Source organism: Cibotium barometz, chromosome 18 (genome assembly GCF_041138505.1).
Source record: "Cibotium barometz isolate CiBa-2024 chromosome 18, ASM4113850v1, whole genome shotgun sequence".
Lineage (NCBI taxonomy): Eukaryota > Viridiplantae > Streptophyta > Polypodiopsida > Cyatheales > Cibotiaceae > Cibotium > Cibotium barometz.
Genome location: NC_141063.1, coordinates 55,323,535 through 55,395,623, shown reverse-complemented (window position 1 = coordinate 55,395,623; position 72,089 = coordinate 55,323,535). Strand labels below are relative to the sequence as shown.

General features: G+C 44.6%; 1 protein-coding gene across 6 annotated transcripts; it reads right to left on the bottom strand.

Moving 5' to 3' along the window:
- Window positions 1-31,865: 31,865 nt before the first annotated feature.
- LOC147629496 (uncharacterized) lies at window positions 31,866-70,612 on the bottom strand. 6 transcript variants are annotated; one of them, XM_086812753.1, is made up of 15 exons: window positions 69,545-70,612; window positions 69,377-69,461; window positions 69,097-69,212; window positions 68,726-68,932; window positions 68,376-68,487; window positions 68,252-68,288; window positions 39,552-39,586; window positions 39,391-39,440; window positions 39,075-39,227; window positions 38,635-38,858; window positions 36,413-38,322; window positions 34,588-36,325; window positions 34,415-34,501; window positions 32,412-32,477; window positions 31,866-32,332 (listed from the first exon to the last, which is right to left on the bottom strand). In XM_086812753.1, the coding sequence occupies exons 3-14, from the start codon at window positions 69,153-69,155 to the stop codon at window positions 32,413-32,415; spliced, it is 4,677 nt and encodes a 1,558-aa protein (XP_086668879.1). In that variant the 5' UTR covers window positions 69,156-69,212; window positions 69,377-69,461; window positions 69,545-70,612; the 3' UTR covers window positions 31,866-32,332; window position 32,412. The 6 variants fall into 6 exon arrangements, 5 of the variants coding, with proteins under 5 accessions (XP_086668879.1, XP_086668880.1, XP_086668882.1 ...); XM_086812754.1 differs by having other exon boundaries at window positions 69,999-70,412; XM_086812756.1 differs by having other exon boundaries at window positions 68,656-68,932; window positions 69,999-70,077.
- Window positions 70,613-72,089: the final 1,477 nt, after the last annotated feature.

Here is a 72,089-nt window from a genome sequence, read left to right as displayed (position 1 = left end):
ACATTCTGGAGCTTACTTGTCCACCCAACAAGAAGTAACTTGCTGGGGCGAACAGCTTCCTGTGCGGTCCAATCCAGAAGTGGTTGCGCTGTGCGCCGATTGGGGGGCTTCAATTTGTGACCAGAGCGTGTGACCACACACACCTCTGGATCCATAGTCGCCTCCATCGACTCAATCTGAACCATGGCCACCGTCGGTTGTTTTCCTGTAGCTTTTGCCTGTTTCTCAGCTTTCTTCCGATCATACTCTTGTGCTTCTGGGCAATCTTGGCGCCAATGTCCTTCCTCTGTGCAGAAAAGACAAATTTTTGGATGGCCCGCTGGCCCCCACGACGACCAGGACCACGACCGCCGCCACCTCTACCGCCACCCACTGTTGTTGCGATAGGGTTGCTCAGAATTGCTCCCAACCTGTACCCATGCGACTGAGAGTTCTGGCAGTTCTGTGTCTTTCCCACTGTTAATGACCTGGTTGCCGGGGAGAGCCTTGTGCCCCCTCCCATTATAGTAACACTCAGACGTGCTATGGGAGTTGCTGATACAAATAGCACACCACTTGTCATTCATCGCACATTTCATTGCTGGGTGGCTAGGATTACGGCAACAAGAACACCAGACTTCCTTCATGGACTTAGCAACCGAAGACTCCCCTGCGGGCCTCGTGCTGACCTTCCCACTTTTGTGAGATTTCCTGGTCTCCCGCACTGGTGCCTCATTAGAATCTGTACTGCTACTGTCCTCTGATTCAACTGTCCGAGCTCTGTGTGTCCGAGCTCCGTGTGTCCGAGCTATGTCGACGACGTCCCCATGACATGCTGTTGTACGATTTCTTCTTGGATCGCCTCATGGTGGTGGAATCATTATCCTCCAACGACTCCCCGGCGAGAATAGACTGAGCAATGACCCCCGCGCCAGTGGTGTATTCACTTTGTCCACAGTGGCCAGGGCCGTGCGTAAGTCCTTTGCTAAGCCCTTCAAGAAATAGTCATTCAAGACTTCCTGGGCTGGCCACTACACCTGAGGAACCCGCTTGTAGCATCACTCGAAATTTCGCAGCATAATCCTTCGCTGTGCGCTTGCATTGCTTGAGGACCCATAGCCGCTCCAACGTTTGGGCTACTGTCTTCTCCACACAGAACCGGCACAGGAATGACAAACACACTGCATCATAATCCTAAAAATGCCCGATGGGGTATTCTGCCAGCCATTTGGATGCTTTGTCACACTGAGGGTAGACTCGAAAACTAATTTCTTGTGGAGAGGATCAAAGGGTGGAGGCTCATTCAGGCCATAAGAGTTATCAAACTGCTGAACATGTGCATCCGGATCTTCTCCTTGTTTCCCCCAAAACTTAGAATACTTGATGTTGTGGGCTGGAGCGGCCATCACAAGACAGGTGGCTGGTGTGTAACCACCACTGGTGATGAAGAAAACAATCATCGCACCGTCGTCCGAGGAGAGGTTTGGGGTGTCAAAGGACGCCCACCTGCCTTTGCAGTACGGATAGGAGGACAGGAACGGCTTCGTCGCCGCCAGTCGCGGCCTCCGGCGGCCTTGCCGGGGAAAGAGGCGGGCTACTCGTCAAGCCATGACGAGCTTCGTCAAAGAGACGGTGGCTCCGCCGCCTAGTTACTGGGACCACCAACTCAGGAGGCCCCTGAGAACACGTACGCATTCGCAAACATCGTGGTCGCCAAGTGTAATTGCATTTACTTCGTGCATAGACAGTAAGCGATTATGGGACTGGTTACCTTCTTGCACAGCATACTTATCTTACAGATGGATAAACGATTAAATTAACAGCATCACAGATTGAAGACAAGTATGGAAAATTACGCCGAACATTGTAACAGATTTCATTGATTAAAGAATTCCATTGATTTGTACATACAGTTACATCCATATATAGGAATAGTATCTGTGATCCGAATATACATCTACTAATGACATCCTTTGGAATCCCTACTGACTATTACGCATAACAGTTTATCTAGTGCAGTTACAAGAATGCGGTTGCGGCGGTGTGCGGTAAATGCCGCACAACAAGGTTTAATCCTCAAGTGTGTTTTGTGGAAGACTTCAAAAATCAATGTTGTTTCGTTTGCAAAGGTAACAAAAATGGTAGGATGATTACTTTGGATATTAACATGCCTGAGGTGAAAGCAACCATGTTTGGACATAGGATAACTGCTATTTCAGATATTGGCATATATGGCACAAGTTCATTGGTCATATGAATATACAATGACAAATTGAAGTCTATGCATGCCAAAAATATTATTGTAAGTTTGCAAAAGTTCAAGGAGGTTAATGGTATATGCACAAAGTATGTGAAGCATGCCAGCTTGGTAAGCAAGTCAACATGATTTCCTACATGAAAATCACATTAGTACAAGGCCATTGGATGCTATACATTCTAATGTATGGGGACTAACCAAGAGGTTATAGGAGTTATATTGCATTTATGATGAGTGATCATAAATGCAATATGATAAGTGATCACACTAGGAAAGTTTCCACGAAGGAGAAAATTGAGCTGTTTCCTCCCTTTTAGAGATTTAAAGCCTTACTCATCAAGAAGAAAAAATGTATGCAAATAAAATGCTTGAGAGAAGATGGTGGGGGAGAGTATATTTCCAATGAGTTTAGTGGCTTCTTAAGAAAGCAAGGAATCAAGAGATAGAATGGTGTTGTGAAAAGAATATACCAAATAATTCTAGGTAGAAGAAGCAGCAGAGCAAACTATTGTTTACATTATGAACATGACCCCCACTCTACAGAGCTATTCATGGCATGATGCTTGAACATAAGTTTATAGGCATAAAACCAAATGTGTCTTACTGGAAAGTGTTTGGATGTATTATTTATGTGCATGTTTCTGATGAGGGAGAACATAGTTAGATCCAAAGGTAGAGAAATGCATCTTCATTGGTTATACTTTGGAGCAAAAAGATTATAGATGTTATAACCCTACTACTCTTGAGATGCGAGTAAGAAGAGATGTTATCTTTTGATGAGATGAGTAGCTGGTATGTACTAGTAAAGATGTAGAGGCAAGATGTTGTCCCACATGTAGAGAAGTAATCACATGTTCTTAGTGGAATTCAAGAGTTCTACCTAGTGTTAATGTTATAACCCTACTACTCTTGAGATGTTATCTTTTGATGAGATGAGTAGCTGGTATGTACTAGTAAAGATGTAGAGGCAAGATGTTGTCCCACATGTAGAGAAGCAATCACATGTTCTTAGTGGAATTCAAGAGTTCTACCTAGTGTTAATCCATGGCCAGGCAGGTTGACAACAGATGTAGGTACATATATATCATGCAAAGGGAAGGAAAAGATGATACACCTTTTGTACCTAATCTGTCAGCAAGTCACCAATATGTGGATGGTGACTCTAGTGGCTCCGAGCAAAGCCTTGATGAGGAGCTTAGCAATAACAGCTCTCATAGTTGTCATTCTTGCAACCGAGCTGAATGTCTCCTCATAGTCAATGCCATAAATCTATGTATAGCCCTTGGCAAAACCAATCTTGCCTTATACTTGCTCACTAAACCATCAACATTACACTTAGTTATCCTTTGCAACCAAGCGACACTAATTTTTGAAGTCTTCCACAAAACATCCTTGAGGATTAAACCTCACTTATAGACCCTACTCAACCATTTGTCCAAGAGAGATCATGTCCTTTGTAATATTTGGAACATGAAGTATATCTGCCAAGTACTTCATTTTGCCATCTTGCATCAATAATAGCACTTACCAACGTGTCCAATGGGATGCACAATATCATCACCTATTTCTACATAACTTGGTTTTTGCATTTTCTGCATGTCTTCAAACCACTCACCATGATTGGTCATGTGGTTAGAGATTCCATAATCCACATACCATATATCTTGACATCTTGACACATCTCCTATTGTGGAATTGAGCATGTGCTGCATCACAAATAATTTCTCACTTCTGTCATCACATCCTATTTATTAGGTGATACATTGTTGCCTTGCTGTAGCTTTCCACTTTTAATGTCATTCTGCTTTTTAAAGCAATCCTTTTCTATATGTCCTAGTTTGCCACAATAATAGCACTCTATGCTATTTGCACTCTGATTTCTTTACCAACCACCTTGGCCTCTTTGTCTCCCCCTACCTCTAAATTGGCCTCTTTTACTTGTGTACAATTGTTGTTATTGCTACTATACAAATGATTGGAATGTTATTGTCCAGAATTTTGGTTTCCTTGTCGGCCACCACCTTGGCCTTGACCACGACCTCTAACGCTGATTCTACCTGAATTATAGTAGAAGGCTTGTTCTGATGCGTTCTTGCTTTATGTAGAAGGCTTGTTCTGATGCGTTCTTGCTTTATGAAGAAGAGTCCTCACCCAGATACTTTTCTTCTATCATCAGCTTAGGCACCAAGTCTTGAAAGTTCGAAACATTTTCTCCGATTGTAATGGAGGTCTTGAATGGACTTGTACACTTTACCAAGCCCATTCAAATAGACACTCACTAAATCATCATCTTCCATAGATACATTGATAGGTCCAAGGGATTCAGAAAATTTCCTTGATCTTTAAAGCATACTCATTGATAGACATGCTTTTCTTTTCCATAGTGTGCAGCTCTTGTTTTAGCTGTGCAATTTCCTTGCCTTTAATTGGTTTGGAAAATCTACACTAGGTTCTGCCATGCAACTGTTGGAGTGTTGGCATCCTGTATGTGTCCTATCATTGTGTCTGTGCACTGATCAAAATCCAATACATGACTTTCCTTGCACCTTTATTTGAGTCCTTGAATGACTTTATATATGCTGGAGTGGCATTCTCTTCAGACAACTCTCGAGGCTCCTCATTGTCTCCTTTGACATAGTCTCAAAATCCTTTACCCATTATGAAATTGGTCATTATGAACTTCTAGGCATGGAAGTTATTCTTGTCCAGCTTCTCACTGAGAATCAGATTGAGTCTGTCAAACATGTTTACCTATACAATCAAAAACCTACAACAAACAGACAATTTCTATATGCAACCTGTAACACAGTAGTATCTTGTGTGATTACAGTGGTACTTCAGCACAACCTGTATGTCACCAAATCTGACAAGAGTACATGTACATACACCCAATATCAATAATACATGTGCAAACACTTTCTACACTGCCACAATGCACTATTACACTGTAATAACCAAATTTTGACTAGAGATAGTTCTCTACCAAAACTTCTCAAAACTATCGAAAATACCTTGTAATGACCAAACGGAGACCAAAACATGCCCGAAACATGAATTTGGTTACAAAACTATAGTACAAAGTATTATATACCACACACGCACCAAATTCATGTTTGTACTATAGTACAAGCATGAATTTGGTTACAAAATTATAGTACAAAGTATTATATACCACACACGCACCTCCAAGCCTACGAAGACAGCTACTCAATCAAAGATGTGTAGCTCCTAGAGCTATCGAGGGGGTGTTGTACCTAAACAAGAAGGGGAAGAGATAATGATGCTCTTACCCATGTATCGCTTCCTTGCTTTCTTGTGCTTGCCTCCTTAGCTCTCACATAAACCATACCTTGATACCATAAAGAGAATGTGGGGGAGATGGAGAGTTTGAAGTTCCTTGCAGGCAAACACACACACACACACACACACACAAGAGAGTGTAAGAGACAAAAGAGAGATGGATGGCTTAATTTTCTTCTATCTTCTTCTCTTCTCTACAACCATATAACTAAAAGATAAGAGTAAATACATAAAAGAAAAGTACTCTCCAGAGCCATGGGCATTGCAAAGCCTACAGCCTTTTGTGCCTTCCTGATCTCCCTGAGAACATTTGCTCCCTGATTGATTCTCTTCTTCTGGCTTATCTGGAGCATGTGCATGGGCTTGCCCTTCTTGGAGGACTTTGACCTCCCCTTTGAAGGACTTTGACCTCCAGCCACTGCCAGGTTAGGGCCACTTCCCTTTCTCCTTGCAGTTTCCTTTGTTCTTGCCATCAGAACTGAAAGAGTAATAAGCAAAATATTTAATTAACTTTAAAGATGACATCCATAAGGTAAGCTTCCACTCATAAATAGGTACACTAATAGGAACTATCATGGAATAGAAATTGGAAGAGGAGAATAGGAAATTCAATATGTCATTAGAATCAAGTAAGATATGGAATAGACCGGAATCCACCTAATCCACAAGATAGCATGTCAAAAGAAGAGTTTTGCCAGAAAACGCGATTTTGGAACATTTGATGGAAAATAGGTTCATATCGCGTTTTCCCACTAAAACATTTGTACTATCTCATCACAAATTATTGCATTTTATTTATGGTGATGTATCATGAAAGAACGGAATAGCCTAAGAAAATTTTTGCAAACGCGATTTTCAAGGTTTTCGAAGCAGACCCATGGAAATCGCGTTTCCCGACAAAAATGGATCAAACCACGAAATCTATATGCACTTCATTTTCTGAAAGGATTTTTTTAGACTTGTCTATTCATCGAATATATATAAGGAATAAAATAACAGGATTTCAGTTTGCAGGAGTAATACCTCTCAAATGGTGCAATCCTTTCAGAATGCTCTGTACTTGACTTCGGTTGAGCTGGGGATATGATGATGGTATTTTTCAGTCGGAGAAGGAGATGCTGAATGCTATCCTTCATTCGGAGAACGCCTTTCTGTGGAGGAGATGTACTGAACAAACATGTGAGGAGGGTAAGTATACTAGCACATTGTATACTTTATGCCTCGAAATTCACGCCTACGTGGCACATGCCACCGTAAATGTCACACGTGTGATCAACGGTACTTGCCACGTGCGTCATGATGATGTGTCCTTGGTTTTTGTGCAGATTCTTTTATTGTGTCCTTTTGCGTTTTCCTCCACACAACCATCTACTGACCAATTTCACCATCCCATTCACTCACGCACCCATCCAAAGCTCTCCTCTTCAAGGGTTAGCCTCTTACCCTACAATACCAAATAGACACAGATTATCTGCTACAACCCTAAACCACACCTATTCAAGGTCATCCTGCATACACTTTTGTTAGGAGGGCATGGATAGAGGAAAAAGAGGTACTGTTCTAATTGATCTCAATTATATATTATAGTGTTTTATTCTGTAATGTAAGCATCTGAAACTCAACTTTTGTGTCGTCGGAACACGAGTTGTTGTAGTTCCAATATGGAAAGGTTGTTTCGATGGAGAACGCGATATAGGTTTTGCTTTAGGGGGACATTATATCGTGTTTTCTAGCAGATTGCTCACTACTTTCTTTTATGTCCTCTCCATTAATTACATATGCTAGTATATGAGTTCTAAGGCATACAAAGAATTTTAGCAATGGAACGCGATTTCAATGTTCTGGCTGCAAAAACATGTCAAAATCGTGTTTTTCGACCAAAGTATTATTTAATTGTATGAGAATCGATTTCAATTGTCTGGCCAATACCGATGTATTATGTAATGGTTTTCTCTCTTCTCTCCATGTATCTTTATGTGTGCATGTACAGTTTTAGATAATGCTCCAGCCAAGAGAACAGTGGACTTGTCAAAATACTCTATCAAAGATGAGGAAAGTCCAGGTGAGCAATATTTGAATTTAATCCTCTCTATTTGAGAAAATATGAATTCTTTTTTATTTTTGCTGTTGTATTTTGCATTACAGCTAAGAAGCAGAGTACCAGTAGCAAAGGAGTAATCAAATCTGGTGAGCCAAGGAAGCTTTTTGAAGAGCAAAAGTCACAAGACCTACAGCTTTTTGAGTTTCTCCACCAAAAGTCCAATGCCCAAAAGGAGTATCCAACATTTCACCGGATGTTCAACACTCCTTTCAAATTGACTGACATTGTTGCTCAGCACAAGCACTTTTTGGAGGAACAGTTTGAGGTGTTTAGGCTCCAGAGACTTGTGAGGCAAGTATGTGACTATTGGGGTGTCGGATTCAGGTGGTGTAGGACAGGCCTTCTCACCCTACAGGAGGCAGCAGAGGATTTTCTCATAGAGTTCTTCCAGGATACCATGCTAGTTGCTGCCCATGCACATAGGGTGACAATAATGAAAAAGGATATTAACACGTTAGTGAGAGTAAGGTACAGATATGATAAAATTCTAAATGCAGAAGACTGGGATGATATTAAGATGAGAGACATCTTATTAATACCACCAAGCAGGAAGCAATCTAAGGATGAGGTGAAGATAGAAGTGGTCACACACAACTATGAGACTAGAGGGAAGTCAGCCTATGAGGATTTAATGAAACAACAAGTGAAGGATTCATCTTCGGACCTAGAGTCAGAAACACTTGTTAAGGAGTTGAAGATACAGGAGAGGCTTCTGGAATATCTAAATGATAACATTCAGAAAGTTCAGGAGCAGCCTTCCAAAGTGCCTGAGGAGATGAAAATGGAAGATGAGCCTCTCCCACGAAATATGAAGTCTTCGGATATGTCACTGAGGAGCAAATGGAGAAGCCGAGGGAGAGCCATATCGACAAGGAGCCTTTATCTAAGTCTTTGGACCAAAGCCAAGCTCAGCCTGAGCTAGAAACCCAAATATAGGATTATTTGTACATCTGTAGATATACCCTCCTTTATACATCTGAGAACAACAACAGTAAATGCAAAGATAAATGCAATTACTTTTTCTCAATGGATCACTTCTTGGTTTGAAAATGTTAAGAATTCTATAATGCTTTTACTCTAAAAGTATATATGAATTGTCTATTGTACCTGAGTTCAAGATGATTGAACTATCTAAATTGTTCTGCTTGCAATATCTCTGCATTGTATCTTACTTTCTCTTCTTTGCAGTATCTGAAACAAAATCACAGTTTGAAAATGAGATGTCTACATTTTTTGAATTAAAATTTTGATAAAACAAATTTGCCAATCTTGAATGAGTACTTTAGGAAACTCAGTTTACCTTTTTGTTGTTTAAAATGAATGAAAATCCCATGCAGACACTCCCTTCAGTCTCGTTTATAATGTCATTCCGTAATCGAGAGAGTGTGCACTATCTTCCAAGTGTGATGGATGCTATTAAAATGCCATTCTTGACAACATCTATATCAATAATATCATTTTCTAGATATGAAGAGCTCTCATCTTGTTCCATTGGTACTAGTTGTGTACCTATCATCCTGCTTCGTTTATAGTAAAATGAGAAAATAAAATTCTGGGAGGCAAACATGTACTTGAGATTGATTGTGTCATGGACAACCTCACAATACATAGTGTTGGCCATAATTTTATCCCAACCATCATCCAAAAATTTTAGAATGTCATCACAGCCTTTTGCTTTAAAAGAAAACATAGTCTTACAAACTCTGATTGTTCTTGAAAAATATCTATGAAAACATTGACAGGCATAAAAACTGTGATTTTGACTATTCTTGTTGGCAATATTTGGTTTCAATGAATGCTGCACTTCTGTATATAGTTTGGCTCTATATGCCTCTATTATACTTCCATCGGGAACAGGCCAGTCTATTATACTCCATTCCAAAAAATCTTGCCTTTGCAATATGCCATAAGAATGAGCATGGTCCAATAGCTCGTAGAAGTGATCATAGAAAAAAATACCCGCTTTAGCCAAGTCTCTTACAAATCTACCTTTGTACTGTAGCTCTCCTATCGCGCCATGTATGACATTGAAGAATCCTAAAATGCAATCCACTGGTTGCCACTCCTCATATGATGAAGGATATAGATCTGAAACATTCAGAAAGATCATCTTAGTTATAAAGAGAGAAACAATTGTGCCTTGAAAATAATTTAAGTTATATTATGTGTTTACAATTTGGTCTATGATGTGGAAGATAAGCTGGATATTCTCGCAATTGAAGTTCTCGATGCATATAAACATGCTGCACCAGAATCTCTTTTACACATCTTCTGCCTTCTTTCACTCTAAAACCTTTTACTCTGCCTTTCCAGGATGTCAGGAAAGTACTCGTTGATTGTTGCTTTTTGCTCTTCTTCCTGATCCTCTTGGGTTGCATTAGTACCCAAGCTCCTTTTCCCACTTCAAACATTTTCCAACTAGCATTTGCGGTTACAATATTGGAAACCTCTATGCTTGAAATCTGTGTGATAGGCCTTCGTGGCAAAGATATGTTTTGTACATCAACAGAGTCTTCACCATCTAAACCCACCGAACGTTTTCTAATGCTGCGTCCATTGTTTCTAGGTGCCATCCAACACACCACTAATAGAAACCAACACAAAAGAAAGATAGTATGATGTTAGATTTCAATTAATCTAACATTCTAAGTAATGCAGATCGACTTAACAGAAAGAACAAAAAGATATCCACAACAGGTGAAATGTTGAAGAGAGCAAATTACAACAAAGCTATGGCAAGGAGAGATGCTTGTCGAAGATGGAATAGTCCCTTGAAAGTCTGAGAAGAACGGAAATTGGATTGTCACGAGCGGGAAGTTTCAAACAGACTCTTACGCTCAAAGATGGACTAAAATCTCATGATAGAAGAGAATCAAAAACAAATCTCCCTATTCATCTCGCACGCTTCTGCCACCATAAAGTACTGTTCTATTTTCTATTTTTCACTCTTTTTTGTGGATTTTCTACGTTACGTTGGCCTTCTCCTGATTTTCTACGTTACGTTGGCCTTCTCCTGATTGGTTGCGAGACATTTTCTCCAAACCCTAAAAGGCCCCAAAATGAGCTCCGAATTCTTCTAATGTATAGTTTGTGTAAAAGACCCAAGGCTTTGTATATGCATTGTCCACTAGGAAAATTGAACTTTGGCATGGGCAGTTTGAAGAGAGGGTTTTTTGCCCAAAGAGGCCCATGCTTCCCATGGCAAAAGATTATGGCTAGCTATGGGAGACAGCAAGGCATGTTTTCTTTGCATGTTTCTACCAAAGGGGAAATCTATCTAGACCCATAGGGTGGTTGTTTCAAATCGTGGAGCTACACTTACACTCAGTGTCTTAAGCGAGGCAATGGCTTTGTAGGGTTCATGAAGGATCTGGCCATTTGCGAGCATAAATTGTGTGTCGAGTTTGCGACCTGGGAGGGTGTAAAGCGTAGCAAGGATTTTAAGCCAATCGTGATGATTGACTTCACCACTATTGACAAAAGTGACCGTGCATGGCACCCACACGTCATCAAGGGCTTGATGACAAGCATCACAAACCAAGAGATCATTTCTCCTAGTGGTGGTCACAGAGTCTTTAGCAAAGGGAGCATTAGCCATGGGATGTGAGTGCCAGGTATATAAATTAACCTTAAGCATTTGAGACCCGTTTCGAAGGTAGACATGATGCAGGTCCCAGTTAGGTGAGTCGAGCTTGTCTCATGAAGAGTCAACCCAAGATGGCATCATAGGCGGCATTACAAAAGTCCATAATCACAAATGTGAGGTGGAAGGTTATGTCACAAACTTTGACCTTGAGGTCATGCATTAGGGCTAGGGGTTTTGCAGAGTTCCTATCCGCGCAAGCTTGATCACCAATTTGGTGGGATCAAGGTGTGGTTGGTGTTAGACAAAATTCTGAAAGGTGTTTTGGGCTTGTGTACATATGGAATGCATGGCATGTATAAAGCTTTGCCCTGGAATGCCTTGGCAGGTGTACAGAGTGGGTGGTTTTATGTTTTTTTTTACGAGCTCTTGGTGATGCCTCCATGTGAAAATATTACGGGAACCCTGAATGTGATGACGGCTAGTCAATCTGGGGCTAATTCTGGATGCAGAGATGGCGCTCCATTTTTAGCAAGCATGTGATGATGATCGGCAGTGCATGGCACCGACTGCAATAGTTATGTTTTGGTAAATTATGATGCAGTTGATTGAGAACCTGTGGGTAGCTCTCGCATTCATTTTGGAAGTAGTGGACGCCTATAGTGTGTAGGTGTTGGCCATATTAGTAAACCTGTGAAAGAGGTTGGCAGAGCATGGGGAATTGACGTGTTTGGTAAGTTGAGGTGCAGCTGATCAAGAATGCTAAAGGTTAGTGAAAAGGGTGATGGTGGCCATCTTCCAGGCCTTTAAAAAAACCACGTGGCCAACAAAGCAAAAGTCCACCTGGCTGCTTGCTCTGCTGCCAGCACCTTCGCCAGCACAACGCAGACGCCAGAAGGTTGGCGAAGAGAGAGAAGTTTTCTGGAGAGTTTTCGCCTTAAAAAGGTATGCTTCTTTGGTGAGGGACGCAGAGCTCACTGAACTGAGAGAGCTGCAGAGGAGAGCTGCTGGTGACAGAGAGGGAAGAGAAGCCGTGGAGACCTCGGCTAGCTGGCGCACTGGTGACTGGCGACGAGATGGGCTCGAGAGCCGCCTGGGGGATGCTTCTTGTTAGCTGCGCAGAGCTGCTCCGAGTTAAGGAGGCTGCACTCATTGCCCAGAGAAACGCGGCTGATGTGGTGTGAGCTGTGGGTGGTGGAGCTTTTGGTGAGTTGAAGAGGCTTTTTTGGTGTGGAAAAAGCTTGTTTGAGCGGGCTGTTTTGGAGCAAGCGAGTGGAGAGAGAAAGCACGAAGAGAGGAAGGTTTTGGAAGGAAGTTTTTTTGGAGTGAAGGAAGCCGAGTGAAGCCGGCTGATTTGTGAAGGAGGAATCTTTTGTATTATTGTGGATAAGTATGCGATCTTTGATTATCTTGTGAAGTACAGAGTTTTGAGGTATCTTTGTGTGGTGTTTCGTGTTGGTTGTTGGTGCCCCTTTTTGTAGTTGTTGTATCAAAGTTGGGAGGTGAAGGGCTATAGAGGTATGGTCTTTCTTCTTTGTTTTCACCTCACAGTTGGCCCTAGTTTTTCCAACATGTTTGTGTGAGGATGCTTACACCATCACCTCCATCTAGGATGCCTTTGACCACATGTCCATACAGGAAATGGGCAATGCTACATTTGTGTCATCACCTTTAAAGTATTGTCCCAATGCATTGACGTGAATTGTGGGTGTGCCTTTAGGTTGTGGTGGGTGGTGGTGATGGAGTAAGTCTAGATAATGGGGCTCCGATTCGTCCAAGGAATCTGAGGGAGCTTCCTCCTCCAGAGAAGCCTGTAGTTTGTGTTCCATCCAATCCCGAAGGTCATTCCATAAATTTAGACTACCTTTTAACAATGTTCCTATGGGCATGTGGATTTAGGAGGAAAGGAGGCAGAGAGGCCGGCCAAGTCGTGTTGATGAGTAGGGGCTTCTTGAGGGGCAAGGCCTTGATCATAGGGTAGACAAACAAAATAGTATTTGGAAGTTCAAATTGATCCTTATTTAACAAGTGTGGAGGTCGAGAGTTGGTTACAATAGGAGGATAAAATACCTCAGCAAGTTTGATGTGTGGACCTTGTGAGTCACTATCGGACTCTGTGTCCCTTTTTGCATCGAGTTATTCGATGTGAACCTGGGATTTGATCTTGGAATAGGCATTGGAGGATGAGGAGGCACATGAGGGGAAAAATCATCATTTGTCAACATCATGTTAGCAAACGGATCTTCCACGGCCTTAAGCGTTTACTGGGGCTCTTGCCTGACATGGTGCAGAGGTGGAGGTTCAATGGGGGACGTCACGCACTCAGGCACTAGGTCAAAGGTGACAAAAACCGGTTGGTGGTTCAAGGAGAGCCTGGTATCACTTTACCAGTGCTTGGGCCACCTGAAGACATTGTTTCTCAAGGATGGCATTGGAATATGTGGCCAACCGTTTTTTCCATTTGGTGAGTTTCTGGTTATTAAGCCCATGCAAACCCAATCGTCCCCGTTAGCCAATGTGCTTAGAGTGTTGTTTCTTTTGGGATGTGGCCTTCTTTAGCTTGGCCTGCAACCGTGTGACGACATTCAATGGGATAGTGGATATCTTCCCATGTTAAATGCTCAACACGTTGAGGGATGGCATGCCTTCATCTGTGGAATGAGAAATTGATTGCAAAGGGCAATCCTTATAGTAATGGTGAATTTCACAACCATGACATTGCGGTTACATTGGCAAATGCTTCTTGTGAGGGCATTGTGCCACTCTATGGGGTCCATGGTGGCAGAGGAAACAAAGAAGAGGTGGTTTCCCTACTACAGGTGCACCTATAGTGTGCACAAGTGGTTTAGGGTCCATGTGAGGCACCGACAAAGGGAGATGAGGTGTTAGGGGTGCTTCGGGGATGGCGGAGTGCATGGGCTCCACAGGTTTAGCAATGGACCCTGTTGGAATATTTTCATGAGCAATAGGGTGTGCCTAGAGAGACAACGGTTAGGATGGAAATATTGGCAATGGAGAGGAATGTAGTGGCGCGTTATGTGAGTAGTTGGTTTGGGAAGGTGCCTCCAGTAAGGCTTGGGTTCCAGGAGGAGAGGAAGGTAACGTACAAATGAGCTTTGGGTTGTTATTGGTGCAGTGGCGAATTTTGTGGAATAGCTTTCTTGCATGGTATCATCGAGAAAGATCGCCCATTTGCAGGCCTGATCAAAGGTGGAGGGGTCCTTGACCAACGGGTGGTCATGAAGCCTAGGATTGTGCAAGCCCATCGAGAAAGATCGCCCATTTGCAGGCCTGATCAAAGGTGGAGGAGTCCTTGACCAACGGGTGGTCATGAAGCCTAGGATTGTGCAAGCCCAAGAGGAAGCGGTCCATTAATTGCGTATCTCTCAATTTTTCTCTCTCTTCACAACGCGAGTCAAGGTACTTGATGTGAGCAATATAGTCACGTAATGTTTCCTCAGGTTTTTATTCCAATTGGAACAATTGGATGACGGGCTCCATTTGGGCCCGTAGAGTGCAAATTCGAGACTGAAGGCCTCTCTCATTACGTTGAAGACACTTTTGTGTCGAGGGTCCAAGGATTGGAACCATTGCACGGCCTTGCCTTCAAGGTCGAGTCCAAGGAGATGGACTTTGGTTGCATCGTCGAAAATTTCAAATGCCTGACAGATTTGGTTGACAGATTTGGTTAAAGACCTCAATGTGGAATTTGAGGTCTCCAACTCCGTGGATTTTTAGTAGAAGTTTGAAAATTTTCGCCCACATAGGCTTTATATGTGATGTTTATGGATGCAAGTGTTGTGACACTCCCCTTCCTAGAGCTTATGCTAAGCTCGGAATGTCAAGTTGTGGAGCAAGGGAAGGTGATGCAAGGGTGGGGGGTGGGGAATAGATCCGTGTGGTGGATAGAGAAGAGGGTACGTGAATGTGCTCGAGGCATCTATCCACGCCGAGGTGCATTTATAGAGGGGCCCCACTAGATGAGGTCTCTTCAAAGATCGTTTTGTCCTCCCCACGAAATATGTGTCGCATAGCGACCACATGTGAATGTGCAATTAAGGTCAGGGTGTCGCCGAATGGAATGGGGGCATTGGTGGGGGCATGCAACCATGAGACCAAAGGTGTCCATGGTGCATGGGGAAGCTTAAAAAAGCTTCAACAGTGCGCGCGCAGGCCCAAAATAAGAGTTTTAGCTCACTTTTACCTTGCACGTGAATGCACCCTTAAGGTTAAAAGTGGTCTTTTGAGACGTTTTATGCATGTAAAAACGACCCTAGTGAGTTGGGGAGGTAGACCAAAAGTATCTCTAAAGATTTAAAAATTTTATTTAAAAAATGGTTTAGTACAGTCGTACGCTTACAAGCGTACGCCCATGGCTTTAGTATAAAACGGCCATGGCAAGTGTGGAACGGTCGTTCGAATTTTTTTTTTTGAATTTTCTTTCGTAAGTTTTTTTAGGTTTGGTATGGCCGTACGCTTACAAGTGTATACTTGTGGCTTTAGTATGGAACGGTCGTGGACAAGTGTAGAACGGTCATTCGAAAAAAAAAATAAAGTTTTGTTTGGGTTTAGTACGGCGTGGCTTTAGTATGAAACGGCTGTGGCAAGTGTAGAACGGTCGTTTGTTTTTTTTTTAGGTTTTTTTATGGGTTTGGTACAACCGTACGTTTTTTTATGGGTTTGGTACAACCGTACGCTTACAAGCGTATGCCCGTGGCTTTAGTATGGAACGACCATAGCAAGCGTGGAACGGCCATTCGGATTTTATTTATTTATTTATTTTTAAAAAAAATTTTGAAAAAAAACATTTGGACTTGGTACGACCGTGTGTTTACAAGCGTACGCCCATGGCTTTAGTATGAAACGACCGTCGCAAGTGTGGAACAATCATTCAGATTTTTTTATTTTTATTTTTTAGTTTTCTCTTTGGGTACAACCATACGCTTACAAGCGCCCGTGGCTTTAGGATGGAACGGTCGTGCAAGTGTGGAACGGCAATTTCGATTCTTTTGGGGATTTGGTATGGCCATATGCTCACAAGCATACGCCCGTGGCTTTAGTATGGAACGATCGTGGGACAAGTGTAGAACGGCCATTCTGATTTTTTTTGGATTTGGTACGGCCATACGCTCACAAGCATACGCCCGTGGCTTGAATATGGAACAGCCGCCCGCAAAAACAAGTGTGGAACGACCGTTCGGATTTCCTTTTTTGAAAAAAAAATATTTGGTAAGTACAGCCGTACGCTTACAAGCGTATGCTCATGGCTTTAGGTTGGTACGGCTATGGCAAATGTGGAACTGTCGTGGCAAGTTGGAATTTGAATTTGAAATTTAAAATTTTAATTTGAATTTCAAATTGGAGGGAAGTGAGTGGGAGACAACTAAGACTCCTCCATTAATGCTAGGTAGGTGGAAAAGGGCTAAAGTTAGAGGCTATCTCTAAATTAGTGGATTTTGACTAGTTTAGAGGCACTCTAGCTTAACTAAAGATTAATTCTCTTAATTCTATTATTAATCACTCCTTAACCCTCTTCTTTGTCCTCAAATTACTCTTAATTGTTGGTGAGGAGTTTAGGCATGGGAATTTGATAGGTGGATTGGCAATGTTTATGCTAATTCAAAGATGTGATTATCCCAAAATAATTTCACTAATTAATCTACTCAAAAGAGAAAAAAATTAAATAAAAGAGACCAAACTAGTGCTAATTCTTGCTAATTAAGGCCTAATTGGAGTGAACTAAACATAGATTTAAGTCAAGGCGAGTGTTTAGAATACTAATGCCACTTCAATTAGTCTAATTGCAATCAATTAGACCTAATTTTTTAGTTTTTTGCTCTCTTTAAGTTCACTAATCACACTACCTAGTAGGTTAGTGATAATTAGTAAAAATTAAGACATAGTTTATGGTTTTTTGTTTGATTAGTGTTCTATCTAGTATTGTTAACCTAGCTATATAAAGGGATTAAGCAAAAGAAAAAGGATTAAGCTAAAAATTAACAAAAGATTCTAAGTTTAAGTAAAAACCCTCTTAATTAGGCTCTTTAATCACCCAAATCTCAAGCTTTTTCCACTCAAACAAGTGATAATCTTACTCTAAACACAAAGCTATACATGAATCTCAACAAAGACATTAAAAACAACCAAGCAAAACATCAAAATACAACAAAAAATCAAAAAACTACATGCCAAAGAGCCTACCGGCTATGGGGGCTCCATCAGATTCAAATCAAAGATGGCGTAGACAATTAGCGGATGGCGCTCCCTAGCAGCGGCACCAAAGATGTTAAGGAAACCCTACCCTAACGTGTCGTGGTGGGAAGTTGCCTATCCGTCGAGATCAAGCATGGCTCAAGAGCTCCACCGTAGCCACTCGTCACACTGCCGTCCTCCCGCACTCGTTGTCACACCAAGGCAGTTGCTCTAATCCAATGGGTGATGCAAGCTCTCTTGCGAGAAGATAGTGTAGGATCTCCACAGAAGAGGATCGCGTGTAGGTTAGTCTAATCATGAGAGAGAGAGAGAGAGAGAGAGAGAGAGAGAGAGGAAGCAAGAGGGAACAAGTAATTAGCACTAATCTTTCCCAAACCTTAACCCTAAGCACGTCACACATGCTAAATTAGAGTTGCAAGAGACAAGGAGAGAGAGAATGCTCCAATTCTATTGCACAAACAGTAGAATGAGTTACAAACAAGAGAAATTGGCTTTTATAGTTCCAAGCCTTTTCCCACTAGATCGCCCAGGAGGAAGTGACCCGGGGCGCCCAAAACATAGTTACAAGGCTTTTCTCTATAGTTTGGCCAACTAACCACAAGATCCTCTTGTCTATCCTTTGAAGCTCAATACTTGGGATCGTCTTTAGGGTGTTTCCCTCATCAAATGACAGGATTAATTACAATATAGCACGGGTGCCCATTTCATAAATGAGCATCCATAGTTGTCATAGGAATGTGTTAACCAATATATGGTTAACATCAGGGCCTTCTCTCACCATGATCAAACGGCGGTGTTTCCTGGACCGCTCTTGTGGGCGTTTCCTTCTCTCTTTTGAAGGGCCCGACTATATGGTGTTGTACGGTCTATACACCTGCTAATTCAACTCATGTATGGTGTTCCTCTGACTGTTGTGTCGACTGTACCTGTTGTGTGGTCTGTACCTACTGATTCGACTATTGTACGGTGGCTGCCATTGTGGCTAGATGGTGGCCAATTGCAAGGCGCGGGGATGCCAAGACGTCACAAGGTGAGGCTTAGCAATGGCTGCAACACAAGGCAGGAGCAAGGGCATCACATGGTGCCGATGGCCCAGCACAAGGAAGGCAAGGGAAAGAAAAGCCAGTGTGGGTGTTGACGCTGCTGCTTGGTGCTACATAACAAGGTGGCCAGTCGTCAGAAAGAGAGCATCACACGTTGTTGTGTGGAGTTTTCCCAAAAAGAGTTGCATAGTACTCAACGTTGGACAACTTCTCTATTGTTGATTTGGGTTTCTCAAAGTGGGCTGTAAGGTATCTAGCCGCCCTGCAAGAAGTCAGAGAAGATTACTCTTTTGAATTATCTTCAAGAATAGAAGACAAAGCTTTCCAGGAAGGGAGACAAGCATTATCCAGCCACATCATGGTCCTTGGTGGATTCCCTTTGCAAGAAGTGAGAAAAGATTACTCTTTTGAAGAATAGAAGACAAAGCTGTCTAAGAAGGGAGAGTGGCAATAGGGAGAATGGTTCAATGAAGGATCTTCAAGAGGAGTAAGCTCCCAGATGTAACTAGTCCTTCCTGTATAGCTAGGATAAGGTTTCTTTTGTCTTTGTTATTGATATCATGTGAGTATCATGCATGTATAGGAAATCTGGTGCAATAGCACCCTCATACCTGTACCAAAGAAAAACTCCTTGCAATGAAGTTTTTTTCGGGGGGCATCCCATTTCGGCCCCAGTGATGTGTTGAGAGAGGTTACCTTTTCTTCAGAGTGATTTTCTCATTCAGTGCCCGCAATGTTACATTGAAAATGAAAAACAAAGGGCATGCCTCAAGCTGGTCGTCTCGACAAAAAAAGAACCAAAGAGGCCGTAGAGCGTATAAATCTCTATACATGCACAATATTCATGATGCGACTAAACCAAAAACACTCGTGGCATGGCCAGCCTTGGTTGACACCAGGGATAGCCAAAATGTTGTGTCTTGGGAGATGTGGAGCTCGTTAGGCTACGCACCCCTCACGCCTTCTGCTACGTCCGTTATCGTCACATAAATAACTCCCAATCCATGACCGTCGGTTATTTTGAAGTAGAGTTTCTTATTGGATCTAAACTTGTGTCATGAAAGTTTTATGTGAACCCTAAGGTACATTGAAAGAGAGCACTATCTTCAGGAGGGAATGGATTGCATTGTACACTGGCGAAAGAGGACCGCAACGTTCAAACTCTCCCTTAGAATGGTAAACATACCTTCTTTGGTGTGAATGAGCTCACCCTAAACCTATCAATACCAAGCCTTGCCCTCCACTTACAAACCACCACCTTGGGTAACCTTTAATACTAAACAACCATCTCTCCTCGTCCTTCTGGCTACCCCCTCAAACTATTATGGAGATCTAAAACCTCATCGACAAAGATGAAGACCACCCTTCAAACCTTAACCTCAACAACAATTCAGGGGGGTGAGAAAGAAGCATGGGTACCCAAGAGTACCCTGGCTAGCAAAGGAAACTTCAATGCCTTTATAAAAACCTGGCACAACTAGGTTTTTGTACCGTTTTGCCCAAAGCTCAACCGTGAGCAGAGATCTGCCAAGTGGGTGTCTCAAGTAACAAAGTTATACCCAAATCTCGAGCCTTGTTGGATCCTATCAAGCTGCTAGAAAGCCCAAGGCTTCTACGAAGGGAACTCATATGTCTGGGTCCCAAAAACCTCACCATCTACACAACCATGGAAGCCAAAAACATCCAGGCACAAGACGACCTTAGTATCCACCCCAAAAATTGATATCTTGTTGGATCCTGACCAAAGTGCTAGAAGCATAAAGATTCTATGAAGGAAATTCCCACATTTGGGTGCCAAGGTCAAATGCCCTCGACCCCCCACAACTCACCCTCAAACGTTAAAACCAAGTGGGTGTGGAGACCCAAAGCCATGCCTCCAACATCAACTCCTAAGTTTAAGCAGGAATGGCCAGTAGTGTCTTCCAACTCGACTATTATGCTAATATCACCTTTAGAAAAGTCAGAAGTGCCCATGGACAAGTGGTCACACCTTACCCATATGCCCATCCTTGTTCCCACCATCAAAAAAGAGCCACCCATGGTGCCAAACCCAAAGACAACCGTGCACAAACTTATGTGGCACCGCCAAGCAACCCTAGGGCTCAAAAATATCACCACAATCCCACAACACCCCCGTATGCCTCCCACAACATCAACTCACAAGCTGGAAGGCCAAAGTTTAGACAAGCATACAAGCAAAGACGATCGCGGTGGCATCCAAGCTTTTGTGATGGGCAAACAACTCTCCGCCCTTGCCCACTGAGTGCATGCATAGTAAGCATCGAACTCTAACTCACATGTACACATGTGATGTAACTCTCCCTGCTTAAGTGTACAATTACTACCTTCTTCGTCAGGAATGAAGAAAAACACAAAAATCGAAAAATAAAACAATAATTTTTTCCCAAAAAAAACGTAACCCTCCCCACTCAAGTGTGCGATCACTACCTTCAAGGAATGCTTAAAAACACAAAAAGCAAAAAAACATATCAAGAATTGTCTCAAAAAAAAAAGCATGCACCTTTAAGCCCCCCACACACACATTTGCATATGCCAATGTGGCACTTGAGTCAAGCCAGGGATCTCAAACGTTCAATCCCCCGATTGTTATTCTAAAGTCAGATAGACATGGATCAAATCGCAATGATTTGAGGCGATTTGTGAAGTCAAATCGCCATCTGAGAAGTAAAATTGTGGATGATTCAAAGGCAACGATCGGAGGGTGGAATCAACGAGGTCGAATCACGATTGAATAAATGAGATTGACAAGTCAAGATGTGAGATCAGTGAGGTTAGATTATGATCAACGATTAAGGGTGTTGAATCATCTAGAAAGTGGGATTGTCCACCAAGAGGTCGATTTTTCCAGAATCCAAGAATCGATGATTAAAGACGTTGAATTATCTGGGAAGTGTGATCGCATGATCGAGTTTCTTGGATCGTGATTTATAATGATGTAGCATGCAAATCGCTTGCATGTAGAGAGAGAATCACCTACATGTAGAGAGAGAAGACCTTGATACCCCTATGTGCAGAGAGAGAAGGAGAAAAAATATATATAATCCTAGCCTCAGGCCTATGATTGCTTGTGTGGAGAGAGAAGCATGATCGACTGTATGTAGAGGCGTGTTGAGATATCGAGCTCAGCTAGTGCTACGAACGGACATTGATGACCCGCCTGGGTGATAGCTTTTGCACTTATGCCACTAGCACAGTTGATGCAATTATGGTTGATATGCCACGATTGGATGACAAGCTGTGTGACAACCACTTTGGAGTACTAGAGTTATGGCATAGTTATAGAGCCAATTCATATAGTCGGGTTCACACTATAGACCGACCACTTTGTATGTTATGTAAGGGTACTTTCCCTTTATGTATGTACTCTTATCTTTTAGTTATATGGTTGTAGAGAAGAGAAGAAGATAGAAGAAAATTCAGCCATCTATCTCTCTCTTATGTCTTGCACTATCTTGTCTATATGTGTTTTTTCTTGTAAGGAACTCAAGATCTCTCTCTCCCCCACATTCTCTTTATGGTATCAGAGCTCCGGTTTATGTGAGAGCTAAGGCGGCAAGAACAAGAAAGCAAGGAAGTGGTACACAAGTAAGAGCTTCATCATCTCCTTCCCTTCTTGGTTTAGGTGTACAACACCCCTCGGTACCCCTCGGTAGCTCCTCTCCGAGAGCTACACATCTCCGATTGAGAAGTTGTCTTTGCAGACTTGGAGGTGCCTATGTGGTACATAGTACTTTGTACTGAGATTTTGCAGCTAGAATCACGTTTCGCGCGCGTCTCGGTCTGTCTTCTGTCACTGCAAGGTATTTTACAGTTTCGGGAAGTTCTGGTTAAGAACTGTCTTTGGTCAAAATCTCGTTATTGTAGTGCAGCAGTGCATTTTGGGAGTGCAGACAATTTTTGCACATGTATTGTTGACATTGGGTGTATGTACATGTACTTTGGTCAAATCTAGTAATCTATATGTTGTGCTGAAGTACCGCTGCAGTAGTCATAGAAGATATTAGGTTGCATACAAAAATTATCTGTTTGCAGTTTTTTTATTATTGTAGAAAAACATGTCTAGTGAAGAAATCAATCAAATTGTCAGTGAGAAGTTGGACCAGAACAACGTCCATGCGTGGAAGTTCAGAATGACCAATTTCCTTATGGGTAAAGGATTTTGGAACTATGTCGAAGGAGAGACAATGACGAGCCTCCTAAGTTTTCTAAAGAGAAGGCCACTCCACTAGACATAAAGGCATTCGAGGATTGGAACCAGGGTGCAAGTAAAGTCATGTACTGGCTTTCAATTAGTGTCACAGACACAATGATAGGACACATACAAGATGCCAACACTCCAGTAGTTGTGTGGCAGAACCATGTGCAGATATTCCAAACCAACACAAAGGCAAGGGAATTGCAACTAAAGCAAGAGCTGCATACTGTGGAAAAGAAAAGCATGTCTATCAATGAGTATGCTTTAAAGATCAAGGGCATTGTTGAATCCCTTAGGTCTATCAATGTATCGATGTGGAAGATGATGACTTGGTAAGTGCCTGTTTAAATGGGCTTGGCAAAGAGTACAAGCCATTTAAGGCCTCCATTGCAATCAGGGAGAATATTCCCAACTTTGGGGACTTAGTGTCTATGCTGATCATAGAAGAAAAGGCTTTAGGTGAGGACTCTTCTTCACAAAGCAAGAACACATCAGAATAGGCCTTCTACTCCAATTCAAGTAGAGGCAAAGGTAGAGGTTGTGGTCGAGGCCAAGGTGGTGGTCGACAAGGAAATCAAAATTTTGGACGAGTCCAATGAGTCACAACAACAATCATACATAGGTGGAAGAGACCAGTCTAGAGGTAGGGGGATCCAAGGAGGCCAAGATAGTTGGCAAAGAAATCAAAATGCAAATAGCATAGAGTGCTATCATTGTGGAAAACCAGGACACATGGCAAAAGTATAATGACATTACAAGTGAAAAGTTGCAGCAAGGTAACTATATATTATCTAGTAAACAGATGAGGATACATGGTATATGGACTCTAGCGCCTCTAACCACATGACCAATCATGCTTAGTAGTTTAGACGCATGCAAAAAATGAAAAAACTAGGTTATGTAGAAATAGGTGATGACACTACACATCCCATGGCACATGTTGGTAAAGTGCCATTTGTCTATGCATGATGGAAAAATGAAGTACTTGGCAGATGTACTTCATGTTCCAAATATTACAAATAATCTGATTTCTATTGGACAAATAATCTGGTTTCTATTGGACGAATAATTGAGCAGGGTCTACATGTGAGGTTTAATCGTCAAGGATGTTTTGTGAAAAACTTCAAAAATCAATGTCGCTTGGTTAAAAAAGGTAGCAGAAATGGCAGGATGTTTACTTTGGATGTGAGCATGCCTAAAGTAAAGGCAGCCATGTTTGCACATGGAACATGTGTCATTGCAAATATTGACATATGGCACAAGCGCATTGGTCATGTGAATGTACAACGACTGAAATCTATGCACGCACAAAATATTACTGCAGGTTTGCCAAATTTTAAGGTTGATGGTATGCACAAAGTATGTGAAGCATGCCAACTTGGTAAGCAGGCCAAACATGCTTTCCCACATGAAAAGCATGTCAGTGCAAGGCCATTAGATGTCATACATTTAGATGTATGGAGACCGGCTAAGACTGCAGCAAGAAGGTTGAAGGTATTATGTTACATTCATTAATGACCACACTAGGAAAGTGTGGGTTTACTTCATGAAGGAGAAAAGTGGTATTTTCTCACTTTCAGAGATTTAAAGCCTTGGTCGAGAAGGAAAAAAGCATGCAAATAAAATGCCTAAGATCAGATGGTGGGGGAGAATATTTCTCCAAAGAGTTCAGTGATTTCTTGAGGAAGCACGAAATGAAGAGACAGTTTACATACAGGTACGCTCTGCAATAAAATGGTGTTGCAAAAAGAAAAAACAGGCACATTGCAGAAGTGGCACGTGCCTTGATAATAGCTGAAAAGAATATGCCACATTATTTTTGGGCAGAAGCAATAGCAACTATTGTGTACATTATGAACAGGACATCCACTACAACTCTTCATGGTATGATGCCTGAACAGAAGTTTACAGGCATAAGACCAGATGTGTCTCACTTGAAAGTATTTGGGTGTATTGCATATGTGCATATTCCTGATGAAGTGAGAACAAAGTTAGATCCAAAGGCAAAGAAATGCATCTTTATTGGTTATGATATGGAACAAAAAGTTTATAGACGTTATAACCCTACTATTCGTGAGATGCGAGAAGCACCACATGTAGAGCAGCAATCACAGGTGCTTAGTGGACCTGGAGAATCCCAGTGGATCCAATGTTAGCCCATGGTCAGGCAAATTGAGGACAGATGTAGGTACACATTGTTGAAATGAGTGATGCTAGAGTGCCAAGTCACCTAGCCAAGTTATCCCACATGAGCTATTATAGCTTTGTTGTACTCTCCTCATATAAAAGGGGTCCCTTTCAAGCAATGTATCAAATCAACTCATCTCAAGCAATCAACCATTGGAGAATTTTTGAGTAAGTCTCTCGTGCATTTGTCGTTTTGTCATTCAATTAATATCTTAATCATGGTTAGTTTTGCATTTCGTCCTCCTTAGCAAGCTAGCTTGCTCTAGATCCATGATTCTTATCATGGTATCAGAGCAAGCTGAGCAGGCTGAGCAAGCTAGCATAGGAGGCTTGCATTAGCATAGCGTTAGAATAGGTCTGCAGTGCATATTCATCCTTGCTTTGTGAAGTAGTCCCAAGAAAATAGAGGGCTACTGAGCAAGTGAGTAGATGGAGCATAGAAGGATGCATTAGAACTTTGCATCAAGAAGAAGAACAAGAGCATTTCATCTGCCAAAGCAAGGTGTGAAGGCACACCATCATCTACCACAAATCTACCTCAACTAAACATAGAGAAGTTGCTTGACAAGATCTGGCCACCGTTGTCTTCAGCCATTTTTGAGCACCTCTGCTCTTTTAAAAAAAATCAACCAGCAAATGCCCCACAATCCATGCCATTGAGCTATATGACTGCACAGCTGAAGAAGGTCACTACCATAATTATAGATTCAACGCCACCTATGAAGCTGCTAGCTGCATCCACGCCTACAATGTCCTTACGTGTCACTGCTGGTGGACCACGCTACTACACCACTAAGGGCACGCGATCCAACGATGGCTACACCCCAAGGTCATCTTCATGAGCTATTGTTCCTATCGAATCCGCCCTCTATTGTAAGATTCCTTGCATACAGTCTTGCCTTGGTCCACCATCAATGCCGAGCCCGACAGCTGTTTCTACTACAGACGTATAGCCTTGAAGATAAGGTTTATGTTTTAATATTTTCTCCTTTTTTTAACTCACAAGAGTGCATTCACACTCAAATGCCCCTAAGGTCTTGTTCACATGCTACCATTTCCTCTTAGACACTCATACTCGTTGCATTAAAATTAAGCATTTAGCCTTTAAGTTTGGGCATCATCGCATATTGTAAAAAGGGCTAGACACTACCTGAGCACTAAAATCAAGGCTCAAGGTAAGACCCCCTTCTCATCATGGAGCATATAGAAGTCATCTCAAGATTTAATGGTGATAGTTTTTTCACACGGCAAAGCAAGACCATGTACTTGCTTATGCATAAGGGGCTTTGGCACCTTATTGAGGATGAAGAAGTGAAGGTTGAGACACTTCAAAACAACAAAGCATTGGGCCTCATCGCTCAAAATCTTTATGATGATGTGATTAGTCACATTGGTGTCATCAAGGATGCCAAGTTGGCATGGCGGGAACTCAACAAGATTTTCGGCACCGACTCAAAGAGCTCAAAGATCAACCTTCTCATGCAGTTCTACAAGCTCGACAAGAAGGAGACCGAGACCATGGCACAACACATCAGTAAATTCAAAGGTATCAAACAACAACTTAGTGCATTAAAGAAAGTCATTGAGGAAGATGAACCTATTGCTATATTGCTAAAAAGTGTTAACAAATAACCTTATGAATCAATTGTTGCCACACTTAAAAATGTGCCCAACACTAAACTTCAAGATGTAGAATCATCTCTACTTGAACAAGAATCCAAATTCAAAGATAAAGAATCATTCAAATCACATTCAAGTGAGCAAGCACTGCATACAAAGGGTGGGAGATTTCAAAGGACAAATCAATCAACATCTCAACTTCCAAGATGCTATCACTCTGGAAAACTTGGTCATACCAAGAATGAATGTTGCAATAAAGATAAACCAAAGCTTGTTTGTGACTATCGTGGAAAAATTGGTCACCTAGAAGAAGATTGCTATCAAAAAAAGAAGCAGGCAAGCTACATCGAGGCCAAAGCTGTCCCAGATGAAGACGTGCTCTTCTAGAGAAAGAACCATTGTACTTTTCACCCCTCTTGTCTCTATAAAAAGTGTGATGTAATCAGCCTCTGAGGCCATATGATACACTCAAGCTGAAATTCATAGCCAAAGTACCCTAGCACAAGGGGAGAGAGAGGAAGAGTGAAAGCCTAAAAATTGTACCCAATCTAGCATCAAGGGGGGGTGTTGAAATGAGTGATTCTAAAGTGCTAAGTCACCTAGCCAAGTTATCCCACATGAGCTATCATAGCTTTGTTGTACTCTCCTCATATAAAAGGGGTCCCATTCAAGCAATGTATCAAATCAACTCATCTCAAGCAATGAACCATTGGAGAATTTTTAAGTAAGTCTCTCGTGCATTTGTTGTTTCGTGCATTTGTTGTTTTGTCATTCAATTAATATCTTAAGCATATTTAGTTTTGCATTTCATCCTCCTTAGCAAGCTAGCTTGCTCTAGATCCATGATTCTTATCACACATGTATCACATAGAGGGAAGGAAAAGGTGAATCAACCTTTTGTGCCTGATCTGTCAGCAGGTCACTCATATGTTGATGGTGACTCTAGTGGCTTTGAGCAAAGCCTTGATGAGGAGCTTGGCATTCCATCTGTGGTTACTCCTGGTGTAAGGAGAAATGAGGGCTATTTTGAGGACACCTAATAGTGATACAGGTGTACGTAGGTCTACGAGGGTTAGGTACCTTGTTAATGACAGGTTGAGATATGAGGAATATACAGCCCATCATTATGCTTACATGGTTAAAGCAATATAGGAATTGGAGTCCACTTGTTTTGAGCAGGCACTTGGAAATAAGAAATGGGAAGATGCCATGAATGAGGAGATGGCAGCATTAGATTCAAATGCAACATGGGAGTTAGTGCCTTTGCCTCTAAAAGAAGGCAATTGGATGTAAGTGGGGTGTATAAAGTCAAGCATAACACTGATAGTTCAGTGAGCATGTATAAGGCAAGATTGGATGCCAAAGACTATGCGCAGACTTATGGCATTGACTATGAAGAGACATTCATCCCAGTTGCAAGAATGGCAACTGTGAGAGCTGTCATTGCTATGGCTGCAGCAAAGGGTTGGTCTTTACGTCAAATGAATGTAAAGAATGCCTTCTTGCATGGTGATTTGCAAGAAGAAGTTTACATTATACAGCCACCAGGTTATGAGAGTGATGCACACCCAGATTTTGTGTGCAGGTTACGCAAAGCCTTGTATGGCTTGAAGTAGGCAGCTAGAGCATGGTCAAACAAGATCGAGGAGTATCTTGTTACCATTGGATTTCAGATATCCGATGATGCAGATTTTTCACTTTATGTGAAAAAGACAGATAGAGGGATCATGCTATTAATCATCTATATGGATGACTTGATTATCACTGGTGATAATGATCTTGACATACAGGATGTTAGGAGGCTTTTGATCCTAGAATATGGTAGGAAGTCCTCTTTTCACATTATGCATAAAAATGAGTTATGTATTAATTTCTAAAAAATTTGAGCATGAGCTGCGATATTTTTTGGGCATAGAGGTGGTGAGATCACCTCATGGCATTTTGTTATTGCAAAGGCAATCAATTTTGTTATTGTTTGCAAAGGCAATCAAATAGCTTGGACATGTTGCCCAAGTATAGTATGACAGGCTCTAAACCTATTTCAATGCCATTGGAGCAGAACGCAAAGCTTTCCACAGATACAGGTGAGCTTTTGGAGGACCCCACTACATACAGGCGCATAGTGGGTAGCTTGATCTACATGACCATTACTAGGCCAGACTTGAGTTACGTTATTAGACTTGTGAGTCAGTTTACACAGGCCCCTAGGAAACCACACTTGGATGCAGCTAGACAGATTCTCACGTACATAAAGTTCACAGTTCATTATGAACTTTTGTATGAGGCTGGTATAGAGATACAGCTACATGGGTACACAAATGTTGATTGGGCTGGTAGTGTTGCATACAAGAGATCTACCAGTGAATTTACGTTCTCATTTGGGAGTGCTGTTGTGAGTTGGAACAGTAAGAAACAGCTAATAGTTGCCTTGTCGAGTACAAAGGCAGAGTGCAGGGGTGCTGCTATGGCAGCTTGTGAGGTAGCTTGGTTTCAGAAGCTACTTGGTGATATGGGTGAGCCCGTGGATAGGGCAGTTGCATTTATTGTGACAACATGAGTAACATACAGTTGGCTAGTAACCCAGTATACCCTACTGAAACAAAGCACATTGAGATGCACTATCACTTTGTGAGGGAGAAGGTTAGCAAGTGATGTGGATTTGGTATATGTCAGCACACGAAGAATCAGGTGGCTAACAACTTCATGAAGGCATTGGGCATAGAGAAGCTTCATAGGTTTAGAAGTTTACTTGGAGTGCAGTGTGTGGAATTGAGCTCTAGAAGGAGTGTTGAGATATTGAGCTCAACTAGTGCTATATGGACGGACATTGATGACCCACCTGGGTGATAGCTTCCACACTTATGCCACTAGCACGGTTGGTGCGATTATGGTTGATATGCCTCCAGTGGATGACAGACTGTGTAACAACCACTTTGGAGTACTAGACTTATGGCATAGTTATAAAGCCAGCTCATATAGTCGGATTCACACTATAGACCGACCACTTCGTATGTTATAGGAGAGTACTTTCCCTTTATGTATGTACTTTTATCTTTTAGTTATATGGTTGTAGAGAAGAGAAGAAGATGAAAGAAAATTCAACCATCTATCATCTCTCTTATGTCTTGCACTCTCTTGTGTGTGACTTACTATACATAGTTCTAGTAATAAAGGCCATACCATTTTTAAGTTTGGTCTACCTAATGTAAAAACTAGTCACTTGTATATAAGTCATTTTTCACAATAAGCAATACACAATAATTCCCTTGTAATAGTACTTTTGTGAGCTCTTCTCTTTTGCTCTTCTTGCTTGCTTGCATGTTATTGTGTTCTCACTGGATGCTTATTTGGATAGATGTGATTGCAAGTTTCCTTCTTGCATTAGCTGCTTCTTTTCCCACCTTTTGTGTGAGAGAACCATTGCAAAGGACAAACTGTTCTTGCCTCCGTCCAAGCATTGAGAGCTCTCTCTTTACCCTTTTGGCAAAAGAGCATTCCGTTGTGACAATGGAGTGAGGACGCAACAGACGAGCTAACGGACCCACACGAGAAGTTGTGAATTCCGGCTCTAAGACAAGACCCAACTTTCAACAAGGCTAAGGTAAACTTATGACTTGAATAGGCATAATGGGCTTCTTGTAAGTTTAGGTCCATTAGGTGAAAAATCAAAGTCCATCAAAACAAGAGTATCCATTGGCCAACACCTACGACCGTACCCCTATCTTTTGATAGAAAACTAAAGTAGTTACTAGGAAGGCCCCTAGAATCTAGCGGGCGGGGACCATGACACAACCCAAGACTTCCAACTAATTCTTCACCAAATGGAAAGGAAGGAAAACACAAATCTTACCTTCTGTACTTCCATTATCCTCTTGTTCACAGTTGAATCCACTTCCTCCAATCCTCAGGCCGGCGAGACGTCCCTAAGGAGAGTACTTCCATTATCCTCTCGTTCAGAGTTAAATCCACTTCCTCCTTCGTCATCCTCAAGCCGGCGAGACGTCCCTAAGAAGGAGTGTGAATTGCCGTGAGCAAAGCTCCTATCTGGTTCACTTCCAGTTCCTTGGATTCCATGACTGGGAGACAGATTCTTTTGTGTTGGCTCAAGGATATCCTCTGAGTCGGGTTCTCCACAATCCTCAAAAAGCTGGTTGACAGACAGCCTCCAAAGCCAAAGATGGGACTGAAGCAGGGAGGGGTGTGCTTACTTCCCTGCATGGATCTTCATAGTGCCAGCGGGTGGCGATTGCTTAAGTTCCGATTAAGCGTCGGCCAAAAAAGTGACTGTCGAGACTGCAATGCGGGTATGTTAGCTGGAGACGGGGAGCAGTCGGTGTGGCCGCCTGACACACATGCCCATGCATGTTAGGTATGGGCTCCTGAAGAAGCTTATGGGGACTCTGGAGTCTGCAGGGCCGACGTTGGTTGACCGAGATGACCTAGTGCGGACGATATGCAGGACACAGAGGAGGCGCTCGGACGCGGGATCTGCGTGACTTCTCCAGATAACAGAAAGGGGGAGGCCGCAAGAGTGGTGTGCTGAAGGAGCAAGGGCTAAAGAAGACGGCGAGGAGCACCAGAAGCTAAAACTAAATTTCATTTCTAAATATTAGAATTAGTTTCAAAGCCTCGACTCTTCTTGCTCATCTTGTTCGTCATGTTTATCAATTCTGAGGGTGAGTGAGGTTTGTATTAAGCTCCATGTCAATCTCTTGGAATTAGTATGTACAAAATCAATGATAGCATCGAGCTAAGAAAGCACAGGCTGATGACAGTGTAATTTCTGAGTGTTGCCTTAGAACGGTTGTGACTAAATTTTTTCCCTAAGAGGGGCTGTAGTTACAACTTACTGTAACTTTACTACTCAAATGACAGCAGAAATCATTGGACAAAATTTTTATGTACCCTAGCTATTTTTTTTGGCAGTTTGGCATGCTGTTTTGGAAAAGAAATTGTACCGTGCTTCACAAGTTGGCTAGTTGAAAGCTTCTGGAGTGTTAGTACGATCTGTGCACGGGCACCCTTTAACTTGTGTGCAAGCATTCTGATAAAGGGGAAAGAGCATGCTGTCCGTTTGGGCATTAGCACAAACACAAATGCATTCTGAGAAAGGGCATTCTGTGCGTTTGGGTGCCCACATTAGCACAAACACAAATTCATTTACTGAGACTAACCAGGTTTTGTGAGATTATGCTGCAGGTATGTTTGTCATTGTCCTACTATTCTATTCAGTCTGCCTATTTACTGACAATTTGATCTCTTGCTCCGAATTACCGACCCTCAATTTTGTTTCCCCATGCCCCTATGACATAAAATTGATGGCATTTTTTGAGGTCTCTTGGGCACAACGTCAACCAGCACAGCCATTTTAGGCATGTTTGTAAAATACCAGTCAAAAATGTTTTGTATACTTATCACATTTCCAAATGCTATTATGAAATATGACTCTGACAGAGACTCAGTTGGTAGACTCTGCATGAGAAGCCATACGGCTAACAACAACAGGGGACATTCATACAGAAAAACCAATTCTCATGCTCTGAGAAACATGGTTATGGCTCTCGATCGCGCCTTAATTTCTGGCTTAAAAACCTTACTAGGAGCAGTGCGCTGCTTTGGGTGACCCACTTTGAAGATAGCCCACGCCAGTAAATGACATTAGAAGAATGCTTCATATATGATGTAAAAATAATCGATAAAGAAAGGTGTTGAGCTTTCCAGGGGAGCATGTACAAAACTCTAGGTTTCACCAGAAATAGCATGCATTCTCGACTTGGGGGAGGTAGGAAAATTGTACAAGCAAGCTATCCAAGAACCTGTTTCTAGACAAGACCTGCATATACATAGAAAAATGTAAGCGTACACAATACCAACCCAAGGAAAAATATGTATAAAATGAGAGCATGTCAAACCTCATCTTGACTTTCCCTCGCTGCCTTTGCTCCGGAAGGAAGATAACGAAAAGAAAGACCGTGGAGCTGAAATTCAGCAAAAAGGCATTAATGCTCATTATGATACACTAAATCAGCCTAGACAGATACTGTACACTGAATCGGCCTAAAATTTATAAAAACCTCCACGTCTCTTTGAAAATTTAGCTTATCTGAGGAAAGATAACTTTGACATGATGACTAGAAAGACAATATGCACACCATCATGCAATTTGCGACTAAATTGACCAAACACACCTATCCTATCTCAGCACGCCCTAGTGATTGCAAAGTATGTCCATGGAACCTGAGATGTGTGCCTCCATGCATTTTGTAGATGAGCATGTGGGTGTCTGAAATTGAACAGAGTGTATGGAAAACTCTCTAGCAGAAGCCTTAAGTGAAATCGAATGAAATGGTGATAATTAGATATCTAGCTTCTTGCTTACTCTTACCTCATCCTAGATGGTATTGTAGGACCTTGAATTCAACCACCAGTACTATTTGACATGTAAAACAATTTTGTCATGATCAGTGGTCAGATTGAAGTCATTTCCTCCCAAGCTCTCCTAGTCGCTGGCTAATCTGGGAGGTATTGTGCTGTATTTTCACACTTGTTAAGGCACACACACATCAAAGGATATGATCCTTTCATGGCCTCTATGGACACCCATGCGAATATCTTCCTGATCTATCATGGCTGGCCGGTATTTATTGGACGCAACACCAGACTCTCCTTTGGATAATAGAAATTCATTCTCTGCACTTCGAGGACCCTCCATCTCTCGGATGCTGCTAATCTCCTGGATGACAGCCCCCTAGAACCTCACCTTGTCCTGCAAGGGTTGCTTTTCACACTTTGTGGGAAGCCCCACACCATACTATGCGAAGGCTTGGACTTTCTCGATCATGAAAGAGGCTCGCTGGGCAGCTTTGCTGTTTGCGGTTTCGGAGGTGGTCAAATATGTTAATGATGGTATTCCAAAAGAAAAAAGACTTGTATTAAGGATGAAAAATCTATTAAAAAAATCACGGCCATGGGCCGGAAGAGACATCATCCCAAAATGCAAGATTTATGCAGCCAATCTGGGATACAGTGATGCCAGGAAAGTCCAGATGGAGTAGACGAGAGGAAGACCCCATGGTCACACTTCCTCATAAAAGCAGTGCGCCTAGCTTGATAAGAATTTGTATAATATGTGCCAAAATGATGCATATGGACCGAGTATAAATATAATAGGTTTAAGTGTCATTTTTTTGGATTTGGAAAGTTACATAAATTAAATTATCTCTTACAAGCCCTGAGCATTCGCATCAGCCATGTTTCAGAGTGAGAAGCTACAGTGCTGGCATTTCTCGATGCTTGCACAAATCTTTTCTCCTCTTTGAGCCTAGCAACCATTTCTGGAGGCAAGGCTCACCTGAGGCATCCGCTTAGCCTTGAAAAGCTCCAAATTGGCCTCATATGTAAGTTTTTGACTGAATTAAAGCTAGACATGTACATCTATCCAAAGAAAGAAATACCATTCTAGGCAAAGTGTTCCAGATGGTCACAAAAAGAAATCAGATCAAGCTTTAGTAACAGTTCAAGTAGGCTATCTATGGATCTTTAGTCTTCATCTCACCTGCGAAGATCTTCTTGATCCCAAGGATTCAGTCCTCTATTGAAAGTTCTCAATTTTGTATTTCTGATCGCCCATTGCTCCATGTAAAACACTACACCAGCCTCTTTTATGGTAGTCAACAAGTCTAAATGTGCAATACTGCAGCCTATCTATGATATAGATGGCTTGTTCTAACCCAAGCATGAGGGCATGAGGGCATGGCAAATGAATCCAATGACACTTCTTGATTGATTGGTCGAAGCATTGAAGTCGCATATGAAGCACAAATTCCACACAACACCGCAAAGGGAACAAAACTTTACAGCCATCCAGAACAACAAACCTTTGAAAATGTGATGAAAAGCAGAGAAAGTGGTGAACCTTTCATTAAATTGCCTCCTGATAAATGTTCTTCCCGCAGCTTAAAGTTGGCAGGTGGGGGTGGGATGGAGCTCCCAAAAAACTGAGCTGAAAATTAGATGATAAAGGCACGTCAACCAGCAGTCAGAAACCACCACCTGAATCTTTAAAAGGTGCATCCTGTCCATACTTACCTGTGTCTTGATCAGGAAAACTGTAATGGTCCACCACATTCCCATACTCGAAACCCCTCTTCTGCATCCTTATCCTTCTAAGCGAATCATCAGAGAGTTGGCTGCCAAACTCTCTGATTTCATCTGCATCGTCATCACCTTCAGAAGTGGTTGATACAGACACACAGTCAGTTGTGGCTGTTTCGGATGGGCGGCTTTTACGCCCAAAGTGCAAAAGCCTTTTAAATCCTTTTGACGGTTCTTTGGGAGGCAGTGGCAGCATGGAGGCAGGCTTCTGAGGTCCAGTCTCTGGTATATACTTGGTTTGTGAACTGCTCCACAAAGCAGGGCTACTTATAGGTAAATCCAGAACATTGGCTCCTCCTGGAGGACTAAATCGACCCGAGACAGCACCACGATGCATGATAGAAGAGTAGGCCTGTGAGGTCGACGCAGGGGCGAAAGGGCTTGCAACCTGTCCGTGTGGCAATGAAGCTTCCCTAAAAGACATTGAAGATGTCACAAAACTAGCACTGTGTTGCGGAGACTCTGCATTTCTGTGTGCAAAGAGGTCTGATAGTAAAAGTGATCCCTCTTTCTGCTTACGGTTTAAAACTTGTAATAACGATCCTTGTGCTACAGAAATCATATCTTCTGCCGTCGCCCCTTCAGAATTTTCTTCAGATAGTTCATTAGGGCTGGCAGTGTCAGTGCATACTTTACTGTTCTCAGAGGCATTCTCAGGAAGATAATCCAAGGTTTCCACTTCTCCACTATCTGTCTGCCCATCACCTAGAGATACAATTCCATCATTTGCAATACGCATCATTGGCACAGATGGCTCCACAACACCACCAACGCCATCAATCCCACAAGCCTCAGCTGAGTCTTCTGCTGTGTTCTTAAGGTCCTCAGAATCTACTGCCATCCCATCTAGTTTGCAGTCTGTGGATGTATCTTCATCATCAGAGCTTTTGGAAGCGTCCACAGGAAAAGATGACTTTTGTTTCATAATGCCAGGTCCAGCACCAGGACCAATGCCCTGTCCCTTACGCAGAAATGGCTTGACTTCCTGAGTTGCACCTAAAGGAATTTGCCTAGCCTTGCCATCGATCAGGGGATCTGTAGCCCCTTCTTGTTGATCCTTAGGGGATCCCAATACTGTTCCATTTACTGCTTCCGCAGGTGAAACTTTTGATACAGAGATAGATGATGTACTTTTCCTTGGTATGGATGATGAATGTCTTAGTTCTTCCTTCTCTATTATGCCAGATATGGCATCACCATTAGCCACATTATTGCCATCATCAGAGAGAGAAATAGCATCACCCACAGTTCTTGAAGAACCATTGACCTTGGGATAAATCCTTGCAGAGGCTGTTGCACGCATTGAAGAGTTTTTCGACGCATCTTTCTTCCATTCAGTCGTGTTAGGAACAGCCTTTAAAGCTGAGCTATCCACATTAGCATTACTTGGGCTTGGTGATTTTCCTTGACTGGATGTTCCTACAGGATTCTTCGGAGTGGATCTTGGAGATAATGCTGCTGCACGAACTGAATTTCGTGGAGCACTTGAAGATTTTGGAAGAGTTGGTGCTGCTTTAGTGGTAGCACGTGGCTTCAATGAAGAAGCCCAATTCTTCGCTGAGCGGGGTGTTGACGCTGGTGAAGTTGGGTTGCTGTACTCAAGTGATTGATCTTGAAATTTCAAAGAGTACTCTTCTTGATCAGTCCCTTCCTCTTCGACTTTCGGAGCTTTCTGCCAGAGGAATAATGGAAAATAAGATTAGGATGTAGATGTCTCTAAACTACTTGCAGTTCTTTATTTGAATAAAATACACCATACCTGCTCCACCTGGGCAACTGAGAGACCTGCCTTTCGAGGCTGTATCTTCTTGCCTCCTGATTGAGCTGAGTGAGTGTTTTTTTTTGAGAGCCTGAGAGTCTTTGCTTCCATCTCTGCTTTTCTCCTCTCAAGAGTTTCCTGCATTGATTTCAGCTTAGCTTCTCTCTCTGCCCTCTTTGCTGGATGCTCCCCTTTTAGCTTTGCATCCCTGAGCCTCGAATATTGCTCATAAAATCTCCCTCGTTGTCCATTGTGAATCTCCTCACCAGTAAAGCTCAAAGAAGTGTACTGATGTTCAACCATTTTCACTAGAGCCTGCATGTGAAGGTCCACAGGGGTGGTCAACAAGTTGGTGGAGGATTCTGTGCCTGAAGTACGCTTCCTGCAAACAGAAATCTTTCCAGAAGTAGTGTTATTTCTCGACTGACTATCACCACCAGATGACTCTTTGAGCTTAACAGTTTCAGAACGTTTGTCAGCAACTTGCTCTTGTTTAGGAACAGCAGTCGCTATAGGCACTGTGTTGTCGTTTTCCATGGAAACTTGAGCTGACAATTTTGATCTATAAGGAACTGAGTCACTTGGTCTAGGCTGAGACTCCTTTGAACTTTGTCCTTTTGAGCTCCCTTTATCTTCTTTTCCATTTAAATTAAAACTTGTACTGTTTGGGATTGACTGGCCTTCTGTAACAGTATTCTCAATCGATTTCACAGTGGTCAGCATGACTACCGTTGCCGAGTCTACTTTGCCTTTCAAAGAAACAACTGCATCCACTCCAGCTGTCCTTGTAAGATTTTTTGCATGGTCTACTCGGAATTGATCTTGTGAATTCAGGCCAGGGTTGCTTCCAGCAATATTTTCAGAAGGCTGCTGAATGGGAGGCCATGGCTTTACCTGTTGCACATCTGCATCTGCTCCTTTTGACATGCCATCCCCCTCAGGCTGTTGAGTGTTATCGAGGTGCAAGAGATCTTTCAAAGATATTTTGAAATTTTCTCTTGCTTGCTCATCAGGTACAGGCTGAGACTGACTATTCAACACTCTGTCTGATGAAGAATCCTTGCTTCCTCCATCCTTGACCTTCATGAATTCAGGTTCTAGATGTCTTTCCACCCCTCCAGTATCCAAGGTACTTCTTTCCTGCAAGTTGTTCACTTTTGGGCTAAAAGGACTGGTTCCACTCCATCGCTTTAGTACGGATTTTTCGGATGGGGAATTGCAGCTTTCAGTCAATGCCTTGCGGCTGTCCTGTTTGACTAGCTTTCTAAAAGGAGGATCACTTGAATCTATTTTCTTGCTTTCAAAAAGACTGATGGCGGCTTGAACACTTAACCTTCTAGCAGGTGTTTCCTCTTTAGTATTTTGATTATTTCTGCTGTCAGTCTCCATGGCAGAAGTCTCTTCAGGCTTTTTGGCAGTATCTTTTGCCTTGATCCCTCCATCTTCAAAAGACGGATCCTTAGAACTCTGAGCTTCCACTGAGCTCAAGTTCCAAAGACGTGGACTTTCTACATGAACTCTCAGAGCTGGCAATGAAGAACTTCTTTCTGGTAAGGATGAGGTTGAGTGCCCATTTTTGCTGACATGATTATGACTTTGATCTCCTGCAGATTGCTTCCCAGAAGGGTGGTGGTTTTCAGAAATAAAATCTGGTACACTGATATGTGAGCCTTGTGGTGACTGGTCACTCATCTCTGGATCCGTGGGCCATCCAAAATCTTCACTGGATCTTGCTTCCACTTTTTGAGCCATTTGTTGCAAGCGAGCAAAGAACATACCGCCAGTGGATGCAGATTCACTCCTGTGATCTCCAGGGCTAAGGCCAGAAACATGCTTTTGGCTTGAATCTATGGGTTTCTGGGACAAAGCAGACTGCACAGCAGGGATGGTTGCTGCACGAGCTCCTTCAACTGGCAATACAAGAAAGATCAGAAAAATCAAGTTTCATGATGAAAGAAAGTGGCCTGTTCCACAAGGTGCCCTCTTGGTTCAGCAATTGATTTTATTTGTGGTCATATGCAACAAACATGCTAATGGAAAGTTCAGGTTCTCTCCCAAACATAACAAAAACCAAAGTGTGCTCCTGACTCCACGGGAGTCTACTCACAAAGCATCAAATCCTGAACTCCATCATGCATAGCATATAGTACATGCTATGGCATCCCCACTCATGTCATCAGTGCCCAAGAGTAGGTGCAGGTTTATGCATAAAGATACGTCACCTGAATGTTTTGTTTGAACTTTCTTAATCCCAAAATCCAGCCTTCTCTTTGTGCCATGAAGCCAGGCTGCTTCACCTGAAACCAAGTTGGTTTCATTACCACTTTCCAAGGTACGTTCATAGCCATTTGATGGAGCCTCAGTGGTTGGAGAATCCAATTTCGTACATCCTCCCTTAGATTCTGTTATCTTTCTGGATAAAGCAAGGAACTCCACACATGCATCACTAGAGACACAAAAAAAGAAGCTTGTAAGCGTTGTTAGCCATGATTGGCAGCAGAAAGGCTAACAATGCGGTTACATTACAAGCCAAGCACTTCATACAACTCTTCACCGCAAGAAAAAATTGCGCCCATGAACACAGTGGCGTGCACAGAGTAAATTTGTGAGGCATTCGTCAAACATAGGAGCTCTAAAAGTGAGCTCATGCATTATCACATACTTAAGTCGGTCAGCACCAAAATGCTCCGCAAAAGTAATAAGATCAGCAATGTTTTTGATGTCAAATCCAGCAGCCTTTGCACGAGAGAAAGTCATTTTTTGTTCCTGATGTAATGCATTCAAGCGAGCTTCCATTGCTCTCAACGGCTCCCTTCTGTAAAGCACACGGAATGCCATATTCAGTGTACATTTAACAAATGCAAGCCAAGATCAAACTCAATTGAAAGTACTGCTGATGTCAATATGTGGAAACCCATGCTCTCAACGGAACTGCATTACCGGCATCTAAAACATAGATACTTAGTAAAGGCACTCACTTGGAAGCATCAGCTTCATTGTCCTCAGCTTCTATTGAATGACTACCTGGCTGTTATTTGTTTTGCAAATCATACCACAGCAATGCAACTCAATGAATTACCATTAAAACATCAAGATACAGTAGAAGCAGACACATTTCATGCTTGGAAAATTTTCATACCACAGTATGTGTGCCATCTCTCCTTTTGTGAAAACCTGTCAATGGTTCGATATGCAACGACATATCAGAAGGCTTCATATTAAAGTCAAGGCACTCTTTACAGTTGTTTGAAAATATTAACACTTGCAACTTACACTTTAACCGTGATTAAACCACCAGGCACTACGGCATTTTATGCACATTTATGCTTGTCCTCTGCTGGCCGACTGCAGGTAGGGGTATTTAGGAGGCTATAAATAGGCAAGTTCATTTCCTTTAATCCCTTTGCTCACAATAGCTCTGATACCATGTAAGGGCAAAAGGAAAAAAGGACCAGATGTATGAGAGATTAGAGCAAACCAACACAGCATGAAATGGATGAACGAGTGTATGTACAATAATGAATGTAATCATGTACAAGAGGCCCTCTTATGTGAGGTGACTCTGAGTAGTAGACCGTCGAAGAAGCAAAGACGAGGTCGGAGCTAAAGCACGGTTGGTGACGAAGGCTCGCGTCGAGGACAACGGTGGCACTCCGTGAGGTGGGTCGGTGTCGAAGGCTCGCGTCGGTGGATGCGGAGGCCCTCCGAGTTAGTAGATGTTTGTAGTGGGCAGCGGAAATATAGTGGTGCAAGCTCTCGTGACAAGGCTGCTGCGGTACCTGAGGGGTGCAGACTCAGGTGACGAGGGTGCTCCCGAGCAGATGGTGGGCTGCTGTCCTGAGGTAGGTAGTGAGCAAAGAATGGGCTGCTGTCCCGAGGTGTGATGATGAGTAGAGAGGGCTGCTGTCCCAAATTGATAGGTGATGATGAGCAGAGACAGGGCTACTGTCCCGAGGTGTGCTTGGACTGCAGGAGAAATGCAGATTTGATGGATGCACAGAGGGCTGCTGTCCCGGGCGGATGGTGCTGCTGTGCAGAGGAAGGAACCAACGGCAGCAACTACAGAAACACGGGCTGCTGTTGCTGTGTGCAGAGGAAGGAGCCGACAGCAACAACTGCAGATGAACGATGATGATCCAAGCTACTGCAGAGGTAGGCCGGCAGCAGTAGATATATTGTGTCTTTTCCAGATTTATGACATGTGGCTTATATATGTGAAAGGGTTGCTGGTCGGCCCAGAGAAGGGCTATCGGCTAGCAGCACAAGACCAAAAAATCCAATAAAATACCCTTTTACGGCTGGTTGTCACACACCACCCCAAGGGCATCATACTTGCACCACGAGGACATTCTTGTAGTTCTCAAGGGCATTATCATAAGAGGTGTACAGGTCCAAGCAAGGTAAACGCAAGCATTTAAGAAGCATTAGGAAGGTCAAGCATGCATTAGGTGAATCCTCAGCATTTAGCACATGGAAGTTAGGTCCTCAAAGGAGTACTTCAATGGCTTCCCAGGAATAGGAGGTGCACCCTCAATTAGATGCTTCGATCAACCTTAGTAAGAAGTCACCAGTGTGTTAAGGGACAAGAGTATGCAAGTAAGGGGACAGCACTGGAACAAGATGCACATTTTCAACGTCAGTCACAATGCAGATTCAAAGGTATGACAGGGATTTCGGTTAAGTTGCCAGGGAAGAAGTATGACAAGTTGGAGTCCCATTGCAGTCAAGGGGGCACGATGACATTCATCCAAAGTCAAAAGATAGTGAAAGTTGGATTCCCATCATCAAGCTCAACAGGAGGGGATGTTGCCATGCTATTATGTCGTGCTTGTCGGCCACGCCCACCACGATCCCAACCACGGCATCCTCACCATCGCCAGATCAGAGCCATTATTGCTCGGCATCAGAGGCGCCTACCTCGCTTCTACGACCTCTCCATTCTAGACAGCCCCATGGCGGAGATACTTGATCTAAGGAGAGGGCAACACTTCAACTGATCAGCATACATGGATCTACCTGATATACATTTTCCAGTATTTTCTACTCAGTATCATCTCGGAGTCTTACAGTTCTGTTCTTATAACTGTAGGACAATCAGTTTATTGTACTTTTTAGTCTCATTTAGCTGTTCTCTTTGATGAGACACCAACTTCAGATGTACTCTCAGTTTTGGTCTCATAGGCCACTATGGCCTCTTAGAGACGTTAATATATCATTTCATTTCTCTCTATTTTCTGCACATCTTCATTCAGTTTTGTGTGTTAATTCCGTCGCGAAAAGTGTGCTGATCTCTGAGCATTGAAGTTACCGATCTCCCCCGAAGCTTCCGCATGTTACAGTGGTATCAGAGCCTACTTCACGTGCAAAGATTCAGCAAAGAAACCAGATTTTTTTATCGCTCGTGTAGTTGGTTTTCAGACGCCGGTGGACTACCCCTTTCGGAGTGACTCCTGTCCCTCGAAGGACGGTTGGTTTTCAGCCTCCGGACGTCTCCCACACACATAGTGGATGGTTAAATTGTGCTCCGGAAAGGAAGTGTGTTTTCCTGCTATGGCGAGCTTCGACGACGAGAGAGACCAAGAACCTTGGGACCAGAGTGCACCGGGCAGCCCAGCTAGGGCACTAGGCTTGAGTGTTACAGATATGTTCCAGCAGATGATGCGAGCAATCGCAGACCAGACAACCAAGTTGGAAGAGCAGAAGGCGCAGATTTTGGCTCTGGAAGAGCGTACTCATTCTCCAGCGTCGCGTTTTCCATCTCCTCCTCCCTCTCCTTCCGTGTCCCAGATTCCAGATCCTCGACATAGGGACCCTCTCACAGGGTCACGACCGCAACCGAGCTCTTTGCTTGACTTGCAGATGCATGCATTGGAGATCTGACAACGTGAAGACGAAGCCATGCGACGTGTGGAACACGAGCGTTACCTAGCAGCTTTGGACGCCAGATTAACACCGGCAGCGCCCTCAAATCATTTTCCTGAGAAAATGAACTTCAATAAGTATAATGGTAAACTCGACCCCACAACTCTTTATTCATGGTTGCATCAGTTTGAAGCTTACTTTGCCGCAATTACAAAGACTGATACCGACAGAGTGATCTTAGCCAGTTCATACTTGGAAGGTGAGGCCATTCCTTGGTGGACTCAGTGGGCTCATGCCCACACCAGATTAGGTATGGCAGCTTATGCGTGGGACAAGTTTGTCCGCGACCTTAAGCAGCGGTTTCTATCGTCCCACTAACTTGAGCGACTCGAAGACGAGTTCAGGGGAGCGCGTCGAAACGCGCAACTAGTCCTTCACTTTGCCAATAGAATTTCGACTTTATGTTTGCAATTAGGCTTATCTGATTCGGACAAGAAAGGGCAATTTTTGTATGGCCTTGACACGCAAATCCAATGGGAAGTGCGTATGTTTAGGCCAGCCACCTTTGAAGATGCACTCTCGCTTGCGCATAGTGCAAAAATGAAGCATAATGGTGGCAAGCCCAAGACTTCCCAGCCGGCTACTCCCAAGGCTACCGCCTCGGGCGGGGGGGGGGAGAAAGGCCAGAACCAGACGGGGTCTTCCCCAAGACAAAGCCCGGGAGCCTCTGGCTCCAAGAACTTGAACAATGCGTCTAAGCTTACTCCAGACCAGAAAGCGGAGGCAGACAAGACAAGTGGCAAGTTGAGTGCTAAGGAGCTTTCTCAGTACAAGGAGGAGGGTAGATGTTTCTTTTGTCATACAAAAGGACATACTTCTCGAGAGTGTCCTAAGAAGCCTCCAAAGCCCACCGCCGCTGCCTCCACTGCTTCCGTGGTGAGCTTAGCTCCCACACAGACCCCAGTGGCTGCCCCTAGTTCTTCAAATCCCGGTGCTTCAGTTGGGGCAATTATTAGCCGGGAGCTCGAAGATAAGCAAAAGGGCGCCCATGACCAGGAGTATGAGCGCAACGAATTGCTCAAGTCCTTTGGCTACATAGGTGGCCAGAGAGTCGTCGTTGTCTTGTTTGACAGCGGCAGCACGGAGAATGTGGTCACGAAACACGCCGCTCAACGTACCCGTTTCGTCCTGACTTCGATGGACAAACAGGTTGAGGGTTTAGCACAGGCATGACAACGAGTGTCAAGTATGAAGCTCTAGGTGCTAAATTAGTTATTCAGGGCATAGAATTTGTGCGTGATTTTATGGTTGCCCCTCTTGTAGGGGTATTCAATGGTTTCATAAGTTTCTTCCCAATGTCAAGTGGGACAAGCACACGTTCCAGATCAATCGGAAAGTGTCAAACGCCCTAGTGACCATTAAGTGTGAGCCAAGAATTCCGAACTTTCCGCTCATAAGCAACTTGCAGGCTAAGCGAGTAGTCAGGAAAGACACACATTGTGCAATAATATACATCCAGACAAAAGCCAGTGCTTCCGAGACAGCCCAGACAGTAGCCCGTGCTTCCGAGAAGTACTCGGCTCTCCATGAAAAGTTCCATAAGATTTTTCTTCAGGACAGTCTCCCTCCCTAGCTCCCCCCGTCTAGACCGGAGGACCGGAAGATTGACCTCCTCCCAAGCTCGAAACCCCCGAGCAAGTTTGTGTATCGCCTTTCCAAGGCAATGGAATCGGAGTTGGACCGCCAACTCCAAGAATTGTTGCAATCTAGCTTCATCCGCCCCAGCGTGTCGCCATTTGCAACACCGATCTTATTTGTCAAGAAGAAAGATGGGTCTTCTCGATTGTGTCGATTATCGTGCACTCAATAAGCTTACTATCAAGAGTAGATTCCCGATGCCTCGAATAGATTATATTCTTGAGAGGCTGAATGGAGCAAAGGTGTTCTCGAAACTTGATTTAAAGAGTGGGTACTGTCAGAATACGCAACGGAGATGATGACCAGATCTGGGAACACAAGAGCAAAACGCATGCAGAAAAAAAATACAGCACAAGAGAGAGAGAGATATAGGCGTGTAACTCTGCTCTATATACACAAGAAGATCCCGGTATATCATACAAAACTGGATGGGGGGACTGGGGGCCTATTTATATGGCCCCATATACCAGTCGGCCTGTGCTACAGGCAGCCGACTGGTCCTGAATCTCCACGACCAGCATATGCAGCCAGTCGGCCAGTTGTGAGGCAGCCGACTGGACATCCACGACCTGCAACAGCAGTCGGCCAGCTCCAAAATGGGAACACACACATGCTGATGCAGTCGGCCAGCAACTGGATCCTCCTGCCAACTCAGGGCTACCTCCCAAGCCACAGAAAAATGGGAAAAAATAGGGGAAAATGCGGAGAGTGAGGAAAAATGATAAAACACCTCATAAGGGCGGGCACACCCACAACAAAGGCCCAGGTGTATAAAAAATAGACAGGAGATAACTTCTAACACCCCCTCTCAGCTCCTGGCTGTGAAACCAACCACAGGGAGCTGGGGTGCCGCCTGAGCAAATCCTGAGATAGCGACTTCGTGAAGAGGATGTCATCAACAACGATCCGCTCACGAACAAAGTGCCTCTGGATGACCATGGGTTCCTCCAGTGGAAGCCCAATCCTGCAATGCAACCTCTGCACCCTCACCACCTCACAAGCAGGCCGGTACTCTGCCTTTGTCCGCGACAAGGCAAAAGTGTCACATGCACTCTGCACTCAGTGCATTGTGTGGGAGAAACAGGAATTAGGGTTAGGTTAATGTGGGAGACATACACAGAGAAGAACAAGGGAGAGAGAGAGAGAGAGAGAGTTGTGGGGATAAGTCAACTCATGAGGCATAAGTGTGTGACTCCCCTATCACACATGTATATTACACTAGTACACATAGTGCACTTAGTACATTAAAAGTACTAAGTGTACTATGTACTATAACTTATGGGCTTGTACACACTATAAGGGTGGGCATAGTGCCTTTACCCCAACAACCTCCCACTTAAAGGCAAAGTGCCCTTAAGTAAGGAAAAGAAAAATCAGCATGTACATGATAATATACAAGGCCATATCAAGGCTGAAACTGGCCTCATCCAATGCCCATCAAGTGTCTGCAATGAGCAAACCGCTCCGGAGGCAAACTCTTCGTCAACAGATCAGCCAGGTTGTCATCCGTATGAATCTTAACAAGCTGAATTTGCTTGTTCTCTATCACCTCTCTGATGAAGTGATACTTCACATCCACATGCTTCGTCTTTGCATGAAAGACAGGGTTCTTTGCCAACTGGATGGCACTCTGACTGTCACAATGCAACAATGGAATATCCCCTGTATAGCCCAAATCAACCACTAACCGAGATAACCATAATGCCTCCTTGCAAGCCTCTGTGGCTGCAATATAACCGGTAGTAGACTTCCGGTTATCTGGATGACCGGCATAATCCGAATCCGTGTAACCATGCACTAATGCATCCTGTTTGCCAAAGCAAATGCACAAATCCTGTGTGCCCTTCAGGTATCTCATGACACCTTTCACTGCTTCCCAATGCTTCTTGCCAGGGTTGGCCATGTATCTAGAAACCACTCCCACTGCAAATGCAATGTCCGGCCTAGTAGCAACCATGGCGTACATGAGACTGCCACATGCTGAAGCATACGGAATCTTGGCCATATCAGCCCTGTCTCTATCTGACTGTGGGCTGTCCATAGCACTGAGTTTCACATATGGAGGCAAAGGAGTACTAGTCTTCTTCCCCCCGTCCATATTGAACCTCTGCAAAACTTTGCCAATGTATTCCTTCTAAGACAAATACAACACATGCTGATTTCTGTCCCGAAGTATCCGCATACCCAAAATGTGATTTGCATCACCCAAATCCTTCATATCAAAGGTCTCATGCAGCCTCTTCTTCAAGGCATCCATCTCTTTACGAGATTTCCCGGCAATCAACATATCATCAACATACAAGATGAGGATCAATAGACTGCCATCCAAAGCTTTCTTGGTGTACAAGCAGTGATCTATGTCACTTCTCCTGAATTTCTGAGATTTCATGAATGTATCAAATTTATGATACCATTCTCTTGGTGCATGTTTGAGCCCATAAAGACTCTTTTTCAGCTTGCATACAAGCTTCTCCTTTCCACTAACTGCATAACCCTCTGGCTGCTGCATATATATCTCCTCATGGAGATCACCGTGAAGAAAAGCAGTCTTCACATCCATCTGAATCAAGTCCAGATCATCATGCGCAACCAAAGCCAACACAGCTCTAAGTGTGGTCATTTTGACCACTGGAGAGAAGATCTCCTCAAAGTCCACACCATATTCCTGCTTGAAGCCCTTAGCCACTAACCTGGCTTTGTATCTTGGCTTTGCATCAGGTGCAACTTTGAGCCTGTATACCCACTTGCATGGCAAAACCTTCTTGCCTGCAGGCAAATGCACCAATTTCCATGTTTCATTTTTGTACAGAGAATCCATCTCTGACTTCATGGCACGCTCCCATAGAGCTTTGTCTGCCCTCTGTAAAGCCTCCTTATAACATGAGGGCTCCCCACAGTCAGTGAGCATCAAGTAGTCAACCCCTGGAACAAACCTGTCACAGGGGCTCTGGAGGGTCTAGTGGACCTCCGTACCCAATGACCATCATTTGCAGGTTGCTGTCCAGCCTGCATATCACCCATTGGTGGCTCCTGTTCCATGCCATAAGGCTGAAAAATCATGCCCGGTATCTCCTCTAACTGTGGTATATCCATAGGGATATCTTCTGCCATCTCTGGCTGTCCATTTGGACCATTTTCAGCACCATTTAAGGGCTGGTTTTCCTGCTGTAATGGCTGATTTACAGCCCTTTGTTGTTGTCCATGATGTCCATCATCATCAAAGATGACTCTGCCAGGCTCCTGTTGCCTTGCAGGCTCCTTATACATGCATGTTTCATCAAAAATGACATCATTGCTGCGTATGATCTTTCTATTCATGGGATCCCAAAGTCTATACCCCATTTCACCTCTGTCACCATATCCTAGGAATATGCATTTGTGAGACTTAGGATCAAGTTTGGTGCGCATTTCCCTGCGTATGTGCACGTACGCAACGCAACCAAACACTCTCAAGTGCTTGTATGACGGAGGCTTCCCTGTCCATACTTCTTCTGGCACTTTCCCACCAAGCCTCGTGTTAGGTGACCTGTTTATAAGGTGAACGGCTGTCATAACAGCTTCAGCCCAAAAACCATGAGGTAATGCAGCATGTGACAACATAGAACGGACCTTCTCCTGAATGGTCCTGTTCATCCTCTCTGCTGTCCCGTTTTGTGGAGGATCATAAGGAGTAGAGAGCTCCCTCTTGATGCCTTTAGCATCACAAAAGTCCTGAAACTGTTTGGACATGTACTCTCCACCATTGTCGGAACGCAGAGATTTCAGTGTTTTGCCAGTTTGATTCTCAACAAGAGCAACAAACTTCTCAAACACTGAGAATGTATCACTCTTCAAACGAAGAGGATAAACCCACACCTTGCGTGTGGCATCATCTATAAAAGACACAAAGTATTTTGCCCCTCCCAAAGAAAGCTGAGGCATCTCACATACATCTGTATGCACAAGCTCTAACTGAGCATCTTTTTGTCCAAGAGCTTTCTTGTGGGGGCACTGTAGTTGCCTACCATATATACAATGCTCACAAAACTGAAAACTTGAAAACTTTAGAGAAGGCAAGTAACCCAAACGAGACAATTGCTCCATTCCTTTGACACTCATGTGTCCCAACCGGCTATGCCACATAGAAATTTCCGGCAACTCGGTTGCATTTACATTAGCATGGTGACAAACACCTGCATGCATGAAATAAAGAGTGTCCACCTTAGAGCCTCTGGCAACAACCAGTGAGCCCTTACTAATCTTCCACTTTCCACTACCAAATGTGGTAACATAATCAGCATCATCAAGCTGTCCAGTAGAAAGCAGATTCTTCTTGATCTCAGGCACATGCCTGACATCATGGAGCATAAGCTGTGAGCCATCTGAAAACACAAGCCTCACATCACCTCTGCCAAGAATCTTGCATGCATGGTTATCACCCAAATAAACCACTCCTTCATTGCCAGCAGTATACCTGACAAACAAGTCTCTGCAACCTGTGACATGAAAGGAGGCACCTGAATCAATGATCCATGAGTGCATACCATGACCACCTGTAAGAAGTGAATGGGCATCAAGTGAAGAAGTAAATAGGACCTCATCCTCACTGCCACCTGCATGTGACACATTGATTTTTTCAATCTTGACTCCACTTTTGCCCTTTGGCTTTACATCTTTGGCTTCATCTTTCTCTTTGTCTTTGCCTTTTCCCTTTTCCTTTTGATCATTTTTCCATTTGTAGCATTGCTTTTTAATGTGTCCCTTTTTGCCACAATAATGGCATTCCAAATCCTTTTTGGAGCGAGACTTGCTCCTTCCCCTTTCTTGGCGTTTTCCCCTTTGCTGGGATCTCCCACGTGCATTCATTGCATTGGACTTTCCAACAGAGTTGTTTTTCCTGTTCATCTCTTCTTGAAGAAGAGCACCCTCAACATCTGCATATGACAGCATAGCATGCGAATTGCTAGTGGCTGTCCTGAATGTGTCCCAACTCTCTGGCAAAGTGCATAACAAAAAGGTGGCTTTGAACTCATCGTCCATTGCCAACTTTTGATTAATGACCTGGCTGACAATACCATTAAACTCATTCAGATGGGCTGTCATAGACGCCCCTTCCTTCATCTGAAGACCTATGAGTTTCTTCAACCAATACACTTTGCTTGAGGCACTTTGCTGGGCATACAAGTCCTGCAATCTCTGCCACATTCCCCAAGCTGTCTTCTCTTCACGAATGCTGAAAAGTAATGAGTCTGACACAGACAACATGATAGTAGATCTTGCCAGCTCATCCATATCTTCCCACTCTTCAGCAGTAAGAGAAGCGGGCATTACACCCCTTTCTTTGATAGGCTTGTGCTGCTTTTTCTGGAGCAACACATTGTAGCACTGGGTTTGCCAAATATCATAATTATGCGAGCCTTCAAGCTTCTTGATGTGAAGCAATGAAGAGCTCTCACCTGTGGTTGCCATAGCAATATGCAACCTGTCAATGCCTGACTCCCTGCAAGTGTGCAAACACTGCACCAAAAGCACACAAAGTGCTCTCAATTTTTCTCCCAAGCTTTATCTCCCACTGCGGAAGCAAGAATGCAACTTTTCTCCCACTGTATGTGATGAAAACACCAAAATCTGGTTGCTGCAGATTTTGGACAGCACCTTAAATGTGCTCTATTGCCCTTCCAAAGTACTGTACAGCAGTACTAAGTGCTCACCAATGATGTACCAAACCTGTACCGGCAAGTACAGCAGCTGAAATTGAACCTTTTGGTCACTCAAAACAGTGTACAGCCATGCCAAAACATGCACAAAGCTGTGCCAAATCTGTACCAGCAGGTACAATAGCAATAAATGCTCTCCTGGCTGTCCAAATGAGTGAAAATCAGACTTTTACAGTCCTGTACACTGCATACAACAGTCCCGAACAGAAATTGGGCAAAAGCCCCTTGACTGCAAGCTGATTTTTGAGAATTCAAGGCATAAATGTCTTGCCTGCTGCTTTGCCAAGCTCAACAAGCATAAAAACTTGAAAAGCCCCTTGATTTACAGATCAATTTCTGATCATACATGGTACATTGACGCACATGAAGGCATCCAGAGTGTTCACGATGCTTTCCCCTGGCCACATATACATCAAATACATGAAAGCCCCTTGATTTACAGGCACATTGAGTGCTTGTAAGGCATCAACACATTATCCACAGCATCAAATGCAATTGCCTGCATGCAAATCAACCAAATCGACACAAAAGCCCCTTGATTTGCACTGCAATTTGTTGCAATTTGCTGCAATTTTGCCCAAATGTGCGATTTTTCACATCATACAGCATGTATGAGTGCTTAATTGCACAATTACATCAAAAGACCCAAATTTCGACATCCAATTTCCTGCAAATTGATCCTGATTGTGACCAATGTCCTGCAAATTGATCCTGATTGTGACCAATGTCACCTAATTTTGCCAATTTTGCTCAAAATTGAGCAATTCGACACCTGTATCCGCTCAATTGTTGATTGTACTTGCTCAATTGCAAATCCCAAAAAAAAATTGAGGAAAATACCTTGTAATTTTCTGATTTTTGGGGCACTTCTAATGCTGGTGCTGCAGAAACGAGGGAATACGAGGATCAATCTTCTTGAAGCTCTTCAAACAAAAGGAGGTCTTCCTTCTCTGCTTCGTAGCTTCAGCGCACCTGTGCGACTAGTCTAGTGATGCCGATTGCGTAGTCGAGGCCTTTAAGCTTGATGAAGGCGTAGCAGCGGGAGGCCTAGGGGCAAGCGTAGGAGATGTAGAGGTGGTATCGGCCGGCGACGGCAGGGAACGCAACGGAGCTCCCGCGAGAGATGAAGTGTCGGAAGGTGGAAGGGGTACGCTTGAAGGCACCATCGTTGCTCATCTCCTCAAGGGCAGTGGTGGCATCAAGCCTTTATATTAAGGCTAGGGATCCTCTGTGTGGGCTAAGCTCACGATCCGCTACGTTTCGAAGCTTTGATTTGCTCAGAGCAGCGCCAAGGAGGGCACGTTCTGTTCCGCCCGTCAGCCTGTCCGCCCAACACTTCGCCTAGCACAGGTCGCTAATGGTTCAACGTGCGCCAGTTCCGCCCGTCAGCCTGTCCGCCCAACACTTCGTGCGTGCTCTTGCGCTTCTTCTCCAGTCGACTACTTCACAGTCAGTCCCTAACTGGTCTGTTGCAGCACAACGTCACTTCGCCTCTCTGCTGAAGGAGAAAAGGCTGCCCTCGACTCCTTCTCTTTCCGCCCACCTGCCTGCGAATAGTTCAACACACGCAGCAAATGAATTCCAGTTGAATTTCAGCGATGCAGCACTTGAGAAAAACCAGGGCTCTGATACCAGTTGTGTGGGAGAAACAGGAATTAGGGTTAGGTTAATGTGGGAGACATACACAGAGAAGAACAAGGGAGAGAGAGAGAGAGAGAGAGTTGTGGGGATAAGTCAACTCATGAGGCATAAGTGTGTGACTCCCCTATCACACATGTATATTGCACTAGTACACATAGTGCACTTAGTACATTAAAAGTACTAAGTGTACTATGTACTATAACTTATGGGCTTGTACACACTATAAGGGTGGGCATAGTGCCTTTACCCCAACATGCATGGTGACAAGATGGCTCATCATCAGAAGTGCAGCAGTTGTACAGTTTTAGAACCCAATAGGATGATAATTGTCGTACGTCGTGACCCCATTGTACATCCTCAGTCCAGGATAAGTCAGGCACAAGCTACGTAGGTCATTCCTCAGCCTTAGTGGGTCAGTCAGTCAGTCAAGTCCCTTAACCCACTTGGAGAGAATCATTCATGCATGTAGAGTCAGTAGAAGCCTTAGGGTTTGCATCAGAAAGCACTCTGCATCCTGCATAATATGCATTCATATGCCTGTGCATCATTTAGAACATCCCAGAAGCCTTAGGGAATTTACTAGGATTTATCTGGTATTTTTCCCATATTTTATAGTATTTATTTAGCATTATTTGCATTATTGGGCATTTATAAATATAAACTTTATTAAATGACCAACCTCCAGTTAGTATAAATAGGCTTGCATAGGGCCTATTTGTTCATTCAGTCTTCATTGTGCTAAGAGCTCTCCTCCTCAGCCCTAGGAGTATCCTTGCCTTCAACCCTAGACTAATCTAGCCCTTGGAGCTCATAAACTTGCTTCTCCAGCCCTTGAGAACCCCTTGCTTCAGTCAGCCCTAGGCGCCTGCTACTATCATCCTCAAATCAGCCTTGATTCAGTCCACTACAATCTCTAATTCACAATACTGTCAAGCCTCAGTTCAACGCCAGCAATCAACCTGCAGCCAGCCTGCGTTTTCTGTCCAGCAGCGGTACATTCATGCGTTTCAGTCCAGCAGCAGAGTACCTCTGCGTTTCTGTCCAGCAATCCCAGAACCTCTGCGTTTCAGTTCAGCAGCTTCCCTACAGACCTGCGTTTCTGTCCACAGCAGTTTCCAGCCTTGAATCCACAGTTTACAGCAGTGTCCAGCCTTCTGTGCATCATCCAATACAAAGACTTCCGCTGCATATCACATTGGTATCAGATTCAGATTGTCCACACACACCGTATCCTAGCGTGGGGGCATCCTCGGATGGTTAGATTGCGTTCCGGCACGACCACCGACTTCAGCATCATGTCTACAGGAGAGAGTACTCATCAGCCGGAAGACGTCTCCCCCGAAGGAGACCTTGTTCTTCCGCCTACAGCAGACACCATAGCTCTTCTTAGAGCTCAGAACCAGCTACTCATGGAGCGTCTCCAACTCTTGGAGGCAGCAGCAGCACGTCCTTCTACACCTCCAGCAGCACCCGACTACATCTCCCTCTTCTTTCAGATGGAACAACAAAGGAGAGAGGACGAGGCCCGAAGGAAAAGAGAAAAAGAAGAAAGACGGGACTATGAGAAAGCCCAACGCAGGATCGACGAAGACCGGCGTCAGGCTGAACTCGCCGCTCGGGAACACCAACGTGAGCTTGATCGAGAACGTATGTTACTCGAACACCAACGGAAAAAGGAGGCCATACACTTGAGGTATCAGCAGCTCTCCTCAGTCTCCCCAGTCATAGGTGTCACCAACCAGCAGCCCGCAGCAGCATCAACCACCATCATTCACAGTCAACCAAACTTCAGTAAGTATGATGGTAAGTGTGATCATTCATCAGTTAATCAATTTATTCATCAGTTTAATGCTCATTTTCCATTAGCTAGGATCACAGACCCACAAGACAAAGTCCACTTAGCGGCTCCCCATCTCACTGGTGAGGCAGTCACTTGGTGGCAACATTGGTCTAGTATTCATACAGACCAGGCCACAGGTGTCACAGCCTTTGACTGGGACATCTTTGTCCATGACCTGAAGACCAGATTTCTCCCGCCCCAGTACATGACCGGTCTGAAAGACAAGTTCTATGGACTCACACAGAACGGATCCCCAGTGCTTCAGTTTTCCGGTAAGGTTATTACTTTAGCACATCAGTTAGGGTTATCTGAGCGGGCTAAGATGGAGCAATTCATTCGTGGATTGGACTCTAACATTCGGTTCACAGTTCGTAACTTTGAACCAAGTATATGACCGGGCTCTGACTCTCGCTCAGAATGAAGAAATGAAGATGAACGGAGGCAAGCCCAAGCAGTCATCTCAGTCCAGTACCAAACCCCAACAGGGGAAGGGTAATTCGTCTTCTAAAGACACTAAGACAGACAACAGTCCTAGCTCTAGTTCAGGGGGTAAGGAATCCAAGCCTAAGAAGACCCCTGAGGAAAAGGCTCATGCAGGCATCACTGGAGGCTATCTTCCTCCAAAGGAGCAAAGACAGTATCAATCAGAAAACAGATGTTTTTTCTGTCATACCGTTGGGCATGGTAAGAAGGATTGTCCAAAAAGACAAGCGGAGCAAGCCTCCAAAGAGACTTCTGCCATAGTTGCCGCAGTATCCCCCGCTCCTCCAGACCTGCCTGCTACCACCAATGCGGTTCAGATCTTACCTTCTATGCATTCCATGCCATCCGTGGTACTTGATGCTCAGCAGGAGGGTGAGGCAACAACCACACCGAAAAGCCTGATCCGAGCTTATGGCTCTGCCAAGGGCCAACAGATCATAATCCTTTTTGACATGGGCAGTTCTGAGGACGCCATCTCTCCCCAGTTAGCTACCAACATGAGCTGTACCTTAGTGCCCTATCATTTGGAGGTAGACGGGTTTACACCTGGTCTTCGCACCCACATTTCCCAGAAGGCACAGCAATTTGCCTTTGAAGTTCAGAAGGCCTCATTTCAACGAGATTTCATCGTCTCACCTTTGTTGGGGTGTGACATGATCTTAGGAATTCAGTGGTTCCGTCACTATGAGCCTATTCCCAATTGGGGGCAGGACACTTTTACTATTTGTAAAGGTTTTCCTAAGCCTGTCATGATTCGGGGGGATAGAAGCATTCTTGGCATCCCATTGATTTCACATCTCCAGGCCAGACGAGCTATCCGCAAGGGAGCAGAAGGAGCACTCCTTTATGTTCGTGCTCAAACAACCCCTCCCTCAGTAGTAGTATCCCTTATATCTTCAGTCCCTCAGTTGGCAGATCTCCTTTCTCATTCAGACATTTTTAAGGATGATCTCCTACCCAGTATCCCACAGTTATTAGCAGAACCTCCTAGCAAGTTTCCCTCTTGTCTTTCCAAGACTTTCAAGGGCAAGCTAGAATAGCAGTCAGTTCTCAAACATTTGAAACATGTTCCTTATGGACACATTTTCAGAGTCACCACAGACCACCAAGCACTTAAGTGGCTCCCGACGATGCCAAGTGCCCAGTGGAGTGCTCAACACACTAGACAGGGTTAGCTCTTCCACCAGGTTGGAGGAATGATCAAGTACATCCCTGGTCAACATAACCCAGTAGCAGATGTTCTTAGTAGAAAGACCAGCATCCCGACCAGTCAGGAGTCTACCATTCTCAACATCTCTGGAAAAGACTTAGAAGATCAGTATGTCGATTCCGCAGAGTTTCGTACTCAACCCAGGTTGGCCCTCAATTTTGAGCCTGGCCATCATTCAGTTCACAAACAAGCATGTAAGTTTAGACAAGATATCCACTTCAAGAAAGGGGATTGGGTCTCTCAATGCATCATGAAACAAAGATTGAAACAAGTGGGCAAACATTGTCCCAAGCTTTCATTCCATAGTTTTGGCCCTTTTCCAATAGTTAAGAAGATAAGTGATGTCTCAATGAAGTTAAAGTTGCCTGCCAGTTGGACAATGCATGATGTTTTCCATGTTTCTTGGCTAAAACCATATGTTGGTCCAGAAGTGTTTGATGTTTCAGATGAACAGCAGCCAGACGTGGTAGACGAGGCAGAAGTGATTGAGCCTGAGCAGATCCTTCTTCATCGATGGAAGCATGGTTCCGGTCGACGGATTCGTCAGTTCTATACGAAATTCCGAGATCAAGGCACCCACGAAGCCATATGGCTCGACGAGGAGTTCTTCCAGGAGTACCCCCAGTTATTGGCGGACTACTTGGAAGCCATGAACCTGCCGCCAAGCTAATCAAGAGGGAATGTCACATGCACTCTGCACTCAGTGCATGGTGACAAGATGGCTCATCATCAGAAGTGCAGCAGTTGTACAGTTTTAGAACCCAATAGGATGATAATTGTCGTACGCCGTGACCCCATTGTACATCCTCAGTCCAGGATAAGTCAGGCACGAGCTACGTAGGTCATTCCTCAGCCTTAGCGGGTCAGTCAGTCAGTCAAGTCCCTTAACCCACTTGGAGAGAATCATTCATGCATGTAGAGTCAGTAGAAGCCTTAGGGTTTGCATCAGAAAGCACTCTGCATCCTGCATAATATGCATTCATATGCCTGTGCATCATTTAGAACATCCCAGAAGCCTTAGGGAATTTACTAGGATTTATCTAGTATTTTTTCCATATTTTATAGTATTTATTTAGCATTATTTGCATTATTGGGCATTTATAAATATAAACTTTATTAAATGACCAACCTCCAGTTAGTATAAATAGGCTTGCATAGGGCCTATTTTCTCATTCAGTCTTCATTGTGCTAAGAGCTCTCCTCCTCAACCCTAGGAGTATCCTTGCCTTCAGCCCTAGACTAATCTAGCCCTTGGAGCTCATAAGCTTGCTTCTCCAGCCCTCGAGAACCCCTTGCTTCAGTCAGCCCTAGGCGCCTGCTATCAGCCTCAAATCAGCCTTGATTCAGTCCACTACAGTCTCTAATTCAGCATACTGTCAAGCCTCAGTTCAACGCCAGCAATCAGCCTGCAGCCAGCCTGCGTTTTCTGTCCAGCAGCAGTACATTCATGCGTTTCAGTCCAGCAGCAGAGTACCTCTGCGTTTCTGTCCAGCAACCCCAGAACCTCTGCGTTTCAGTTCAGCAGCTTCCCTAGAAACCTGCGTTTCTGTCCACAGCAGTTTCCAGCCCTGAATCCACAGTTTACAGAAGTGTCCAGCCTTCTGTGCATCATCCAATACAAAGACTTCCGCTGCATATCACAAAAAGATGACGGCCACTTACTCCTTCGTAAAACTGCTCCTGGGCCTGAAGTAGATCTCCTCGTGTCCGGATCTCCTCCCCAAACTGAGTCACTCCAACCGTGGAGTCGGACTCCATCCAACAATCCCCCTCCTGTGTACAAGAGTCCATGATCCTTCGCATGCCGCAGAAACCACAGGAAACGCAATCCTGCCTCCCAAAGAGTCATCCGCAACCATGAGCTCAACTGCCTCATCAGGAAGCTCCCGTCCAATCTGGTGAAGATCAATGAACCATTCTACTTCTGAGTCAAAGAGGCATCACACTGCTCACAAGGATCAACACCTATTACGGTGCAAAAACAAGTCCTGGAAACCTGTTGAAGACCACGCAAGGCCTTCTGAAACCTGTCAACCACCCCCTCCGAATCCGGAACCACAAAGCCTGGAGAAACCACCTCCTTCTGCAAGTAATCAACTGCCACCTACCTGGCTTTCCAAAAGGTCCCCGTGGAAAGAACATCCTCATCTATAGGAGGTTCTTTGTCCCGAATACTACGAGACATCAGAGCATAAGTTACCTGTTCAATTTCCTCTGACTGACGAACACAAGAACTACCAACATCAGTACTGGATGGAGAGTTCCTCCCAACTGCTGCCATCTACTGGCAAGCTATGCAACATCTGGTCCCGAAAAGCCTGCACCTGCAGCGTATCCACACTTAAGTGGCCACTACCAGACTGCCACTCATCACAAACCTGAGGACCTGGGAGAGAGAGTGCTGAAAGCTTGTAAACTCCATTCTCCACTCCGCCTTCCCAAACCACTAAGCTTGTTGCTTTGTCCCGGAGAGCAACAAAATGCTCATCAAACTCCACCCGTACGCCAGTCTTGCAAACCTAATGCACTGACAACAGATGAAAACCAGGTGATGGAACATACAACACCTGGGAGGAATGCTTCCCCCCTCTGCCATCGGGAACTATCTCCATCCTGCCCTCACTGTGAACTGGGATAGTGGATGTATCCCCAGTAAGAATGTGACCAGAAAACCTACAGAGATCCTGTAAACCAGAGCGGGAAGGAGTCATGTGCCTGGAAGCACCACTGTCTAGAATCCACTCCCGAGTATCCATCGCGGAGAGTCCTCCAATCTGCTCCCTGCCTGAAGAAAATGAAACATCGGTGTCCATCACCTTCAGGTGCACAAAAGCCAGAGTCTTCATGATTCCTGCTGAGGAATCTTCACCCTTCTCGGTCTTCCGCTTGGGACACTGCCTCCAATAGGGGCCTTTCTCGCCACAATCATTACAGGTCCTCTCTGCCTTTAGTTTCTCACGGTCAGTAACGGACTTCTTCTCAGAAGACTTCTCCGGCGAAGCCTTCCCTTTGCCCGTGTTACGGCCTTTCGAGCGTTGGCCAGTTAAGGCCTCCGAACCTCCACCCTGAGGAGGGTTCGTGAATCGTTCCTCTTGGTCCAAGACCATGGGCACAAGCTCCTCCCACGTGATGGTGCTGAGCCTGCCACCACTGGTAATCAAAGACGAGTAAAATGCTGAGTACTGAGAGGGCAAGTGCAACAGCAACGTTATGGCCATGTCCTCTAACGATATCTCCTTCCTAGCCTGAAGAACTTCCTGCTAAAGAGCCTGCAGCTTATTAATATGCTCCCGCATCGTCGACGACTTTGCAGGGCTCATAACCCGCATCTGTACTTCCAAGAAAATCCTCTTCATGGGCGATACCTTGTTGTAAAGAGAGCCCAAATGCTGCCATATACCTCTGGCCAGCGTCATATGCTTTACATGATTGATTACCTGCGGTGTGCAGTTAAGAAAGATAAACGAACGAACCCTGGCATTGACACGATCCCACATCTGTGTCTGAGCCTCCCGGTCCTTTCGGATCGGCGGTAACTCCCCTTCCTCTACTTCCGACCGTGGAACCCCAACAACGACGAAATCAGCGAGGTCGTAAGACTCCAGAACAGATTCCATCATAACCTTCCATATGTCGTAGTTACTCCCGTCCAACTGACGGTCCACCGGGAACGTGGGGAGTGTCGGGATCTTCACATGCCTCTCGGCTATCTCAAATAGATCTGCCATTGCGGGGATGTACTCTGAAAAGGGTGGGTAGGTGGGAACAAAGAAGAACTAATACCTGCAAGTGGTTGTCTAGCAAATCAGCCCGCCGTCCTCTTGCTTCTCCTCTTCCTGAACAGTCCAAAACAGTCCACCAATCAGCAACACAACAGTCCCCCTCTTGCTCACACAAATCCCAAGAACTATCTAGAGCCTAGGGCTCTGATACCATGTCAGAATACGCAACGGAGATGATGAGCAAATCTGGGAACACGAGCAAAACGCATGCAGAAAAAAAATATAGCACAAGAGAGAGAGAGATATAGGCGTGTAACTCTGCTCTATATACACAAGAAGATCCCGGTGTATGATACAAAACTGGATGGGGGACTGGGGGCCTATTTATATGGCCCCATATACCAGTCGGCCTGTGCTACAGGCAGCCGACTGGTCATGAATCTCCACGACCAGCATATGCAGCCAGTCGGCCAGTTGTGAGGCAGCCGACTCGACATCCACGACCTGCAACAGCAGTCGGCCAGCTCCAGAATGGGAACACACACATGCTGATGCAGTCGGCCAGCAACTGGATCCTCCTGCCAACTCAGGGCTACCTCCCAAGCCACAAAAAAAATGGAAAAAAATAGGAGAAAAATGCGGAGAGTGAGGAAAAATGATAAAACACCTCATAAGGGCGGGCACACCCACAACAAAGGCCCTGGTGTATAAAAAATAGACATGAGATGACTTCTAACAGGTACCACCAGGTGAGGATTGTGGAGGGGGACATCCCCAAGACAGCCTTCCGTACGGAACGGGCCCACTATGAATTTGTGGTCATGCCATTTGGCTTGACGAACGCCCCAGCTACATTTAACTGCATGATGATGCGTGTTTTTCGAGATTTGATTGGAAAGTGTGTTCATATTTCTAGACGACATACTAGTATTTTCAGCTACGGTTGAGCAGCATGACATTGATGTGGAGAAAGTCCTTAAGTTGTTGGAAAGCAATGAGATCTACGTCAATGAAAAGAAGTCGGAATTTTATCTGTTCCAGGAGCATTACTTGGGATACATAATTAGTGCCGAAGGCATTCGACTTGATCCGGCTAAAGTGGCCGAGATTGTCGATTGGGAAATACCTCAGACAACCTATGACATCAGATCCTTTGTGGTTATATGCCAGGCATACTCCACCCACATAGACAAGTTTTCTGATCTCTCGGCAGATCTCACCGATCTGCTAAAGGGAGCGAAGACACGAAGACAACAGATTCGAATGACTCCACGAGCGTTGGAGGCATTCAAGAACCTCAAGGTGGCTTTATCAAAAGCGCCTTGTTTAGCACTTGCCTCCTGGGATGAGCCATTTCAGGTGATCACCGATGCGAGTAACATCGCAATTGGAGGTGTGTTACGACAAAATGGTCATCCAGTAGCTTACATGTCTCGTAAGTTACTCCCTACGGAAAAAAAACTACTCAGTCTACGATCGTGAACTCCTAGCAATCATACAAGCCTTGAAACATTGGAAACATTTTTTATATGGCCGTGACTTTGAGGTTCGCACTAACCATCAGGCATTACGCTGGATTCAGACAATGCCAAGTGCACAGTGCTGGAGCCAGATATTCCAACAATTCGGTGGTATGATCGAGTACCTTCTAGGAAAGGCCAATCCAGTGGCCGATACTTTGAGCCGGAAGGGACAGGTGACTTTGATTTAGACCACTAGACTCAACCTTGTTAGTACAGGACTAGACGACATGAAGCACATGTGCGCGAATTCCGAGAAATTCGGTACACATTGGAAACAAGCAGCTGATGCCATAGGACCATAAGTCGTTCAGGGCAACTCTTCTCCATGACGCCATTACTCGTGGTCATTGGGGCATGAATTCAACTTTGGAGAAGTTAGAACGGCAATATTATTGGCCAAAGATGAGGCGGGATGTGTTCGCACATTTAAACAATGTGATATTTGTCAAAAGGTGAAAGCTCCTCGTGGAAAGAAGATAGGGTTATTACAACCCTTACCAATTCCTGAGGAACCTTTCCAAGATATATCGATGGAAGCATAATACTCTGTGCTTGACTATAGTTGAGAGATTTAGCAAATTTGTTATGCTTATTCAATGCAGGCCAATGTGACCGCCGAAGATGTTGCCTATTTGTTCATTCGGCATTGATACCCAATTGGCGGGATCCCTAGGACCATAGTGTCAGACTGAGATGCCAAGTTTACCAGTCATTTTTGGAGGACATTATTTGGTAACTTTGGTACTAAATTGAATTTTTCCAGTGCTTTTCACCCACAGACTGATGGCCAGACAGAAATCTACAACCAGTTGGCCTTTGATGTGCTAAAGTGTTATGTCCACGACCAGCAAGGTAAGTGGGAATCATATTTGCCTTTAGTTCAAGCTGTTTTGAATGATTCCTTTTCTTCAGCTATTGGCAGGACTCCATATGAAGCAACGTTTGAAAGACCATTCCAGTCGCTATTGACCAGGACCTCGTCTTTAGTACCTAAAGCGAACAGATTGACAGAGTCTTACTAGGAGATTTTGGAGTCAGTAAAAGACAGGTTGGCTAAAGCACAGGAGGCCTACACTCAACAAGCCAACAAAGACCGAAAGGATATGAAGTTTTCGAAAGGTGATTGGGTTTATCTTCAGATCATGAAGCAAAGGTTGAAACAGGAGGGCAAGCGATGCCCAAAGTTGTCATTTAGGAGCTTCGGATCTTTTCCCATCCAGAGAAAGACTAATGAGGTTTCAATGAAGTTGAAGCTACCTATGAGCTGGACTATGCACGATGTGTTCCATGTCAGTTGGTTAAAACCATATGTAGGTCCAATCCCTTCAGAAGTGAAAGACAAAGCGGAACCAAATATCATTGATGAAGCTGGAGTAATGGTTCTAGAACAGATCCTTTTACACCGCTTCAAGCATGGGTCAGGCCAAAGACAAAGACAATTCCTCACAAATTTTTAGGACCGAGGGACCCACGAAACGGTATGGCTTGACAAAGTTCTTCGAGACGACTATCCGGCTTTATTAACAGACTATTTGGAGGCTATGCAGCTTCCATCAGGTTAAGCAGAAGGGGATGTCACGTGAATCCCGCACTTGGATGCCACGTAGACATATTTGAACAAGGTGGTGCAGAACAACCTGGAGTGGAAAACTCGTCCCATGTGAGCCCAGTCTCGGACGAGTTAGCCAGGGTTCTACTCCATGCGTCCAAGGTCAGGTGTGCATTTTCCTGCACATTAGGCAGTGCTAGTCCGCGCTATGAGTCTCCCTCTGGAATGATGTCAATTCCTCTGTGTTTGATCTGCGACCAGATGTCAGACAGTTGTGCAGAGCATGTAGGTTTGCATGTAGAAACGGCGGCCAGCCCATAGGGCTACCCCAAGGCTTAAGTTGTGTACATTCATAGAGTGGGCATGGGGGAGGTGCAGAACCACCCCCAAGGGCCCAAGAGGGCCCCGGTTGTGCCCACCAGCCATGTTGGGGGCTGAAAGGGGCTGTCGGCCAGCTTTAGGACCTTGGGACAGCCAGCCGACTGGGCACCCAGCCTAGTTTGGCTGTCGGCCAGGTGTGGGACAGTCCACATTGGTTGCCCAACAGCTTTTTGTCCATGCGCAGAGCTGCCCAGCAGCCCAACATATATCTGCAAGATGGACAAGGCTTTTAGGTGTGAAAATGCTGGTTTAATTAGCATAAAGTGCTATTTTATCTAGTCGTGGAGAATAAATCTGCTGGCCGCCTTTTGTTAAGCTGGCTGACTGGATATATGAGGGGGTATAAATACCCAGCCCTACCGAGCGTTTCATTCATCTCATATTTCACAAAGTGCTGTAGCAACTCAAGGGCTCGGACAGCCAAGGGTGAAGGTTGAAGGTCAAGGGCAGAGATTTATCTCAGCCAAAACAGGTCAAGGTTCAATCTTTTATTTTCAGATTTTAGATCATTCTAATAAAAGAAAATACACCATTCGTGGTGGGGGCCCTACAGAGGGTATTTGGGACCCAATATTGTGTCCTTTTCTCTCTCTCTCTCTCTCTCTCTCAATTTTTTGCACATCTACTTTCAGTTTTGTGCATTATTCTCGTTGTGGAACGATTGCTGATTTCTGAGCATTGAAGTTACCGATCTACCCCGAAGCTTCCGCATGTTACAAAGGGCATCTTCAGGCTACTGTTTTCCAGCCAAGGAAGGTCTCCACGAAGTCAGCTGTTTACATCTTTCAATAAAGCAAATACATCAGTCCTTGGTGGAGGCCCTTCAGAGGGTATTTGGGAGCCTATCCTATGTACTTCTCTCTCTCTCTCTCTCTCTCTCTCTCTCTCTCTCTCTCTCTCATCTCCATTACATTGTGCTATCATCAAGAATCAAGGTCCTAAATATTCATTATCAAATTATAATCGTGTCTGTAAGCTTCCGCATGTTACATCTACACTTTACTAATAGGTATAAATTCCTTTCTGGCCTGATCTCCTGCTGACAAGATGTGAGATGCCCTACTACATACAATGATGAAAAGAAGAAAAATGTCATGATGAATGCTCTACAGCTAGATTCAAGAATGTGCATGTCAGAGGCAACCCATGAGCCCATTCTGACCTCATCTGACACTTGCATTCAGCAGTAGTAAAAGGGAAGACGTATAGAAACTCCTTTCATTTAGTCAGCATAAGCATCTTTAAGGCAACCAGAACAACAAATGCAGCAGGCAGCAGACGAGCTATTCAAGCTGAATGCTGGCCTAGGATGCCAGCCAAGCAGGCTGAACAGGGGTGCAAGCCAGCTGGACAGCTTACAGCATTCATGTGGGGCACGTTGTAATTTGTAGTAGCCGCCCCAAGAAAGCTTTCCGGCAGTCGGCCTGCTGTAGGGCAGCCGACTGGACACAAAAACCTCCACGACTGAAAAATCACAGTCGGCCAGCAGCAGAGTGGGTCGGCCAGCATCAGAGAAAACCCACGACTCATGCAGTGCAGTCGGCCACTTCCAGAATCTCCACAGATGCAGTCGGCCAGGTTCAAGGTCCTCCTGCCACTACTAGACTGCCTCCCATGCCACAAAAAAATAGGAAAAAAATGGGGAAAAATACGGAGAGTGGGGAAAAATGAGAAAACACCTCATAAGGGCGGGCACACCCACAACAAAGGCCCTGGTGTATAAAAATAGACAGGAGATGACTTCTAACACCCCCTCTCAGCTCCTGGCTGTGAAACCAACCACAGGGAGCTGGGGTGCTGCCTGAGAAAATCCTGAGATAGCGACTTCGTGAAGAGATCCACCGTACTGTCCTCCGTCGAACAGAACTCTAGCAAGATGTCATCAGCAACGATCTGTTCACGAACAAAGTGCCTCTGGATGACCATGGGTTCCTCCAGTCGAAGCCTAGACCTGCAAAGCAACCTCTGCATCCTCACCACCTCATAAGCAGCATCACAAGCAGCCCGGTACACTGCCTCTGTCCTCGACAAGGCAAAAGATGACTGCCTCTTACTGCTCCGTAAAACTGCTCCTGGGCCTGAAGTAGATCTCCTCATGTCCGGATCTCCTCCCCAAACTGAGTCACTCCAACCGTGGAGTCGGACTCCATCCAACAATCCCCCTCCGTGTACGAGAGTCCATGGTCCTTTGCATGCCGCAGAAACCACAGGAAACGCAATCCTGCCTCCCAAAGAGTCATCCGCAACCATGAGCTCAACTGCCTCACCAGGAAGCTCCCGTCCAATCTGGTGTCCATCAACTAGATCAATGAACCATTCTGCTTCTGAGTCAAAGAGGCATCACACTGCTCACAAGGATCAACACCTATTACGGTGCAAAACCAAGTCCTGGAAACCTGCTGAAGACCACGCAAGGCCTTCTGAAACCTGTCAACCACCCCCTCTGAATCCAGAACCACAAAGCCTGGAGAAACCACCTCCTTCTGCAAGTAATCAACTGCCACCTGCCTGGCTTTCCAAAAGGTCCCCATGGAAAGAACATCCTCATCTACTGGAGGTTCTTTGTCCCGAATACTACGAGACATCAGAGCATAAGTTACCTGTTCAGTTTCCTCTGACTGACGAACACAAGAACTACCAACATCAGTACAGAAGAGTTCCTGCCAACTGCTGCCATCTACTGACAAGCTATCCACCATCTGGTCCCGGAAAGCCTGCACCTGCAACGTATCCACACACAAGTGGCCATTACCAGAGTGCCACTCATCACAAACCTGAGGACCTGGGAGAGAGAGTGCTGAAAGCTTGTAAACTCCATTCTCCACTCCACCTTCCCAAACCACCTGGCCTGTTGTTTTGTCCCGGAGAGCAACAAAATGCTCATCAAACTCCACCCGTACGCCAGTCTTGCAAACCTGATGCACTGACAGCAAATGAAAACCAAGTGCCGAAACATACAACACCTGGGAGAAATGCTTCCCCCCTGTGCCATCGGGAACTATCTCCATCCTGCCCTCACTGTGAACTGGGATAGTGGATGTATCCCCAGTAAGAATGTGACCAGAAAGCCTGCAGAGATCCTGTAAACCGGAACAGGAAGGAGTCATGTGCCTGGAAGCACCACTATCTAGAATCCACTCCCGAGTATCCGTTGCGGGAATCCTCCAATCTCCTCCCTGCCTGAAGAAAATGAAACATCGGTGTCCACCACCTCCAGGTGCACAAAAGCCAGAGTCTTCATGATTCCTGCTGAGGAACCTTCACCCTTCTCGGTCTTCCGCTTGGGACACTGCCTCCAATAGTGGTCTTTCTTGCCACAATCATTACAGGTCCTCTCTGCCTTTAGTTTCTCGCGGTAAGTAACGGACTTCTTCTCAGAAGACTTCTCCGACGAAGCCTTCCCTTTGCCCATGTTACGGCCTTTCGACCGTTGGCCAGTTAAGGCCTCCGAACCTCCACCCTGAGGAGGGTTCGTGAATCGTTCCTCCTGGTCCAAGACCATGGGCACAAGCTCCTCCCACGTGATGGTGCTAAGCCTGCCACCCACTGGTAATCAACGACGAGTAAAATGCTGAGTACTGAGAGGGTAAGTGTGACAACAACGTTATGGCCATGTCCTCTGACGATATCTCCTTCCCAGCCTGAAGAACTTCCTGCTGAAGAGCCTGCAGCTTGTTAATATGCTCCCGCATCGTCGACGACTTTGCAGGGCTCATAACCCGCATCTGTACTTCCAAGGAAATCCTTTTCATGGGCGATACCCTATTGTAAAGAGAGGCCAAATGCTGCCATATACCTCTGGCCAGCGTCATGTCGGATCGACAGTAACTCCCCTTCCTCTACTTCCGGCCGTGGAATCCCAACAACGACGAAATCAGCGAGGTCGTAAGACTCCAGAACAAATTCCATCATAACCTTCCATATGCCGTAGTTACTCCCGTCCAACTGACAGTCCACCGGGAATGTGGGGAGTGTCCGGATCTTCACATGCCTCTCGGCCATCTCAAACAGATCTGTCGGGGATGTACTCTGAAAAGGGTGGGTGGGTGGGAACAAAGAAGAACTAACACCTGCAAGTGGTTGTCCAGCAAATCAGCCCGCCGTCCTCTTGCTTCTCCTCCTCTTCCCGAACAGTCCCGTAAGGTCCACCAATCAGCAACACAGCAGTCCCCCTCTTGCTCACACAAATCCCAAGAACTATCTAGAGCCTGGGCTCTGATACCATGTCAGAATACGCAGCGGAGATGATGGCCAGATCTGGGAACACGAGCAAAATGCAGTGCAGAAAATCACAGCACAAGAGTGTGAGAGATAGAGGCGTGTAACTCTGCTCTATATACATAAGAAGATCCCGAGTATGATACAAAAAATGACAAGGGGCTGGGGGCCTATTTATATGGTCCCCCATCAGCAGTCGGCCTGCTGTAAACCTCCACGCTTGAAAAATCACAGTCGGCCAGCAGGCAGAGTGGGTCGGCGAGCATAAGAGAAGTCCCACGACTCATGCAGTGCAGTCGACCACTTCCAGAATCTCCACAGATGCAGTCGGCCAGGTTCAAGGTCCTCCTGCCACTACTAGATTGCCTCCCATGCCACAGAAAAATAGGGAAAAAATAGGGAAAAATACGGAGAGGGGAAAAATGAGAAAACACCTCATAAGGGCGAGCACACCCACAACAAAGGCCCTGGTGTATAAAAATAGATAGGAGATGACTTCTAACAAATCTAGCTGCCCTTATGCTCTCCCAGATCTTTTGCTTTTGAGTGCCCACCACTAGACCCCCCTGATGCGCCTTCTTCGACCCTGTCTAGGTGCGTTTGAAGCACCATCAAGCTGCCTCGCTTGTTTACTTTGTATGCCCTCTATTTGGTGTGCTTGGCCCTCTTTCTTGCCTTTTGGCTGAGCGTCCCTTGCACACACAAGAGATATCTGGTACAAAATTTGCAAAACGCACACCTGATGAAAAAAATGCCAACCAAAGTGAAAATGCTGATGATAATGAGTTCTTTGCGATGGATCTTTGCACCCTTATGAGAGAAAAAATTGCAGCCCTTCTTTCATCAAAACCTGCTGCTCTGATACCATTGTAACATGGGTGCTATAGTGGAAGCGTGTTTACAATTGATTGATTTCGATTACAGCCTAATCAGAGACTTAAACCCATTAATAACAAACTACTTCTTCTTGCTCAATATTTAGTAGAGAGAGATGGCCTAATCTACCATGTATTACTAACATGAAGTATATACAATGCTGAATAGAGATATCAATGGTAGCTTTGTTCCTGAAGTCTCAATGACTCAATGATGATTGACTGATCAATGGATGACTATGACTAAGGCCTAGACTCCTATTTATAGTGTCTAATGTTGGTGAGTTGGCTACCAACCCTATCAACCTAGTTGCAACTAAGTGTGTTCACACAATAACCCAATAACTATGTCCATACTTGGCTCCTCATTGGGTGCTTGGACAATATTACAATGAACTGGCACAATAGCCCTTACAAACACATGAATCAGGCCACGTACTCGACCTCTAAGTTAGCCAGTAGGTAGAAGCACGTCTACGTCACACTCCGGAGAGCGTGCACGTGACATTCACTCCCAGCAGTCAGCCAGCAGTTCAGTTCTTGATTCAGCATGCAGCAAATCCTAAGCAGAACCTTGCAGCTCCGCGAGCCACCTTTGCCCTTAAGTTGGCACCCCTCCTTGCTTCACCTTTTTCCCATTTCCAGCCTTAGTAGCTATGTTCAGCATTCCATTTCCACAGGAAATTTCAGTAAATTCAATGTCTTGTTCACTGTTGTAAGTCCTGTACAATATCTAGTTCAATGAAATGACAAACTCAAAGGTGAAACAACTTTTATGTCCACGTATACGCTGAAGTCCTTTGTTTCCTAGCTTAACTGCCGTGCATGAAAAACCAAGCCCCTTTAGGACCAGATACTGTGTGGACTCAAAAGCATTCAACCTGCACTAGCTCAAACAGAGCTGCCCTTTCAACCTTCAATGCTTCAGTAGTAATAATTGGATTTGAACCACAAACCATTTGATCCTCAACACTACTCAGATCTAAGCTTGAAATCATCAGCTACTGGGTTTTGACATCAAGATGCCTATGTCTATTACAATAACTTAGAGATCAAAGGAACACATCCAAAAATGAATGACAACACAGATGAAAGAGCATACTACTGGTATAATGCAATCGGAGTAGAACATAGAACATACCATTGACAGAGTCACCACAGGCAAACCTTTCCTGAGTCTGGACACAAACAAGAGCTCTGGTAAGAAATTTTGGGAGAGATACATGAGGATGTATACTTAGAGATTTGAGGAGAAGAGGAGGTACCTGTGCAAATGTGTTTGCCAGGGCACTGTGAACATGCTCTAGTTGAGCAAGCTCATCTTCTATGGTTTTCACACGCTCGATAACCTCGGGAGTGCTAACAAACCTCACAAACCTGATGCCAAGGGCACATATCAATGCCAAGCTCAAGTTCAGCACACAGCACTGAAGGTGATTTTGTGTAGGATACGCAGAAAATAAATATACTAATTGAAGGTTCAGGTTAATTTCCAAACTTAACAAAAATTCAAGTGCGATCTTGACTCCATGAGAGTATACTCACAAAGCTTCAAATCATCAACTCCATTATGCGTATCATAGAAAAGCTCAACTTTGGCTATGAAGATCTTGACCTTTCTAAGGTGCCTTTGCTGAACCATGCATTGTCGCTCTGCTGCTGCTGATGTTCCTCGGAGAATCTGCTGTTGATTTCCAACCTGATCACTTGGTTGCCGCTTGCAACATGGATTTCTGCCGCTCGCAAGTGCGTGACGAAGGGCTTGAAAAAACCCGAAGCAAGCTTCTCCGTGAAGCCATCTGCTGAAATGAAGAGCTCGCATCTGTTGCAGAGATCACAACAAAAGAGCAGAATCAAATCACCTCAGCGAACAAATATTACAGAAAGCACTGCACAGAATTTTGATGTTGGAAAGCTTTTTGGCATCGATTGAAAGCAAAGCTTTTGTATGGTGCGATCAGAAAAAGGAGGAGGAAAGCTTACTACCTGGTGCGTTTAGGCGTAAGCTGGAACTCCGCATAGTCGAGGGGCGTGTCTCCTTTCATTTAATTTGATCGATTCCTTTTCCCACTGCTTTTCTAGCCTGTCTCGAGCGTTTTGCACTGCTTTGCAAGAATGCAGATGCTTTAAAGTAGAACCGGGGAGGATTGTTGGCAATAATTTGCAAGAAAGCAGGCGATTCGTGTAGAGGAGGAGATGAATTCTACGATCTGAATAGAGAAAAGCTACTGAGAGAGAGAGAGAGAGAGAGAGAGAGAGAGATCACTCTGGTTCCGATTCACTTCCCATTTGCATTCCCTGAAAACAATCAGCAATTTCTTTCAACATTTTGCATAAGCTCGGTCTGCTCACTGTTCCAAAAAGTACATCAGCTTCAGTGCGCTAGCCACCCAGACTTTGCTTGATATAAGTGAAGCTACGCAGAGAAAACTACCATGCCCGGGGCCTGTGCAGAGTTTGGGAATAAGAACAGTAGACAACTGGAAGCGATCTGTGCATAGATAGCAGGTAAGAAGGTGTTTTGTCTCAAGCGGAACAGTATTGCGTGAATGAGAGGAGAGATGGAGAAAGAAGAGGTAGAATGGAAGCAAAACAAAAGGCAGGAAGGTGAAGATGGGGGGGAGGGAGAGCAGAAAAAGGAGAAAAACAAACACAGGATGCTTGCTGTTGAAAGGACTGTCAGGCCTCAACAAGAAGGAAAAGCAAAGATGAAGGGGATGGTGAATGAGAATCTAATAGTTACCAGGACAGGCAACAAGGGTGGGTGAAGGGAGGCAAGGGCATGTGATGAGCTCTGAGCTTCTCTGCAGCCATGATGATGATGAAGGTGATGATTGTGATGGGGGTGGAGGAAGAAGCTGTTATTCTACTGGAGGGACTGTCCTTACTTGCAGGTGAAAAATGCCACCAGGCTCTACAAGTCATACTAGTAGTTGTTGATGTAGTGAGGAAGGTTGGACTTTGCCCTGTACTGTTGTATGTGGCCACTAGTGGTTTAGTTGTACTGTTGCTGTTGGTGCACGCCATTGCAACTGCAAAAGTAGGAAACTTGCAGAGCAAAGAGGATGCATGAGAGGAAGACAGAAAGTTAGAGAGATCATGATGGGTTAGAGATAAGACTCTTTCGCTTCCCCAATGGTCTAAACAATGCTCATAGGCTATGACAGAAGATCTGCATGACAAGCAAACGTCTTGCGATCCACCAACAGTGTAACCCTGTGTGCATGTGCATGTGCATCTGTGAGTGCATGCATGCCTGTATATGGACCCTCTAATGGTCCTCAGTGTGTGAGTGTGTGTGTGCGCACGTGAGAGAGGGGGCAGCGGCATGTATGCATGAGGGCATTCAAGGGGAATGCCTTGAACTCTTTCCCCTTTCATAGTCCGCCATCCATGGGAAGCTATGGAGCACGGAATTGATCTACCTGCATCATTGAAACTACCTAGTTAATTATCCCTTTTGGGATCAGGTCCCAAAGATTTCTCCATAACCTTGATATATATCACCATCTTCATGACCATTCTCTTCAGGGTACATTGGGGGACGGATCAATTGCCTCCCTCCCCTCTCTCTCTCTCTCTCTCTCTCTCTCTCTCTCTCACACACACACACACACACACACACACGCTCGTAGCAGTTTAAACATTAGGCTCATAATTGAGAGATCCCGGGTTCAAGCCCCACTCTCTCAATGTGCCGTCATATGGATCATGTGTGGTCCACTGGCTTCTCTCTCTCTCTCTCTCTCTCTCTCCACAATGGAAAGCCACACTATAAATCATAAAAAATCAAGCTAGGGATCCATGTGACTTGACTCTCCAACTGCTCATACACATGCAGATGGCATAACTGAAAAGAAAAACTGCTCTACCGTCCCTGTCCACAAAAGGGGGTGAGACTGAACGGGAGGCCCAATTGGTGTGATCAGGATTCAGGAATGGGCAGGCCCTCTAAAATATGGCCAAGCATGCATTCATCAAGGAAGCTGGACGTCCAAATAGACATATAGGGTGGTGCAGCACGTGCATATGACATCTTGGAAGGTGGACAGAACCATAACTGCATTATTCCTGAGCCTGATGCGGGATTAATGAGCCACAGAGGACCGAGCTTTCCTGTGATTGTGCCCTACTACACCGTGTGGCTAAGTCCTGGTTTTCCACCATGAGCGGACACATACATACATCTCTCTCTCTCTCTCTCTCTCTCTCTCTCTCTCTCTCTCTCTCTGTGGAGGTCGGTCACATGTGTCCTCTGCCTCGTAACACAACATATAAAAGGAGCTACTTTCTCGCTTTCTTTTCTTTCTCTCTGTGTAGGGTGATGTGGTGCACCCCACACCTACCGAGTGACCTCACTCCTGCAATTTTTTTCCCCCTTGTTTCTGTCCGCGGTGGAGCCCCCATCCTTTCAGCTTTTTTGATCCTGTAGCTTCCTCCAATCCTCCCATCAAACTCAAGCACTGTACCCTACATTGGTGCGGGCCAGGGCTTGATGTGAGAGGAACCGCCAGCCACACACATAAGTATTAAGAAATGCTGCAGATTAACCAATAGGAAAGAAACCACTCAAGGATCCTTCTTGCAACAAGCATTGAAACCAAGGAGCCAAGGGGGCCCGGGAAGAGTGGGTGCACTGTGGGCTATAGCCTGGACAGTGTACTGCTACTTACCTCTCCTCTGCTTGTTAACATGCTCAACAAACATCGTCCTTTCTTCAAGGCCACTGCCCAATCAAGACTGCTTTACTTAGAAGCTCTTTTCTGGAGCATTTCATTTGATCATGGTTTATCTTGCTTCACTACTCGATTTGTGAAGCATCACCAACATTGCAAGTCTCACTCTCATGCATCATATCCGAACAAATCAAGTGCTCTTGTACCCTCCCCCCCCCCCCCCCCCCTCCTCTCTGCCCAAGGACCGAGAGAGCGATCATAAATGCTTTTTTTTGGCAAGCTGTGCGAACCCCCATATCCCAC

What these genes read in the sequence shown, in the direction of transcription:
- LOC147629496 (XM_086812753.1), bottom strand. Translation starts at nt 69,155, where the DNA reads ATGAAAGGAGACACGCCCCTCGACTATGCGGAGTTCCAGCTTACGCCT. An exon ending in CTTACGCCTAAACGCACCAG is followed by an intron (nt 68,933 to 69,096) that starts GTAGTAAGCTTT and finishes TCTCTGCAACAG; the next exon opens with ATGCGAGCTCTTCATTTCAG. An exon ending in TTTGGTGCTGACCGACTTAA is followed by an intron (nt 38,859 to 39,074) that starts GTATGTGATAAT and finishes TTGTGTCTCTAG; the next exon opens with TGATGCATGTGTGGAGTTCC.